Source organism: Hesperophylax consimilis, chromosome 30 (assembly GCF_061612785.1).
Source record: "Hesperophylax consimilis isolate HC1 chromosome 30, BYU_Hcon_1.0, whole genome shotgun sequence".
In the NCBI taxonomy this organism is placed as follows: domain Eukaryota; kingdom Metazoa; phylum Arthropoda; class Insecta; order Trichoptera; family Limnephilidae; genus Hesperophylax; species Hesperophylax consimilis.
This window is the reverse complement of record NC_142865.1, coordinates 11,059,529-11,131,617: the sequence shown is the minus strand read 5'-3', so window position 1 is coordinate 11,131,617 and position 72,089 is coordinate 11,059,529. Positions and strand designations below refer to the sequence as shown.

General features: G+C 35.7%; 2 protein-coding genes and 1 pseudogene across 3 annotated transcripts in view; 1 reads left to right on the top strand and 2 right to left on the bottom strand.

The window, feature by feature from the left end:
• Nucleotides 1-16,232, top strand: part of Tbce (Tubulin-binding cofactor E) — a 17,808-nt gene extending 1,576 nt beyond the window's left edge. Inside the window, exons 3-7 of the mRNA XM_089649430.1 lie at nt 5,705-5,884; nt 6,029-6,455; nt 9,040-9,171; nt 9,974-10,130; nt 10,603-16,232. Of these exons, the coding sequence (XP_089505556.1) occupies nt 5,705-5,884; nt 6,029-6,455; nt 9,040-9,171; nt 9,974-10,130; nt 10,603-10,937 (1,231 nt within the window). The 3' untranslated portion in view covers nt 10,938-16,232. The remainder of the gene's footprint in view (nt 1-5,704; nt 5,885-6,028; nt 6,456-9,039; nt 9,172-9,973; nt 10,131-10,602) is intronic.
• A 12,109-nt stretch (nt 16,233-28,341) lies between these two features.
• LOC149409628 (uncharacterized) lies at nt 28,342-58,418 on the bottom strand (annotated as a pseudogene). Its single transcript, XR_016305125.1, has 11 exons — nt 58,394-58,418; nt 57,969-58,099; nt 56,957-56,983; nt 49,015-49,370; nt 47,462-47,557; nt 43,423-43,776; nt 38,143-38,273; nt 35,083-35,203; nt 30,920-31,026; nt 29,240-29,441; nt 28,342-28,678 (listed from the first exon to the last, which is right to left on the bottom strand). The product of XR_016305125.1 is annotated as an uncharacterized LOC149409628 (transcript).
• A 1,178-nt stretch (nt 58,419-59,596) lies between these two features.
• LOC149409627 (uncharacterized) lies at nt 59,597-66,799 on the bottom strand. Its single transcript, XM_089649463.1, has 2 exons — nt 66,562-66,799; nt 59,597-61,612 (listed from the first exon to the last, which is right to left on the bottom strand). The coding sequence occupies exons 1-2, from the start codon at nt 66,733-66,735 to the stop codon at nt 59,597-59,599; spliced, it is 2,190 nt and encodes a 729-aa protein (XP_089505589.1). The 5' UTR covers nt 66,736-66,799.
• Between the last annotated feature and the right edge of the window lie 5,290 nt (nt 66,800-72,089).

Here is a 72,089-nt window from a genome sequence, read left to right as displayed (position 1 = left end):
GTTGGTTGCGGTAAAGTGCGATAAAGACTAAGACAAACAAAAACGAATTGAATTTGCCTTAGTGTTTGCAAGAGGAAATGAGTGGGAAAGGCCAAAAACTTACCCTGGTCTCGTCCTCCTTAGCCGCTGGTTCCTTACACTTATCAGCTTGCATACAATTAAGGGCAATTCCCTTTTAACATTCGCTCACTCAACACAAAACAAAACAGTGACATTCACTGCGGCGGGTAAAAAACGTTTCACTGGACGATGTGTGCTCCAAAAACAGTCACAGCCGAGTTCAACATATGCGGGTATTCACAAATGACACGAATGTTCGCGATGACGAAGATGCAACGATACAATGCTCCTTGTCTTTGGCCCGGATCAAGGAAAGGGGACAAGGGGCAAAGGGGGGGTGAAGGGTACACATTTAAGGCTATTCAATTTTAAAACCTCACGCGCAACTATCCCATTTTCAGTGTTGTTCACAGATTTTTAGATAAGAGTAAGCAGGAGAGAAAACAGCAAATTCGCTAAAAAAAATACTTAGCATAGTCATCTAACTATTCCCTTCGAGCAAGTTTTCATTAATGTCTAAGCTGCTATCTGTAGCCCATTTTGTTGGGATTTCATAAGCCAAATCATTCATCTACGCATACTACAAGCCTATTGCATACTCAGTATAAGTCAGAGGCATCGCCTTTGGGTCCCACCCAAGCGTCATGCGTTCAATTCCTCGACTGGCTAAGTCCTCCATCACAACACAACCAACATTTTTCGCTTACGGTGGTGGTAGTAGATTTTCAAATATTGTCAGGTTATTTGTAACCCGGGAATATTTGTCTTTCTTTTTAAAATAAAAATAAAGAATTCGTTAATGAAGTTACACTAATTTACAGGTACTGACAGATGGTACTGATTGCTATATTTGCTGGCAGTCGCAATTTGTTCTGAAGAGTTCTGCCTATTTAGATACTAACACAAATAAGTCACCTCTTTAATTGCTTCTGAGTCACCTCTTGTGAACGCAGCACACATGTACAAAGTAAACATTGAATACTCTGACGTGAGCGACATTTGGCATACTTAGTTTATGTTTTGACACATTATAGTGTGCAGTCTCGGTACGATGCATGCGGTGCTGCCATTCTTTTTTTTTTTGAACGTATCGATTGATTTCTTGCAATAAGTTTATAAAATTTAATATTATTTATATTTTTATGCGAGTAAGGTAGGGTAGGCAGTGCTTATGTGACGCTTATATGTAATGCATGCCTCTGCCTATTGTGCTATATCCCATGCATTGGCAGTTTTCTCTAAAGTGCGTTTGTGCGGTAAACTCCTGTACAAAATATAAGGCAATAAGATAAACTTGTATTATAATTTTTCTAAACAAACTTTAAATGACGCTCCATTCAAATTTCGTGCTAAAAAATCCACCCATCTACATGACACTCGAACTGCCCAAGAGCGAGTCCGAAATAAATCTTAAATCCTGTAGGTGCGTTATGAATATCAGCACCTATGGGACCCTCCGTCAAATATCTTAGGTTCATGCAAAACGTACTGGTGGCGCCAGAGCTGTAGACCTGCAAACCTTGGGAATCTACTAGCTGCCTGAGAGCGCAGCACCTATGAAATTTTTTAACACCAAATTTATATAAAATAATATCAATTTATATAAAATAATATCAATTTATATAAAATAATGTCAATTTATATAAAATACACCGTCAACAAGAAAACCTAGTTAAATGGAAAGATGGTTTCTCAGAACCCTTTTTCTTAAAGAGTGGGATCAGACAAGGAGGTTGTTTGTCCCCAGTACTGTTCAACATATATATGGATGAATTAACTCACAGGTTAAATAACGCTGGGGTAGGCTGCCATATTGGAGGACAATTCATCAACAATGTGAGCTACGCAGACGATATGGTGCTGATGGCACCGTCAATAAGGGGACTAAGAATTCTCTTGAAGATCTGCGAAGAATATGCACTCGAAACAAACATGTTATATAACGCGAAAAAAACAGCACTGCTGGTCGTCAAATACAGAGAAGGACCAAAAAATATTCCCCCAGCATTTTTGAATGGAGAACCTCTCATAATAGTAGAAACAACGAAATATTTAGGGCATATCATCACCAACAACTTAACGGATGACGACGACATCGACAGGCAGAGGCGAGCACTGAGCATAAAAAGTAACATGCTTAGTAGAAGATTTAGACTCTGCAGCCCGAAGGTGAAAAGGACGCTATTCTTAGCTTTCTGCACTACCTTGTATACTTGCGAGCTGTGGGCCAATTTCAAAAAGCGTACCATGGAAAGGCTTCGGATTCAATATAATAATGCTTACCGCATAATGTTCGGACTTCCAAGGTACTGCAGTGCCTCCTCGATGTTCATGGAGGGGAGAGGTCCCGTCTTTGCAGCCCTAATGAGAACCAGGGTAGCAGGAACGAGAGGAAGGATCAACAACTCCAGAAACGTCCTCATCATCGAAACCCGCCAGACCACAGGATCGAGCATCGAAAAACATTGGAGAAAAATAGTGGCCCCCATAATTATCGCTCCGATATACCAATAAGCTTCCAAGAAATGTAAATGTTTTATGTTATCACTAGACATCGGATTATATGCACTAACAAAGTGCCAAAATATGCATGCAAATATGCACTAAAAAAGGCCGAAATATGCACTAAAAACTCTTGATTTGCCCAAAATATGCAGAATGCAAAATCAAAAAAACATTTATATTTTTATATATTTTAATTAAAGACCTTACAAAAACAGCGAAATATTCTTAAAATTATGCATAGTTTTTGTGACAATATACAACTAAGTATTTTTCCAAATTTTCGAGCTCAAATCTGTGACGTTTGCCACCCAGTATTAATTTGTATGCCGAAAACGACCTCTCTACGTCAACTGACGTCATTGGACAAAATTTAAAATTTGGCGCCATTTCTGGAGATATCTGTTTAGGCAGGGTATGACCTGTGCCGTTGTTGTAGGCATTAATGTTCTTCATATCTTCAAGACTCGGGTTTTTAAGCAAAATAGTCTAACTTTTTACGAATCTTTTCTGATATTGAATTAGAAAGGGCGTTGGCGAGTTCGATCATTGTTTCCAGTATTTCTATTGCTTTAATTAGGAGGAAGGTTTTTTGTTTCCAATTTTTTTATGGTATATGGTAACTTGTGGAAATGTGTTGAGATGAGGGCGATATTCTGTTTAATGGATGCGTCTTCAAATGCTAGCTTGCTTGAATGAATTGCAATGGCCTCAGAACTCAGAACTGTCAAATTGCCCAACTATTTGTTTTACGGCCTCAAAATTTTCAGCATAGAATAATACTGCATTTAGCCAAGTACCCCATCGAGTAATTATGGGTTCTGACGGCAACGCTAGTTTTGGCAATTGCTCTTTATAAGACTGCACACACGCGACGGTGCTTTTAAAAACACTTTTTTTGTAGAGAAAATCAATTTATTAACATTCCCATACTCTTGTATCTCTTCTGCAAGGCGATGAAACCCGTGAGCTAAGCAGGTAATGTGTAGTAAATTTGGATAAAAAGTTTGCAATGCTTGGCCAGCTTTCACCATGTATGGCGCAGCATCAGAAACAAACATGCAAATTTTTTCATCCACAGAACAATCGGGAAACAAAGATCTTATGGAATCATTTATGAAACGAGCAACAGTTGAATGATTTGTTTTTTCTAGGATTTTACAGGCAACCAAGTCACCTAGCTCCCTATACGTAGATGATACCTCCCGCTATTAAACGAAATATGCACGATTTGGGAAAAAAGGCTGAAATATGCATTAACGTCGTAATTAGAGAGTTATATGCATTTGCATATGCAAATATGCAAATGCATATAATCCGATGTCTAGTTATCACTCTCCACTCTATACACGGTGTCCGGAAACTTGTAGTACAAGCGGGAAACTGGAGAATCTACACCACATGGGGAACCCAAAAAAACATAAAATTTTTTGATTTGAGCATTTTCAAAAAAAAAAAAAAACCAAAAAAAAATATTTTTCGGCTATTTTAGGGTTAAAGTTTTTTCTGGTGTTTAGGGTTGAATAACAGATGTTTTAACCCTGCAGAGCAGAAATATTTTATGATTACACCGGGTTAAATGAAGGGTGATTTCAAAATAATGCTTCAAATCCGAGTTTCTTCATTTGTTTTACTTTCAAATAGTTTTAATTAGTTGGGTACTTTGATCTTCAGTAATAATTTATAAGAATTTGATTAAAAAAAAAAAATAAAAAATAAATAAAAAATCAACTTCAAACTCGATTTACTCGATAACGAAAGCTCAAATAAAAAAAAAATATACTACAAAATCGACTCCAAATGTGATGTAGATTCACCAGTTTCCCGCTTGTACTACGAGTTTCCGGACACCCTGTATATTTCCTTTACTTTTTCTTATGTTTTATTTGTTTTATCATACTTACATTTCATATTTTATTTTATTTGTACCTACTTATCTCTGTATATAACATTGTAGTTATATTTTATGGAATGTGTGGGATTCAACTCACCTCCCCACATTCTGGAATAAACAATTATTATTATTAAAGAAGGAGTTAGCGCAACACGGCATAACACCCCAAAAACAAACAACAAAAAAAACAATTATTATTATTATTAAAATAATATAAGAATCAATAGATTTTTTGTGATCATTGTGTTTTAAATTGCTATTAAAATAAGTTACTTTTTTATGTTAAAAAACAGCCTCTACGTAAATTGTGATTTATATAAATGGTTTACGACATTATATTCTAGTCACAGACATTTTAGTGAATCGCCGATTTGTATATTATCGCTAGACCGCTAATCTCTGGTGCCGTGCTGTGATGAAATTCCTTTAGATCTAGAGAAAAATACATATACATAATATGGAAAAGACCAACATAAAATTTTTTCATATATCTTAGGAATTTTTCTCCCTTTTTTATCTTCGATTGAACTTCTAATGAGATAGGCCACGAACCGCCATTGTCCCCGTGTGCAACTTTATTCCCCTGATAGTAACTCAGTCCATTATATAAAGATCAGTAGCATTGTCGTTGGATATTCGTCAATATCTCTTGGTTCCATAATATGTTGTTCAACTTGCGAGTATCCAAGCCTTCTTCACATCAAGGATGGACAGTAACACAATAAAGCAGGACCCAAAGTGGTGCCTTGTAATACTCCTTTTTATAATATAAATATTTTTAATCTTGAAAAGGAATATTACCCTTACTATATTTATAAAGAGATGGTCTGCATAGCTTCTATAAGTAATTAGGACATTGGCCGATTGTGCTATCTCCCTTGTTTTGCATTGTTTCCTTTTAATAAAGTTCACCAGGGTTGTTGTGGATGATTGGTCATGCCTCCTGTTATCACAAAATAGTATTTATTCAACCTCCCTGCTATCTGAGCCTTCTTCCCATCAAGGCGCTAAAATTGCCACTAAATAAGAATGAGTGTTTCTTCATTCTCTTCACATTTCCATGAGCTGTTAGTGTGTGATCTGCACTTCCAACAGCTGCATGTGTGAAGTGGAAGTGTTCAGTTAATATTCCTACCAGCTCCCTCAGTGAGTTTCTATCCATATTGAGCAGTGGTAGGTTTGAAAAATTCAAACCCTTAGTAATTACTTCTTAAGATGAATCCTTACACATTATATTATCCATTTAAGGACTCTTGACCAACTGGTGGATGTCTGTGTCTCTGACATGAACGTCTGGTCAGCGGGGGAATTGGACATACTGTGTCCATCCCTTCGTCAGCTGGATCTCTCCAAGAATCTTCTGTCTCAGTGGAGAACGGTGGCTGATATCGCTAGACAACTTCCACTCTTAGAGAAACTGGATCTAAGGTTTGTACTAGTACCATATCACACTGTTGGAAATAACAGCTAGATACCGTTATTGCCCAACAAGTAGTGACTTATCAATAGTCCTAGTATCTCTTAAGTGAATGAATTAATTGAATAATCAATGTATGTATTTCTTATTAACAGCAAAAATAGGATAACTCTTCCCTCAACCGATCAAGATTTAGAACAACTTGCCCCCAGTTTTTCGAAGCTCACAAAATTGATAATAACTCATTGCAACCTCACCTGGGAAGACATACAGAAGATAATGTCAATGTTGCCACACCTGGAAATGCTGGTAATTGGCTGGAATAAAATCACAAAGATTGCAACACCAACTTCCATATTAAACACTTCCATCTGCAATCTGACACAGCTGGTGTTAGATGGGAACCCGTTAGACAGCTGGTCAGAAGTTTTGAAGCTGGGATGTCTGACTAATCTGACGATTTTGAGTCTGAACGATTGTCAGATTAAGGAAATTCGATTTGACGATCGGCTTCAAGGAGAAAAGACGGAGAATTTTCCGAGTTTAGAAGAACTGCATTTGAAATATAACTTAATCAATGACGTAAGTATTTTATTTCATAAACTAACATAGAATAACAACTAACATTTGTCATAGGGCACAAAAAATCTTATAGCTCCGAGGGCTTTGAAGCAGAGAATGGCTAGTTACCTCAAGAGTGTTTGCTCTTTAACCTCGTCGGATTTAATGTTTCAAATTCCCAAGGTCGGCCCTATGCAGGCGCCATTGGAGCAGTCTGCTCCAGGCGATCAACCTCACCTAACACATCACCCTTGAAATTATTTTTCTTAAAACTGACACTACACGAAAACACAAATCATCTGAATATTATTGATTACAGCGATCTCCTACCTAGGCGCCATTTGGCTCAGGGCTGGCCCTGCGAATACCCTATCTTGTCGAATTACGACTTAAAGTAATTGTAATGACAATCTAGTCTCCTTCAACGGAAGCAATCTTCCCAACATGCCTTCCATTGATATGCTTGGTGTAGCATTAAGTCACGGGGGCCCCATTGAAGCCAGAGCATCTCAGAAGCTTGGAGTATTATACAAACCTTCCAGATACTAAAATAGTTGACTGTGCATAGCAAAGTCCTGTTTTAACTCAACCATTTGGCATTTCATCTGTCTATAAATTTGTTTGTTGCTGGTTCAATATGGTGGCTTTGTTGGATACTACGTTTTTATCTCGCCAGAATTGGCATGATTGTAGTTCCTAATACGGGCAGTAAAATTGTAACAATTAATATTATGGTACCTACCGGCCTAAAGAAAGTTTGAAAAAAGAATATTGTCATTTCCGATCATGAACCTAAAAAGCCCTGAACAGAGCATTAGTGTGATTTTGTATGAATGGCATTAAATCCAAATCTAGGGTGAGGGGAAATTGCCTGGCAGCCATCTTGTATGACAAACTTTAGAAATGATTTATATGCAAAGTGGTGCGTAATGAACTATTATAATTTTATTTTTGTGTTAATGCAGTAAAAAACGTAGCCTCATTCTAAAAAATGTTTTGGAAAGATTATGAAATCCACTATCGCATTGTGTTGTAATAAGTAAATATTTGCGTTTCTAAATATACATTTTATGAAAACGTCAAAAATATGTAAAAATCGCTTACAATTATTTCAAAGCTTTGAAAAATGTACTTTTTTCTGAGTATCATAAAGAAATAACACTTTATATATTGAAGAAATATAATTAAAAACTATTAGTCACCTCAAAATATTAACCGTTCAAACTAAAATATTTTTAATAAATTATTTAGAAACGCAATCAATTATGAACGAAGAAGATGACAGATTCAATCGGCTTAGATAATGCAACTCTACGTTCCATAGATATTCTTGAATACAGACGCGTAGCGTTATTCATTATCGATACTCTGTTTTTTAAATCATGGCAATTCGTATACTAGTGATGGAAATAAATAGATTTTTGTAAAATCTCGCGCGTTTACGTGAAAAGACGTTCTAATGTCTTGACCGCTATTATCATATTTACGTCTTTTGACGTTCTAATGTTCTGAGTGGTTAAAAGATTCAACAAAACAAAATAGTAGAAGCGGAGAAGTTATATGGGTACTTAGGTCTATTTGTGTCTAGAAGAATAAAAGTGATAGAATATACAACATTTATACTGATTACTTTTCAAATGAAATATATCACCCAGATCAGAATATTTGTTTCTTTTTTTTTTTTTTATATGTGTTTATTCAGTTTTTTTTTTATTTGTACATTATTTTCTCTTACTTAGATCTTACAAAACTGATCAATCAGTTTAATTGTAAGAAATCTCTCAGTTTTTCTATTTATTAGCTTATAACAATATATTTAATTTCAACTTGATATCTTGGTACCACAATATTAATTGTTTTTATGTTTGACGGAGGTAGAACGATCTAATTTTCGTTTTTATTTTTGAATGACATGTCTCATTTTTAATATCTTCTGGTAATGAGTTAAACAATTCCGGAATTTTATGTCTTTTTGTTCTTTCTGAGATTGTGAAGTCTCGGAATCGGAGAATTTTGGTAAGCTAGTGTCCTGGTGTTATTGAAGTAAAAAGGTAAGAAATGTCGGTATGATTTTTTGGGAACATGGATATTTTATGAGACAAGGAATGGGATGTCATTAAAAAATTTAAGTAGGTTTTGGCATTTTTCATACATCTTCCTACCCCCTCACCCAGCGTCTTAAAATTGTTCTCGAATAGCTATAATTTGACAGTCATCTACAATGTCAGTGTTTTACTTAGGAATTTTCATGGACAATATTGAAATGCGTTCAAAACTTGTAAATCCTAGCTTTATACACTGCACATTGCAGTGTGCCTTAAATTAGTCATGATTTCATTGAACTGCTATTGTAGTTGGTCATATCCTAAGGGTTAAATAAGAAAAAATTAGAGTAAAATTTTTCGACGCAAGGTCGACTGTTCACTACTAGCATAAAACTGTTGAGTTTGTTAGTCACTTGTGGTCTGAAGCCCACAAATTCCTCTACTTTAACGCAAATGTTTACTGGGTTTGTTCTACCGTTGAAATTATGCGTATGACTTCAAGCCAGCAGAGCATGTAGCAGACAGCATATTAATTGTTGTATTTATTATTAATGTTTCAGTGGAGATCTCTTAGCGAACTGGACAAGTTGTTAAAACTTCAGAAGCTGTACTTCTTGAAGAATCCAATCCTTCAAGAGGAAAACTATGACACGGCTTCTCAGCTCCTCCTAGCCAGGATAGGAAACTTAAAGGTGAGATCTTTACTACTTACGTTTTTCCAGGGCCATTAACAGGGCACTGCCACCTCACACACACCAGGGGCCCTAGCACGCTGGATCGATAAAACCCTATATCAATACGGTATTGACTAACGGTCTTACTAAAAAAACATGGTGACAATTTTATTCAATTGATATACAACCGTGTATGTGAAAACCTTATATATACATTGATATATACATTGTGTTTCCAGTCAAAGGGGTATTGTCTATCTGTTGTATAAACTTAAAGTATTATAAAATATTCTCATTGAATTTCGGAATTTTTACGTGAATTACGTGAATGAATTAATTCGGAATTAAGGTATTTTAAATGTTCTATATTTTACTTCATTTTGAAGATGTCGTAAGAACAAATACCGTTTTAGAAACAAGCAGATGGCGCATCAAGCGCATGCATGAGTCTGCCAAAGGGCTATGTTTTCAGATCAGGCAGCCAGTTAAAGACATTTTTTATTAGTAATAATTCGAATTAGAAATTGTACAGTGTGTAACAAAAAAAAACAATGTTTGACTGGAATTGTAAAGGGATTTTTTATAAGTAAGGCTGTTAATCTGTCATCAGTGGTTATTAGGTGACATTAGGCAGTATGTGCAACAATTGATATAAAATATTACTATGATGAACTTTAATAATTAAAGGGATTGAGCTACTGTGAAGGGAATAATGTTGCATGTGGGAGAGTGCACAGGAGTCTATGACCTGAGTGCTTATGGGAGTTACATATGCAGACCATTACCTTGTCACTAATAAATAATTCTGTATTTATTACAGGAATTAAATGGAAGTGAAATAGCAAAGGATTCCAGAAGAGGGGCAGAATACGACTATTTGAAGAAATACGGCAAAGAATGGAAGAAACTAGAAACGGAAAATGCAGATCTGAAAGAATTCCTTCTGCAGAATTCCAGATTCCAACACCTTATAGAAAGTAAGTGCAGCTATAAATCTACCTTACGACAGCTGTGAAGCTGTATTACTTACATACATCAGGGGTGGCGACCCCCGTGGCCGACGGAATAACCAGTGGACTGTTTTTCGACCATGTATATCATCCACGCTGGAATTTTTGCCGATCTGATTTTAATATGCTTTGAAAACTGTATAGAGGAAAAAATCAGAATCGCTTGCGCTAATATCACTGTAGATTCTACTGTTTATTTCATTAATCTAATGCCTTAATCTTTAATGTCTCTACGAAACAAATGTCTATAAATGTCAAAATTAATTTACGTTAAACGGTGTACAAAAACTGGGTGCTTTAAACGATGTATAAAGAAACGATCGATTCAATCAAATTTTTGGGAGTTTTTCATGAAATTAATTCGCGATTAGAAGAAATAAACGACATATTTGAGGAAAGATTTACCGAGATTTCACTTGGTATATGTTTTTATTTTCAGAATACGGCCTGCCGGATGACAGCCTCCTAGAATCGAAGCCCGGATCCAACATCATCACAACGAAGCTAATACAGATAACACTAAAGGACGTAAAATCCGGCAAGAGCGTCCAGAAGAAACTCCCATCCACGATGAGCGTGCAGAAACTGTCGGCTTTGGCGCGACGGCTATTTGCAACACAGCACCGGGGTGCCCAGCTACTAGAACCTAGTCTCTACTGCCTATTCACCAGCAAGAGTGATTCCAAAGAGATGACCGTGTGTCTCGATAACCAGCTTAAAGAACTCGATTACTTTTCTGTAGCCGACGGTGATACGGTGCTTGTTAAATGGTGATGTTTCTGAAATTACAAATGAATTTTCAAATTTATTTTTTAATAACAATTGCGCACGGTAGGCACTGAAGATATAAACAAACAAAAGCTGGTTTGTGCGTGTTCGTATACCCGATAATTTTTTTTTTTTTTTTTTAAATATTTTTATGTTACACTGTACAAGAGCACCCCTGTCTGTACAGTGTAAAGACAGGTGAACTATATCGTTGTGAAGAGGGTTAAGGTAGGGGCTGTAGAAAGGGATTTATTAATGCGGCTCTTGAGCAGACCCGGATTATATTAATGCCGGTAGCTCGTTCGACAAGCGAGCCGACTCATACAAAAACAAGTCGAAGAAACGATCCGTTCTCTTGAAGTTTTCGTCAACTGTGTACGGGTGTTCCGCTCGTGTCTGTCGAGTTTCGTATAAGCATTACGTCGCACAGGGGATCAATGCTGTTAGCTCATTAGAGCAGGCTCCATTGAAATATCTGTAGTTCAGGCTCAGCATGCCTACATTGCTTCTCTGCATGAATGATTGTCAGAATGGATTGTCAATCAGACTGACCGCCCTCCTTAGCACAGAATCAAATAGTTTTATTAGGTATTTTGGGGCTCCAGCCCAGAGGTGGCTCTCAAAGACGACTTCCTACTTACTTCTGGTAATATTGAGCAAACATTTTCAAAAATCAAAATTCTTTCTTGAATAGAAAATCTATTTCGTTGACCTGTCTGTTGTGTTTCTAGGAATTTTCTATCCAGTGGATAGAAGTGAAGACATATGAATTAAAGTGAGATAAAATTGACCTTACTTCGGGCACACTGACTTGCCCACAACACACTTTTTGGTTTATCTCTTCAGTGACCTGAAGAAAATCATTTCCTTCAGAGCCTATGTCATTTTTGGTGATGCTGTGTGGAGGGTCTTTTTGAGGAAAAGAAGGAGTAAACCTTGGTCTTCAAGAGATAACCATTTATACGAGTTGATGGATGATAAGTTTATTTTTAAAATGGGTCGGTATATTGTTAAGAATTTCGTCAGTGCAGAGATCAAGGATAATAGAAACAAAGGAGATGGGCCATGAAACATATTTGGTATTGCACATCGTTCATCCATACTACAGCTGCTCGCATAAATGGTCAGTGGCGCCCCTCCTTTGTTTCTACCTACACACCAAACACAAAACTGCTTTGTTAGTCCGTCCAGTTTGGTCGTAGCGAGGCCACAGTGGGCATGCTTCATGTTGATCCCTGTGCCAGTTGATCCCTCGGATACTTTCCCCTATGTCGACTGCACATATAAGCATCTTGTCTTATGTTATTCAGATGTATATCCTTTCTGCGTACTCCTTTGGGGATAAGGCATTATTGTCAGCAAAAATATTTGTATAGTGGATTTCCACTCAAGACGCCTGCAGATACGAGTAATTGACTTTGTTATGCAGCCGTAAGCAAATACTGGTCCCACTGTCATTCCACCCATACGTCTCGGCGGGGCCAACCTGAAAATCTGCAGCCAAATAAAATATTTGGGGCATGTCATCACCGACGACCTAAATGATAAAAATGACATAGAACGCCAAAGAAGAGTAGTGAGTGTGCGAGCTAACATGCTTGCCAGAAGATTCAACAAGTGCAGTCCTCCGGTGAAGAAGCAACTTTTCCAAACATACTGTATGAGCTTCTGCACCAGCGAGCTATGGACGACATAAACACAAGGCGTCATGAACACACTCTGAGTACAGTACATCAACGCATACAGAGCCCTATTTGGCCTCCCCTGGCGATGCAGCGCCTCAGATGTTCACCGAAGGAAGGGTGCATGGGTTCGCTGCTCAGCTCAGTGCTAGTCAGCGCTACCAGAGATCGGACAACACTCTTGTCCAGGCCGTTGCCCAGTGGCAGGGAGCGCCTCTACACCAGAGATGGAGAATTTCACTCAAGCCACCATTAAGTCCTAATGTGTTTTTTAATTCATTTTTTTTATTTATTTCTATATTGATTTTTTTTTTAATCTATCAACTTAAATGTAAACTTTTATGGCAGGCAGAGCATTGCACACACCGCTCTGTCCAGCTGAAATAAACATTATTATTTTTATTATATCCACTCTGTAAATGTTACTGGGGAGTAAGTACAACAGAAATAATCCTTGGGTCAACTGTCGGAGGGATCAACTGTGGGGGGTTCAAGCATCATGGAATCTCCCTTCCCGTTATTATCTATACGAGAGGACACCAGAAGAAACAGATGTTGTAATATTTAGTAATCTGTTGATTAAATTTTTAATGCAATATATCGCCTGCAGTAAAAATGCCTAGAAAGCTAATTAAGCATTCTTGTAGGCTAATTTTATTCAATCAATGATACTCATTCATACCGTCACCCTCATACCAGCAAGAGTAGGCAGAGAGAATAAAGCACCAAACATTTGCACCATCTCTAACATTCGGCATTAAATATTAAAACTAATAAATTGATTAATATTCTAACACATACAATGAAACCTCTATCTGTCGTTTCTGAAAGATCCTATGAATGTGAGAATATAGAAGAAAGCTACGTGCATTGTTAAATGTTGAAAAGATAACAAAATCATAGTTATTTCAGGCCTCTGGCATATTCTGTCAGAAGGTAGAAATATTTACGCTTTGCAATAAAATTCAAATAAATTGAATAATTCTAAACATATTTTTCATCATTGAATTGATGAACTAAAATTACTGATAACGAAAAAGCACACGATTTATTAGACAAATGTTTTATAAACATTGTTTGTCACCTTATTTTTTTTACGTTTCATATAAAAATAATTTCCCAAAGTTTCATAATTTTTTTTAAAATCGCCGTTGGAACCTTTCATTTCATAGATGTTTACATTTTAATTCTTCTGTGTTTAACCCCTGCAGCGTTTGAGGGTCATATATGACCGGGCAGACAAATTTTATAAAAGTATTTTTATATTTTTTTCTATCATGTGTAAATACATAATTTTTTTGACATTAGCAAAAGAAATAATAAGTCTTTCCAGTTTGCCTCAAATATATATACTAAAATCCTAAAAATAGCCAAAATGTATAATTCATATTTTTAACTTTAAAATTTTTTTTTTTTTTTTTTCGTAATTTCGAGTATATATTTTTCATGTTTGATATTAAAATTTTATTATTTAGAAATAGTAATGTTTATTTTCAATGCATACACCGGAAAGATAATTTTATCTAGTTTCCAAAACAGTATTTGTTTTTACGGCAAATTTAAAAATAAGATGTATATAGTGCATTTGAAATACACAGAAAACATTGCAAACTGAACAAATGTGATGAAAGTACTGAAGGGTTAACTTCTAGATTTGAATATAAAGCGTGGTGTTTTCTCTTTCTAACATTGTTTAGATCATATTTCTAACCATGAAAGTAACAATTTCTATGAGACAATATGAGCTTTTTCCAAAAGCGAATAAATTAGCCTTAGTACAGTGGGACTATTTTTGCTTTGAAAATTTTTAATCTTTCTTGAAGAGTATACACTTTTTTTCACTGGACGGCTAATTTTTAAGGTTTAAATGCGCAAAAACTAGAAAGTAATAAGATCATTGCACGCGCGCACCGCTATGTTTGAATGTCTAAGGGTACATATGCATTTACAAACCGAAACGCGAACTTTATCACGAATTACGGAAAAGGAACGAATCAACTGCAAGCGAAGTTACGCACCATTTGCGGTTGCTTCGTTTCTTTCCCATAAGTTGAGGTTCTGTTCGGCAGTTCGGCTCGCGGATGTATACGTAGCATAACGACAACTGATGTCAGAAGCGGCCGGATTATTCTAGGAACGACCGATCGAGATTTCACCGTATACTTAACACGGGGGTTATGTTCCACAGAATACCATACAATAAATAAAATAATCTACGTAATATATGGGAAGATAAGTTATGTTGTATGAATATTGCTCCTAGACTGTGTTGGTTTTCTCTAAGTGTGTTTGTGCAGAGAACTCCCGTAAAAAAGATAAGAAACATAGAAATTACTGTATGTATGTAATTTATTTTTGCATTTTCTGGGGTTTGTAGCCTCGCCTTTCAATGCATGTTTTAAGATTCTCACAACGTCCATTTTTCGAAATTATTTTAATTATTTAGGTTGGGTGTGTGACAGAAATTCAAATGTAACATTGTCATCAAATAATAGCCAAAGAGATTATCTCTAAATAGTATAAAATAAAGTCGCTATCGGTGTCTGTCTGTATGTGCGCTTAGTTCTTCGAAACCATGCAACGAGTTTTGATAGGGTTTTCACTATAATTTAGAGAATTTCTTCCGGAAGGTTTATATATATATATATATAATACGTGCATATTAAAATTAAAGAAAGTAGAGAAAAATCGAGTGACGCTGGGTACAAGTCAGCTAGTTTTTAATAAACATTTCGTCGTTTGTAGGTTCGTACAGACATGAAAAAAATGCAATTTTGAACATAAAAACAAATGTACAATTTTTTGAAAACAATTTAAAATGGCATTTACACAGACTACATGGTACAAAACATTATCTAGAATATTCCATCAGAGGTACATCTTTTGGTATTCGATTAAAGCTTAATCAAGCTTAGCGACTAAACATGTTAACTAATTGCAGAAAGTTACCCAGATTTTGGTTAGCTATCGCTCAAGGGTATTAGCGGTGCTACCTAAATTTGGGTAGCTATCGCTCAAGAGTATTAGCGGTGGCTGACCGGGTATCTCATCAATATGAAAGTTCAACACACCTACAAAAAGTGATATAAAGTCATGAAAAGTGGTGAAACAAAAACTAGGTTACATAAGTAACTATTAACTTAGTTTTTGTTTCATCACTTTGAATGACTCTATATCACTTTTTAAAGGTGTGTTTAATTGTCATTTTGATGAAATATCATGGAACCTTAGCGGTGCTACCCAAATTTGGGTAACTATCGCTCAGGAGTAGTAGCGGTGCTACACAAATTTTGGTAGCTATCGCTCAAAGGCATAAGTGGTGCTATCCAAATTTGTGTAGCTATCGCTCAAGGGCATTAGCGGTGGTACCCAAATTTGCGTAGCTATCGCTTGACTGCAACTTTCATTTTGTTATGCTAGTCAGCTGCTCCCAATTTGACAGAAAGCTGAAAAGGACCTCGACTTGTCATCAAATGGCCAATGTTATATTTGGATTTCTCTCCAAACCTTTCACCCCATTCAATAAAGTTAATTTACGCTTTTGTATTATTTAAACTTAAGTTGTTTTTGTATTCATACACATAAGATAACAGAACTTTGGCAAAGATAGGCAAATAAAACATCCACTGAATTAAAAAAAGTATTTTATTGGTTCCTTTTCTAACCCAAATCCATCCCTGTTAACAATTTTTTGTAGAAAAATTTAAAAAGAAAATAATTTTTTTTTTTTTTTTTTTTTTATTAAATATCAAAATAATATACAAAAATCAAAAAGTCCCAATAAACTACTTTAAAGTAGTTTGTCATTGGGTGCTTTTAACTTAAACAGATTATATCAAATGTATACATTCATATCATGAGAGGTGTAATACAATAAAAATAAAAACAAAAAATAATTAAAGCGTATGCAGTTAGAAATAGTTTGTATTAGAGTCTAGTACAAACTATTTCTTTCAGCTAGCCAATTTTTCAACAAAAAATTTCTTTTTATATTTGTACATTTTTTGATTTCTGCAGGTAACATATTTAAACAATTTGGTATCATGTAGTCTAGCGTTCTTTTTCCATATTTGTTTACATGCTTTGGTACGATTAGTCCTTCATTTAATGTAAATCGAGTATTGTAAGTGTGTTCCAGTCTATTTATGTACATAGGGCTATTTATGTGCTGAAAAATTATTTTATACCACATAATTGCTCTTACCGAGAGGATTTTCAGATTTTGATAAAGGTGTGGAACATTATGCCTTTGTTCATATAAACTTTTATGAGCTAATAATTTAACAAGAGAATTTTGAACTGCTTGAACATGATTTATATTTGTTTTAGAGGAAAATCCCCAAGCTGTAATTCCATACCTTATGATAGATTCAGCTAGTGATAAATAAATTATTCGAAGTGTGCATATTGGAACATAAAATTTTAATTTATATAATCTACTAATAATAGATCTCAGTCGTTCACAGACTTTATTTATCTGTAAATCCCATTTGAAAAAACAATCAATAATAACACCTAAATAAACATATTTTTTAACCAGTTCAATATTTTCACATGTACACAACGCAGGGATACCAACACGTAGGCAATCTGAATTGTGTGTTTTAATTTCGGGTATAATAGTATTTACCTTGGCATTTGGTGATCTAATGTGTATCAATTTAGTTTTTTTTGCATTTATGATTAGGCCAGAGTCGTGAGACCATTTTAAAAGTTCAATGTAATCTTTTTGTAAAAGTTCAATACATAATTGTAAATCACTGCAAGAAAACACCAATGCAGTATCATCCGCGTACACAAAGTGTTTTACATGTTTAAAAATAAATTTAATAAAAGATACATAAATTATATATAAAATAGGACCTAATATGGAACCTTGAGAAACACCTGCTAAGATTTTTCTTTTTTTACTTAATGTGTTCAAAAGCTTTATTTGCATGCACCTGTTGTTCAAATAATTTTCAAATAGTTTTAGAAGTTTCCCTCTTATTCCTATGATTTCTAGTATTTTCAACAATTTTTTATGGTTAATAGTGTCAAATGCCTTGGAATAATCTATAAATAAGACTAATACATGATGTTTATTATTTAAATTATTATTTATCAAGCTGGCAAACTTTTGAATTGGTTAGTATCAATAATAGAAAAATCTTCCAAATATTTTATTAATTTAATTTGAATGTATTTTTCAAGAATTTTTTCGAGTGATGGCAAAATACTGATTGGTCTATAATTACCCAAAATGGTGTGATCACCTCCTTTATAAATGGGTCTGATAATACTACATTTTAAATCATCTGGAATTTTTGCTTCAAATAAGATTCTGTTTACAAAATGGGTTATAATTGGACCTAATGTTAATATATGTTTTTCAATATCGCTCATTCTGATATTATCGATTCCAGGAGAAGAGCTTTTAAGTTGCTTCACAATGTTTTCTATATCAGCAATTTTAGCCCTAGGTAGGTACATGCTTTGAGGCATCTCCTCTGGTTCAAACCCAGTTGTCCTGTGATTACATTTATATAACATATTGCAAACATTGTCAGAGAAATAATCAACAAAGTCATTTGTTACGCTTTCTTCGGTCCGATCTTTCATCAAATATTTGGATGCAACTTGGTCACAATCATTTTTACATTTCTTTCCTAAAATTTGATTACATTCGTCCCATGTTTTTTTTGAGTCTTGAAATATATTTTTGAATTTATCATTATAGTATGAGGTTTTTAATTTTATTAACAATTTATTTAAAATATTTCGAAAACACTTATATTCTTTTTCATAGTATTTGTTCGTTGGAGCATTTCTCCAACGTTTGTATAAAAAATCTCTTTTTTTAATTTTATAAAGTGCATCAGTAGATATCCATTCATTTATGGCATGCGGTCGGTTTTTTGATTTTTTGCTTATTTCAATTGTGCTTTTTTTATACAAGTCATCAAAATAATTTTTAATTTTCAAATAAATAACAGAACATTCGGTTTCCTTTAGAAGCGATTTCCAATCATAATTACAAATATGTTTATCAACCAGTTTTTGCGAAAGAATTTTAACTTTATTATAATCATTTGAGTTTAAATTATCTACCGAGTTATAGCGTATACTTATAGCTGTTGTGTTGTGATCGGCAATGTTATAGTCACATACACATGCGAAGATTGTACTGGTTAATCCAGCGGGCAGTTTACCGCTTATTCGCACGTAGAAATGATCGATACATGAACTATTTATTTTCTGTTTAACAATTACTTCCCTAGTGACGCCATCTATACATTTTTTCAAATAGTTATTTGTAAGAATATTTTCATAATTTATTATGATAGGATCATTTTTGTTTAATAAATTTAAATTTATGTCGCCGAAAAATATTACACTTTCATTTGATTTAATATTGTTTTCAAACACAGAGGATATTTCTGACAAAAATGATAGCTTATTTAGATTCGGAGGTCGGTATATTGCTAAGACATTTAAAGTGCTCTTATTTGGAAGTGTCAATATTCCAAAAACGTTCTCAAAAAATTTGGTGTCCAGAAATATTTGCGAAAAGGAAAGGTTATTCTTTATATATAACAAGATGCCTCCACCGGATTTTTGTTTTCTACAATAGTGATACGAATTGTATCCGGGAATATCATAAAGATTAACAAGTTCCGAACGAATTGCCGTTTCGCAAAGCATGAGTACGTCAACGTGATTTAAACAGTCTTTAAAATAAACATGAAATAGGTCGAAATATTTACATATTGACCTAATGTTTAGTTGAACAAAATTAAGTTTACTTGTATCACATTTCCTTGAATCTTGCTTTTGAAACCATTCACGCAGGTTATTTACTTTACAAAAATTAATATCATTGTCATCATCTATGAAACTAAAAGACATAATGATTTAAATAAAATATTTCCAAAAACATTCATGGTTAGATTATAGTATTGTTCAGTATAAGGTAGGTTTAATAATTTGCACCAGTAAATACATACTGTACATTTTCTACATGAAATATATTTGTTTCGTTCATTGTATTTTAATTGATAACTAATTGATAATTAATTGATAACATGATAATTAATGGATAACAATAATTTATTTGTTTCATTCTCCATTTGGTAACGATTTGTAAATAAGATAGTGTGCGTGAGTTTACGCCGCTAAAACAAGTATTGAAACAGTAGTGCAGATTTAAATGGGAATATTGGTATTGCGGTGTATATAAACTATTATACTCTTTATTTAAAATATAATAAAATATTACACTTATAACATTCCGTATAAAAGTAAAAAGTTGAAATACAGTATTTATTAATAGATAATTTAGATGCAAGGCAATGGACATAATAGTATATGTAGAGTAGGTGTATAGAACGTATTTAAATAGTGTAGGCCTATAAACAATGATTATAAAATGTATTTTAATATTCTGGATCTGGTAAAGAAAAGTGTGTAACTTTTGATGTGTTAATTTAATATTAACAAGCATCTTAAAAGAAGAAAACTTACATATCACATACGCATGTAAATAAAATTGATTATCTTCATTAATTATCAAAATACTACAATATAACAAAAGATTCTTATTTAAAATATATTGTTGCATTTTTTTTGATAAGTAAAAATTAATATTCAATATTTTGTTCAGCAATTGCGAGCATTTTTTTATATACCTTACAGTTGTTTTTGTCATTTGCCCTATGATTAATTGGAAATGTCATTTTATATTTTTCATTTTGAGTGCAACAGTTTCTGCAGTTTGGTTGTTTGTCCTTGTTCCCGCATTCGCTGTATGTGTGGTCGAGACCGCAGTAACTGCATTGATACGCTAATATAAAATATATGATTCTGACAATGTCTCAAAATGGGTTCCATGACAGTCATTAAAAGTGATGGATAAAACTAACCTATAAACCTAACCTACTTTTTGTTTCATCACTTTTAATGACTTATTAATTTGGTAAAATTTCGATCGCGCTGGCCTCGCTTATTATGAATATTTTTTAGATAAAACCTTTAGATTCACCTTAATTACTGTATAACACAACTTTTTGCATTTGGGGCGGTGGAAAATATTGCAATAAAAATTTCAATTACGTAAAATTAAAATCTACTCTCGCATACGAAATCTGCGACGCGGCGAACACTCGCTGACATTTTGTTATGTTGGTATTCCTGACACTTTACGAAGAGCTAGGAGCTAGATGCTAGACGACTTCATGCGGATACATAAATGATTCGTATAAAAACACTACATAATTTGTAATAATATAATGTAAACAAACCTTTTTAGAATCACTTCAGAGTCGAACTAGAATCATGTTGGATTTCGTCGTCATTATAATTGAAACTGTACAAAACAAATAGTCACAAGTCCGAGGCACAAGAATCATGTTGGATTTCGTCGTCATTATAATATAATTTTAATTCAAGCAATAAATATAAATAATAAGAAAAAAAAATCTAAATGGAATGGAATCACTGGTTGGGTTTATACGTTTCACTGGCCATTTAAAAAAAAGCGTGGATTCGATCCTTATTCTTTGGAAGCGATCGCTTCCAGAGAAATTCACATAAATAACCCTCGTAGTGAGCTTTACTCCTTCCGAATCTTGGAACGTTTCCCCTCACATCTCTCCAACAACGCTCAATGTTTTGTGTGTGGTTTCGTGATCCACAAAGGTGGTTCACACTTAAATGACGAAAGCCTTCACTTTCCAGGCAGTCGTATGCTTTCCAGCAATCGGAAATAATAGTTGTGCCGGGCAATATATATTCTTTTATAACTTTCAACAAGGTTTCCTTGGACCGATCCTCGACACCGCAAACAAACATCGTAACTCGCTCGTATCCGCCGAAGATCCACTTCCCTTCAACAATTCTTCCTCGGTTGTTTTTTCTTTTTCCTATTTTCGCTTCATCGATCTCAACCGTGACTCCAACGCCTCCAATTTGTTGCTTTATTTTTAAGCACCACAGGACGCACCAGTTGACAACCGTCTCGCTGCTCATTTCCAGCTCCTCTACCAAAAGGCGGTCCTCGGTGGACGCATCATGGTCCAAAATACTACAAAAGTACAGATTTTATTTATCGTAAGGCTCGACTTCGAAAAAAACATGCCCTTTCGCTCCGAAACCGAAAAATCGCAGCGTGATTTAATTTTCATGTGACCAACGGTGGACGTTTTTCTACATCTGAACATGAAGTTCGAAAAATTGCATTTATTGCCACATTTCTCGCATATTTTCTCCCCGAGGATCACACCGTGATTCCTCAGCCACTCCAACAAGATTTCCTCGTGCTTTATAATGTCCCAAAATTCAATCATCCCAACCGAACAAGATGCGCAATCCATTTTTTGTTTATCAAAACATCTATCTGATGAGCGAAACAAGTTTGAACTAATTAGTTGAACAACCGGAAACAGGAAGAAAAATTTTGGAAAGAAGAAACGAGCGGCTATAATAACTTTTTTTTTTTTTCTTTATGGCTCCTCACCCCAAGTTCTAGCCAAATTAAATTACTAAAAATAAATTAATATCATTGAAATAAAATAAAAAGTCTGAAAACCTATTTTGTTTCAAATTTAAATAGGTTAGACAATAAATATTTGCAAAACCGGGACACGCTTAATAAGCATTAAAAATATCTTTATAAATACAGGCTTTATAGAGCCTGCTCGCGTCAAGGCAAGAAAAATATCCCAGTTTTCAAGTAGTTCAGCGGCTACGCTAGGTTTGTGTAACATGGTTTGTGATACAAAAGAAAGTGCCCCCTTTATAGCGCCTGCTCGCGTCAAGGCAAGAAAAACATCCCAGTTTTCAAGTAGTTTAGCGGCTACGCTAGGTTTGTGTAACATGGTTTGTGATTCAAAAGAAAGTGTCCCCTTAATACCGCCTGCTCGTGTCAAGGCAAGAAAAACATCCCAGTTTTCAATTAGTTTAACGGCTACGCTAGGTTTGTGTAACATGATATATATATATCTCAAAAACCATGTTACACAAACCTAGCGTAGCCGCTAAACTATTTGAAAACTGGGATGTTTTTCTTGCCTTGACGTGAGCAGGCGGTATAAAAAGGACACTTTCTTTTGAATCACAAACCATGTTACACAAACCTAGCGTAGCCGCTAAACTACTTGAAAACTGGGATGTTTTTCTTGCCTTGACGCGAGCAGGCGGTATAAAGGGGGCATTTTCTTTTTCATCATAAACCATGTTACACAAACTTAGCGTAGCCGCTCAACATCGCAGAAATAGTTAACATAAATAAAATTTGAACGTAAAAAAATAAAATCCAGCTAATAAATTTCAATCACAACGCACACAATGCATGCATATTAGGTAAATACTAATTTGACGGAATTTTTTAACATTAAAAAAAACGCCCGCGCGCTTATGTCTCTAGCCACTTCTAGCCGTTCGTTTCGTCCTATAGTAACAGAAATACCAACAAAACAAAATGACATTTGACAATAAAGTTTGAAAATGGACGGTCTCGTTTCACAAAACGAAAGCTAATTTTAATTTTACGTAATTGAAATTTTTATTGCAATATTTTCCACCGCCCGAATGCAAAAAGTTGTGTCGTACAATAATTAAGGTGAATCTAAAGGTTTTATCTAAAAAATATTCATAATAAGCGAGGCCAGCGCGATTGAAATTTTACCATTAATTTTAAGGTGGCGAACTCCTTTGCTCTGAATCCATAGTTCGTGGGTTTTATACATAGTACAGGGTTTTCCAATAAGAGGTGTTATTTTGAATAGCCCGCTATTTCGGTAGATGTTACTTTTGAAGCTGTAATTTTTTGACATTTGACAAGTAGAAACTACGCCATTAATAAAAATGGAACGATACACGCTTCAACAACGCATTGAAATTATTAAAATTCACTTGAGTGAATCAAATGCAAATCATCTTGAGTGATGAGGCCCATTTCCACCTCGGTGGCTTCGTCAACAAGCAAAATTGTCACATCTGGGGCTCGGAAAACCCAAGAGTTATTGTTGAAAAGCCTCTTTATCTTCAACGTGTGACTGTTTGGTGCGGTTTATAGTCCGGCGGAGTCATTGGACCTTACTTTTTCGAAAATGAGGCTGGAGCAACAGTTACGATGAATGGATTGCGCTATCGAGAGATGATTAATGATTTTTTATGGCCGGAATTGGATAACGTTTACTTTCAACAAGTCGGCGCTACGTGCCACACAAGCAATGAAACCGTTGATCTTTTACGATTGAATATCAAAATAACACCTCTTATTGGAAAACCCTGTATATTTATACATCGTTCATAGTGGTAGATACTTTCAGTATCGCCCTGGGGAAATAACACCATTCAAAAATTTTGCAAAAAGTTTGATGACCATTACTGCCAACTAACATTTTAGTTGTTTCATATTAAAATAATTAATAAAAAAAGTTTTTTAATTTTTCTCAAATTGCGGTTGGACCTTTGGTATCATAGAGATGTAAATTTAATTATTTCTTGGTTAACTTCTATATTTGAATATAAAGCTTGGTGTTTTCTCTTTCTAACACTGTTTAGTTAATTTTTCTAACTATAACAGTAAGGGAGATACAACGATTTTTATGAGACCATATGAGCTGTTCCGAAATAGGAACAAATTAACTCTACGGGTAATAACTGTTTGCTCACAAAACTGAACAAATTAGCCTGAGGAGCCCAATATGTCTTTTAAAATGTTTTTTGGGTTCTCTATGTATTCTCCGTATGAGAACTGTGAACTAAAGTGGTGCCATCTCGGCGTGACAAATAAATGCACTGTGTCTTGGGGTATTTTTGTCTCGCCAAAGAGCGCCGCTCATGTTTCGGAGAAATTTCAATACAATGGACAACATCCACGCTCTCCGCGTATAGATAATTGATGTTTCCAGACGACATTTCTCAATGAGAGATATCGAATCCGCCCGCACCACGTGACTACACGTAATACCAAGAACGAAAATTCAAGCCGGTTGAATTTAACTTATAAGTATTTATTTATTTATTTATTATTTATTATTGGATAATTTGTATAGCGCCGCTTTTGTGAGATATCACCTCAGGGGCGCTTTACAGTTGATGCAGGTATTACAGAAAATATAAATATTACAAAAATAGAGTGAAGTTAAGTTAAGTAAAATGAAGTAAAGGAACAGGTGACACGAAGATAGAAGATGGAGACTCTGCAGCAAGAATCCCAGGTGGTGAAGAAACTGGTCCAGCTGCTGCAGCGAAAGAGTCCACCGCGTCCACCAACAGTGCCAGCACGAGGTTCGTCATCCGTCCAGGTATGTGTCTGCTGCTAATAAAGCGCTGACACAATATCCTCTCACAGATACCAGACCTTGGCAGCACCGCTGTGACGTTCTACGAAGATAGAAGATGGAGACTCTGCAGCAAGAATCCTAAGTGGTGAAGGAACTGGACCAGCTGCTGCAGTAAGAGAGTCCACCGCGTCCAACAACAGCGTCCAGGTATGTATCTGCTGCTAATAAAGCGCTGACACCTCACATAGATAAGAGACCCTGGCAGCACCGCTGTGACTTTGGCAAGTCCATCATTTATCTCCATGTAATCCTGTTCCTGGTAATTGTTGAAGTGGTGCATTCTGTCCGCAATAAAAAAAGCGACGGTTGGGTAATAAATTGCCCTGGGCTTAGTAAAAAACTTGCCAGTGTCCAAGCTTGCCCAGTTTCCAAGAATTTTGTTGAAAACATCTGGAGTGTATTTACCGGTCGCCGTTCGTTTCGAAAGTCCGATATTTTTGAGCAAATTTCAGAATATTCACTTTAAAACACTGCACTCAAATCACATATTATAAAGTTCTAATAATTATTAAGTTTATTTTTATTTAAGTTCAAATGTTGATGGATTGATTTTAAAAATAATTTCAAAGGGATGTTGCCTCATTTCCCTTGAAAATACTAAAAAAACACAAAGCGGTTGGAGGAAGCGTTAGGACGCGTCCTGCTGCCACGAAGGGCGCTACAACGACTGTACTGTCAAACTTGGTTATAACGAGCACGAGGCGACTGACTAAATATGCTCCTTATAGCCATTATTCATTACATCCAAAATACATTTTTTAAAAGTCGTATGTATCTATCTACCTACTTCTACTATCAATATATCCGCAAATGTACAGTATGTTTTCAAATTACGTATTATAGAGACACCTATTCATAGCATTAACGATATTTTCGCAAATTAAAGCGATAAATGGTGTTTTTAGCGATAATAAAAAAGATTTTTACTTCGCTATAATCTTGTATTGACAGATCGTAGAATGAACATGACACACTCTACTGTAGAAACATATGCCATGTTGAGTTTCAATCAATAATACAATAAACATGTTTCAAGTGATTTTGCTAATTTAATTGTTTTTCCCCTCTTACCGACAACCATTCCTTGACGTTATCCTATTTAGCTATAAATGCTATGAAAAAGTAAAATTAAAGCTATTTTTTCAATAATTAATGCTACATTTCTTAAAAATTAAAGCTATGAATGGGTGTATCTACCTCTTACAAAATGAATTAGAAAAATACACTTATATGTATTACTCAAATTTGATATCAATGATTGTTTTTAAGATTTCGCTTTCATGCTTTTCAATTTCCTCTTCAAAACAAACAACGCATTATAACTATCATCACCAAGTTCGAGGCGTCCAAACTAAACACTAAATTTTCTATCTTTAATCACTAGCTTAAGCGTACTGTACCTAGCGCTTGTAAAATCGAACTTGTCATACATAACTGGCTTGTGGGATTATTTTGGTTTTCGGCTGTAAAAAATTACTTGTCACAAACCAATGATGCACAACTCGCGGCCCAATTCTTGCGGCCTACATGTCAATTTCATACGGCCCACTTGGCTATAGAAAAAAATCTAAATGTTTGGGGTAATTCTTGAAAACCCTGACTGAGAACATTTTTTTTATAGAGTTTCCTAAATGGAACCAAATTTGTATAACAGAAACCTTAACTCTTGAATTTCGCTGTCAACCCCCTCCCCCCTCAACATAAACAAAAAAAATCCGCTTATAGGTCGCGGCCTATTTGAAAAATAAGCACAGTGGCTCCTCTACTGAAAAAGTTGTGCATCACTATCATAAATTTACCCCGTGCAGGGATGTAAGTACTCGTAACTAGGTACCTTCATAAAAATATTTATTTGTTTTTAAAATAAAATTGACGATGAGTTGTAATACAAAGGAAGACGTAAAAGGGAACAAATTTGCGAAGCTCAAATTTCACAGGACTTTTGCAAACTTTATGACAATTTTACATTGTGTTCGATGGATAGCAATGGTTCATATAGTCGGAAATCTTACACAGGTTGTTCCATAAAAATATGAATCCGTCTCTAATGGGATAGCAAAATCCCACCCCTTTCTTTGTTTGACTTACTTCGAGAATAATTCCCAACTATTTTTCAGTTATAAACATTATATAATAAGCATTAGTATATCATAAAAAAAATAATAATATTTGACAAGTCAAAACATTTCACCAACAAATGTAGATATAATATGTCTCGACGCCATCTAGTGGGAAATTTAGCACTAACAAAACCTTTCCTACAAATTAAAGTTGTTTACAGGTGAAAAAAAATATAATATGCAATAATTGTTGATTGAAGTACTAGTACATATTGAATTATTTGGCGTGTTGGAAATAAGCCGACGTAGCTCGGTGGCCCAGAGCACCTGACCGGACATCATAAGGTGCGGGTTCAATTCCTGTCAGCGGCATTTATTTATACTTAGATATGAGATATTTTCAATTTGTATGGATATTTGTGGCGACAAATTATTGCTTATAATAATTTGTTATTATTTTTGCAGACCCAATGACCCATTCATGTATCCAGAAATTGTGATGACAAAATTATTTGCTTGGTATATCAGTGAATTCAAATAAAATCCAGACTGCTTTCCAGAACCACCAAGGTATTAGTGTACAAAACACTAATTAGACCAGTGCTTACGTACACAGCCGAGACGTGGGTTCTAACTAAGAAGAATGAGCGAGCACTGGACGTTTTTGAAAGGAAAATTTTGAGGCGCATCTTCGGACCGGTTCTAGAAAATGGATTTTGGCGCAGACGTTATAACAATGAGCTCTATACTCTGTTTAAGGAGCTAAACGTCACAAAGTTCATAAAACTGGGAAGACTTCGGTGGCTAGGTCATGTGGAGAGAATGACCGAGCATCAAGAACCAAAGTCCCTGCTGAGCTCAAGACCGATAGGGAGAAGGAGCCTGGGAAGGCCAAGGTTAAGATGGAGCGACAACGTCCTCAAAGATTTGTCTGCCTTGGAGCTTCGAAACTGGAGAGAGCTGGCGCGGGACCGAGATGAGTGGAGGAAGACTCTTGAGGAGGCCAAGACCCACCAGGGGTTGTAGAGCCAAAAGTGATGATGATGATGATATCAGTGAATCGGCCTCGATAAGCCTGAACTAAAATATGGTTTTGTAATTGCTCATTATAGCCGTGAACTCGCTATTGCCGTGATCGTTATAACCAAGTGCGACTGTACGTACATTTTTATAATGCAACTTTTTTGATATTTGGTTGTTTAATGGTATTATTAATTTTAGATAGTAGCTCCATCGCTCCTTGGCACTAACAACAACTGATTGTAACACTAGTGTACAAAAGATAACTCCAATAAACAGTAACTTAACTCATTCCTTTGGTCACTAATCCATAGGCATTCTATGATTGTGCACCCCAGTAAAAATTCAAAGTAGGAACCAGTGTCGCCTGCTGATAATTCACCATTCCCTGATTACTCACTACATTTTGCACGCTGACAACACTGTTACCTTGTTTGTTCAATGGCTTCAAATTCTGCGCATTTGGTATGTTTAAAATCATCGGGCTGAATGCGTAGGGTAACACCGTAGTAGGTAGGGTTGTGCCAACTATTGGCTGGATAGGTGCGTTTGGTTTTGTAATGTTAACAGCCATGTTTTGAGACTGTCCAAGCAGAGATGGCTCGTCCGGATGTTGTGTAGTCATGTGCTTGACGAACACTTTCATCTGTGAAGTTCTGTAATAGAAAGATATTAATTATTAACCTTATCGTGGCGGTGGTCGCTCATGTTATACAAGAAGTTTCACTAAAACACATACATTTTGCAGCGCAATAGGACACATTGCGTTGAAAAGGTTAAGGTATAAATACCTACGTGTCAGAAAAGCAATCCGGAGGTCGCGGGTTAAAATCCCGGCATGCGCAAGTAAACTTTATTTGATTAATCACGTTTCATAGTGGAAGATACTCTTAGTATCGCCCTGGTGCATGACCACAATTCAGAATTGAAACGTTGCTTGAAATAACTTTAGCCGTGTTTGGTGACCAGATCTTAGATCTAGCCAGGTATCTCCCCACCTTCCTCTTTTCCTTCTCCTCCCCACTATCTTCAGCCTCACAACATACCCCAATTGGGAATGCCATAGTCTCGCTGGCTCCAGATGGTTGGGAGCCAGAGATTGGGGTATGTTATGGGAGTGGTGGGGGAAGGAGATGGGGAAGATGAAGATTGTGAAGTACCTAGCTATTCTTGTTCAGTATTCGCATAAAAAAGCAATAACTAAAATATGAACTCACCTATAGTTGCAAATCTGACAGATCTGCTCCTTGTCGTGGGTGGTTAAGTGCCGCTTCAAATCCTTGTCGACGCTTGTCGTGAAGTCGCACTGACGGCACGCAAGAGTAGCGCGATGGTGGCGTGAAATATGGCGCTTGAACGCCGCTTCAACGGTGAAGTGCTTCGCCGTCTTGCACAGAGTACAGACGAAGGATTCCACACCTAGATTAGTGATACATAGTCAGATATATTAGGAGTTGAAAGCAAATACTGATAGCTCTAGGAAATGTCAACAGGGTGAGGATACACCCATTTATCTATGGTGGCAATTAAAATTATAAGACAACAATAATAATCAATGATGTGCATCAAAACAACTGGCCTTATTCTTAATTTATTTAAAATGTAACGCGAAACATCGGCGGTTGCGAGTAACAAGTAGAGACATCTGTTGTACCCAATAGAAGCTTTCATTCACAAGTCCACACGATTCGCTGGGTCAATTTAAAGAATGTCCACTTTGGCATCTTCTGTCCCTATGCGCGCCATAGAATAAATGAGATGGCACTATATTTTTCGTCAAAGTAAAAATTAGGTACCGAAGAAAGCTCAAGGACGCTTAGGTCATGACCGTGGTGGAGACAACACGATGAATATTATATGTTTTACAGAGATGGTGACATAAACAAATGTCAGTTTTTCATTTTACACGCTTGTAGTGTGTGGAACAATGGTCGTTTTTCAATTGGATAGTTCGGGAAAGGTTCGAAATAATTATTGAAGTTGTTATCGATTTAGAATGAAGCTGAAGAATGAAACAAAACAAAAAACGTAAAAGATAATTGTCAAATAGGATCAAACTCTTATTTTATTTACTTTAATATTGTGCACAACTACATACAAAAATAATTTGCCGTAAGTATATGGATTGTGTATTTATTTCCAATTTACTGTATTAACATAATATGTATTTCGAGTCGCGGACTCTACAAACAAATTGATACAGATAATAATATTTGGGCATTTTTCACAATATACCACGAGCCGCCTCTGTGAGAGATACTTTCAGATTTTAGTATTACAAACCCGACATTTTGGTAATATTTTTTTTTTACGTGTTCCGTTTTATATAAAAAAATAGTGATCTTAAAATTTTCAAACCTTGACAAATATTTTTGAAATGCTAATAATGTTTTTTCATAGAATTATTTTAACTTCTCTGGCTAATTTGTTTGAATTTGGAAACAAAAAGCTATTAACCAGAGAGACAATTTGTTCGCTTTTTAGAACAACTCATATAGTCTAATAGAAATCCTTATGTCTGCCTTACCGTCATAGTTAGAAAAATGAACTACGCGGCGTTAGAAAGAGAAAACACCAAGCTTTATATTCAAATACTAGCCGAACCCCGCCACGCATTGCTGTGGCTCAGTCTGTCTGCAGACAGTGCTTTTATGTCCAACAGATGGCGCTGTTTAAAAAATAAAAAACGTTTTTACCTGTCAATTTTGTGTCTAACTTATTTTAAATAGATGTCACCTGTGACAGGTAAAAACATGCATATTTTGAAAAACAGCGTCATCTGGACGTAAAAGCAACACAAGCTATTGTTTCTGTATCTGCACAGACAGATTGAGCCGCAGCAATGCGTGGCGAGGTACAACAGCTAGTCAATAATAAATAGTTGGTGTGTAACAAACCCCGGTGTTCCGAAGATATAATATTGTATTTGGAAACAACAGTAGAATTAGCATTAGAGATGTGTTTGGTACGCTTGTGGGCGGAGAGCTTGCAAGAATCCACAGATCTGTAACATAAAAGACATAACATTAAGGAAAATCACATCAATGGTGCTTTATAACTTAAATTATTGAATCTATAACTATATGATAGTCTATAACGAGCAAATGGAGGGGCGCTGAAAGGCTGCAAGGGGGCTGTGAAGGCTGCAAGGGGGCTGTGAAGGCTGCAAGGGGGCTGTGAAGGCTGCAAGGGGGCTGTGAAGGCTGCAAGGGGGCTGTGAAGGCTGAAAGGGGGCTGTGAAGGCTGAAAGGGGGCTGTGAAGGCTGCAAGGGGGCTGTGAATGCTTAAAGGGGGTTGTGAAGGCTGCAAGGGGACTGTGAAGGCTGAAAGGGGGCTGTGAAGGCTGCAAGGGGGCTGTGAAGGCTGCAAGGGGGCTGTGAATGTTTAAAGGGGGTTGTGAAGGCTGCAAGGAGCCTGTGAAGACTGCAAGGGGGCTGTGAAGGCTGACCACTATTCAGAATGTTACTATTCTTCAGAATAGTATATTACTATTATTCAGAATGTCACTATTCGTTTTGTGTAACATTGAATTAAATGTCATACATAGCGATTCTCCCCTCGTATATGAGGACAAATATCACCCCGCATTAGAGTTCCGGTATTCTTGTAAAAAGCCTCCGAAGACTACCAAATTACCTAAAACTACAGACGGCACTTTGCGGGGATGGATTTTTGGTAGGGGTGATTTTGTCAAACTTTATCAGATGATGAGCCAATTGGATTGGCATGAACTTTTTAAATTCGATACCGTTAATGAGACGCTACACCATTTTTATTCATGTATATATAATGTATTTGACGCTTGCTTCCCTAGGAAACCTCCCAACAGAGGTGGACGTAGATATCCGAAGTGGTTCACTAGAGATACCATCAGGAGCATTGAGAAAAAACATGCTCACCATAAAAAATGGAAAGCTACTGGTGACCAAAATGAGTATGAAATGTTCAGTAATCTCAGAGCAGTTGTTAGAAGAAATGTTCATATAGCATTCCGAACGTATGTCGACTCAATAGAGAGTGATATCAAGCATGATCCCAAGGCATTTTGGGACTACGTAAAATCACTGCGCAAGGATGGTGGTATAACAGACATCATGATGCATGGTGATCGGGAAGTTAGAGGAGCGGATGTAGCCAATGCATTTGCAACCCATTTCCAATCAGTGTACAGTAATGAGCCTCCATTACTAAATCCCATTTCTGCTTCCAAGTTGAATGTGAAGGGAGCCCAAAACATTGATATAAGTCATATAGACGAATCAGATGTTAAATCTTCAATTAATAACATGAAACATACACATTCACTTGGGCCAGACTTTCTTCCAGTATTTTTTTTAAAAGGATGTGTTGAATTTTTAAAAATGCCACTAAGTTTTATATTCAACCTATCTTTAGATACTGGTATATTTCCTGATTCCTGGAAAGTCTCAAAAATTTGTCCCATTTTCAAAAGTGGATCAAAGACATCTGTCGAAAATTTCAGGCCAGTGGCAATACTTTCCGCCCCGGCTAAGTTATTCGAATCGATAATTCATAAACATGTGCTGTTTCAAGTAGAGCCTTTCTTAATATCGGAACAGCATGGGTTTAGAAAAGGTCGATCAACAGATACTAACCTACTGGTACTCACAGATTATGTTTCCAAATCTTTAGATAAGGGCTACCAAGTAGATTGCTCATATAATGATTTCTCGAAGGCATTTGATACCGTAAACCATGACATATTATTAAATAAATTGTCAACTATAGGTTTTTCTTTACGGTTTCTCATATTCTTTGCAAGCTATTTTACTGGAAGAAAGCAATTTGTATCTCATGGAATATTCATGTCAAAATTATTCCTTGTACTCTCAGGCGTTCCACAGGGCTCTAATTTAGGACCGCTCCTCTTTCTAATTTTTATTAACGATATTACAGAAAATATTCTGCATTCCAGGTCACTTCTTTTTGCTGATGACCTAAAACTATTCTTGGAAATTAAAACTTTAGAAGACTGCATTCGACTCCAATCGGACATTAATAGAATTGTTGACTGGAGTAAACGGAATCGGATCGAATTCAATATTTCTAAATGTTTCATTCTTTCTTTCACAAGGGCACGTCATACTTGGTTTTACCGGTATACCATGAATGCCCGAAGTTTAAAACGTGTCTCCACTATGAAAGATCTTGGCATCATGTTTGATAGTAGGCTGACATTTCATGCTCATATCGAAATGACGTGTAGTGCTTCACTGAAAATGCTGGGCTTCGTCCTACGCACTGCGATGAATTTTAGAGACACCCGGGTTCTCCAAGTGCTATACATTGCGTTGGTTAGGAGTAGGCTTGAGAGTGGGTCGGTGGTTTGGAGCCCACATCAGGTGAAGTATTCCCTCATGTTGGAGAGAGTGCAGAAGAAATTTCTGAGATTCCTCTACCTGAGGGAGTATGGCTACTACCCGTGGCTCTATCCTACTGACTTTCTCTTGGGCATGCTCGGTATGAACCATCTACGGGTCAGAAGAGATGTGTATATTGTATCACACTTCTTCAAACTGATTCGTGGATGGTTAGTAAATCCGACTATCATGGAGAGTATTAGTCTCTATGTTCCTGATGGTTATCTCCGTCACCGACAGCATAGACTGTTTTATCTCCCGGCCTGCAGGACTAACTTGCCAATGGTCATGCCGGTGGGGAGAGCAGTCTTGCTGTTGAACAGAATTAATTCGGATATCGACATATTTAGCATCGGTGAAGCTGCCTTTAAAAGGCAAGCTCTATTGATGCTGGTATAGTTTATACACCGCTAACTATTATGTAATACCATTTTACAAATATACTTAAAAACGAAATAAAATGTAATTTTGTAATGTTTTTAAAGGAATAAACAAATTGAATTGAAAAAGAATTGAAACATTGCTTGAAATGGCTTCAGCCGTGTTTGGTGACCAGATCTGATCTGATCTGCCAGGTACTCCCCCACCTTCCTCTTCCCCATTTCCTTCCCCTGCCCTCTGCCCTTATTCACTGGCTCCAGAAGGTTGGGAGCAGTTGGGACTCTCGTGCGGTAGTCACATAAAAAATTTAAAAAACATTTCCGGGATACAAATAATCTCAGAATGATGAAAAGCCACCCATTTCCATCACCATAAGTGGAAAAGTGGCTTGTGCAATGATGGAGAACTGAACAGGTTGAGGATGGAACCCGCAACGCCCGGGTGGGAACCAATAACTATCACGCTACCTACCGTTGGTCGTGTTTTTTTTTTTTTTAAATTTATTTCATAAATTTTAAAAGACTACAATTTTGATGATTTTCTCAACTACCATACTAGGCTCATGCCCGTATTATGGTAGTCGTATATGATTTATGTAAGAATAACAAAATAGTGATATTTCAAAACTATTTTGCTAGTGTTCGTACTCAATGCGACGTGTCGACAACAGGTTTGATGTCAGTTGCACGCTACTGACAGTGCCGGTAGCACGCTAAGCTAGTTGTATATGCATCTACTACTCGTTTGACAGAAATGGTGTATTTGTGGGAGGTGGAGGTGGTGTTTATGTAATTATGATGTAACGGAATAAGTAAGAAAGGATTTAGCGAAGAAGGGGTGATTAAGGTTGGAAAAAAAGTCAATTTGACATCATTCTCATGTAGTTCCATGGCAGCAATGAATACCCTACAATTAATATTGATTTCGTTGTATGGGTGAACCGAAAATCATCGTTATAATAAAGATAGAGAAGAACAATATTGTCTTCATCACTCAAATCACTCGATATCGTGTTAACTCCACGGCTGCACGAGAAAAAATTAAAAGTTAAAACATAAGTTATAAACATCTAAGACTTAAAGTAGCGACTTGATAATTCCAGTGCGGGTTTTCCAAAACTACTGCTCAAGTGCATTCTATCGCCACGCGACATGTTTAGACACAATGTATGTATGCGACATCTGCATACAGAGAAAGCTGTCAATAGATCTCATATGCAACAGCCCCATGCATAGATAAGGTTAAGTACCCTAGAGGGGAATATAATATTATGATTTCTGAGGAAAGATAAATCATACCTGTATGGACACAGGTGACAGGCGAACGGCTTGATCCCCTGATGATTGTTGAGGTGTATCTTCAGGTAACCCCTTGTAGAGCAACGAAAGGAGCACTTATCACATGAGTAGGGTTTCTCTCCTGAAACAAAATAATCAGGACATAAAGGCATTGAAGGTAACGAACGGACTGACAGACTAGAAATGAAAGGGGCGGAAGCATCGCTTGCGTGATCCGCGCCGGCCGTAGGAGTGGCAGCTTGAAAGATCTTGATGGGCGGCATATTGAAAGGTGGGTCAAATCCCAGTACTGGAAGGATTGGGAGAGAGCACCAGGAATGAGACAATCCAAAGTACTCATAAACGGACCAGACCCCGGATGATCCAGGAGTAGTGATGTAGACCCGGGAATATTCCCCGGGGAATATTCCCGGGAACAGGAATATTCCCCGACCTGAAATAAATTCCCGAAAATGGGGAATTTATTTTATTTTTAATAAAATGGTTTCTACACTTCTCTTGGATGCTTTATTGAGTGTTAGCATGTAAAATAAGCTTGCAAACATTTGCAATAAACGAAGCTGCCTCATCTTTACCTCGTGATATGAAGAACAGCCTGTTGGACGATGATGTTTACTGGACAAGAGTGACATCATTAGCCGATGTTCTGCGACCGATTGTTTCCTGGATTACACAGCTAGAGGGAGACGATCCACTAACACACAAAGCATTGTATGCTTTTGAGGATATTGAGAGCAGTCTAAGTAAAACTCTTCCAGCGTCTCTACTGTCACATGCCGAAGAGAAGCAAATACTGGAAAAGGCGGCGCAGCGCAAAGAATTTGCTATTGCTCCGATACATCTGGCTGCTGCCCTACAAGATCCAGGTTCCCAAGGACATCTGCTAAGCCACGCACAGCAACTTGAAGCACTTGAATTGAAGCACACATTGACGAAGTAGCAAGTCATATGGAGACTGTTGATTTAGCCAATTATAGGGCTAAAGAAGAATCATGGAGCAAGGCATTCCTATGGAAGTGTGTCGATAAAATCACGCCTGTGACCCGGTGGAAGGGGATGTGCGGATTTTCTGATTTGTCACAGGTTGCCATAAGAATATTGACTGCTCCCATTACTTCAGCAGCCACTGAGAGATCTTTTAGCACGTTTAGTCGCATTCATACAACACGGAGGAATCGTCTAACAACTCAAAGAGCAGGGAAAATAACATTTGTGGCACACAATTGGAAACTTCTTTCCTCTGAAAGAGGCTCTCAAGTTGCTCCCAAGAAAACCCTTTCTTCCAAGGATGAGCAGATTGCTTCGCATCATAATGTTTCAAACCTATTAGGTACTCGCAAACGCAAACATCCAATTGACTGTGCTGAGGAAGAAGAAAACGTAGATGATCCTGAGTCGGCAACAACTTCGTTCGGGTCGGATGAAGAAGAAGAAGAAGAAGAAGAAGAAGAATAATATGTGAAAGTGGAAGCGAAGTTGATAGTGTCAGTGTCCAATCGGTATCATTAGATGAACAGTAACGATCTGTGAAGTTTACAGTTTTACAGTTTTACAATTGATTTTTTATATGTACCGTTTACTAGCATAAAGTGTATATAGGCTACTAATACTGTACAGTATACAATTATATAGAGATACTACTCACTTTAAAATAATTTTGTTCGGTGTTTTTTTGTTATTTTTCTCTTGGATCCTATTCCTTTATATATGGGAATAGTTTTTATGGATCTATCCTGCTCTATATGTACCATATGTGTATATATTTTATTTTTTATTTAATAAATATTATTCTTTTTGAGGTATTATGTTGTTAAAATCAAAATTCCCAAAATTCCCCGTCCAGGGGAATATTCCCCAGAAATAAATTCCCGGGAATTTATACATCACTATCCAGGAGACTACTTAATATGGATAGTGCACTCACTAAGGGAACTGGTAGGACTACCAACAGGATACTGTCATCTCAGGAGACACGTGCAGTTGTTGGGAGTGGAAAACACCAATAGATGCAGGAAATGTGAAATGGATGAAGAGACTCCAATTCACCTTTGGTGCCAAAGTCCCGCCCTGATGGGAACAAGACTCAGATACATGGAAAGACGCATTGTGGAACCAGGAGACACAGCCAAATATGTGTAGCGATCGATGAGATTCATCTAGAATGTCTTGCCTATACAAAAAGCATCGTAACAGGAATACTCCAGACAATGCAAAGCGTTCCTACGTACCTACCTGTCTACGGGCTACTGACGTCTAGAACTACCTACGACAATACGTTGCAAGTTGGACTAGCACATTACGCGCATTCGCTAGAAGGTTGTAGCCTATTGCCTAGGCATAATTCCAGTGCCACCGAAACTACCAGACGAATCTCGCTGAAGCGAGTGACCCGTAGTTTACTAGCGATCTCGCGCAGCTACTGATGCCATTGGCCGGGCTATATAAATAGGCCCGACGCAGCGAGTATTCAGTATTCAGTCTTCAGTCAACTACCTCGCGCGCTTGTAACCTTGACCTAGATATCGCCTGCATTCCACGCTAAATAATATAGTGCCTACTCGTATTTATCCCGTAAAATAAACGCGTCTGTATGTGCATCTGTACATTCTTAAATAAAAGCTCCAACTGAGTAAAACGAGACTTTTATTTTAGTACACCAAGATAACTACATATCCAATAACAATCCCAATGAACTTTGAAAGGAATGAGGTAAAATGGGAGATAGCATCATGGGCCCGTGCCCTGATTGCTTACGGGAAATATGTAAACCATCTCTGCTTTAAATAAAATTTGTAAAATGCATTTATCAAATAGATATTTTACTTATATATCATTAGTAGCCAGCACCCAGGCCGGCTGCCGGCTCAGCAACTCGAGGAGTACAAAATAACAATACTCCTATACTGTTTGGCGAATATGTTAATAAATTTTAAATTTTAATTATTTGTGGTTAGTTCATGTTTATACATAGAGGGAATTTTTAAGTCCATAATAGCTACCAATTATATAGTGTAGTATGAAATGGCAAGGTTTAAAGGTGGTTTAATAACTTGTACCTACCAGAATGTTTCCTCAGGTGGATGACCAGGGTGTGTTTGGTGGCAGCAGAGTAACTACAACGGTCACATTTAAAAGGCCTCTCTCCGGAATGGGTGCGAAGATGCTTGGATAGGGATTCCCTCTTCTTGAACCTGAAAAATAAACAATCTACATAAGGAACGGACCCAAAACCTGGCATTGGAGAAGCCCCACTACTTTTCCAACGACGGTATAAGGAAACTCATTGTTGAACTCCTTCATCGTACATGCCAAGACATTAACGAAGTTACATTAAATTATTATAAACGATTCTAGACCCTCCAGTGTCTCTGCATACAGCACTTGTAAGTGTACATATTTACACTCAATAATAAACATACAGTACATAGAAAAAAAAAAAACAATGAAGTGGAAGATGATCCAGTGGAAGTGATCCAAAGGCAGTTCAAGGAAAAGATGGATAGACTGTGCGGAAGTGGAAGATAACCCAGTGGAAGTGATCCAAAGGCAGTTCAAGGAAAAGATGGATAGACTGTGCGGAAGTGGAAGATAACCCAGTGGAAGTGATCCAAAGGCAGTTCAAGGAAAAGATGGATAGACTGTGCGGAAGTGGAAGATAACCCAGTGGAAGTGATCCAAAGGCAGTTCAAGGAAAAGATGGATAGACTGTGCGGAAGTGGAAGATAACCCAGTGGAAGTGATCCAAAGGCAGTTCAAGGAAAATATGGATAGACTGTGTGGAAGTGGAAGATAACCCAGTGGAAGTGATCCAAAGGCAGTTAAAGGAAAAGATGGATAGACTGTGCGGATGTGGAAGATAACCCAGTGGAAGTGATCCAAAGGCAGTTCAAGGAAAAGATGGATAGACTGTGCGGATGTGGAAGATAACCCAGTGAAAGTGATCCAAAGGCAGTTCAAGGAAAATATGGATAGACTGTGTGGAAGTGGAAGATAACCCAGTGGAAGTGATCCAAAGGCAGTTCAAGGAAAAGATGGATAGACTGTGCGGATGTGGAAGATAACCCAGTGGAAGTGATCCAAAGGCAGTTCAAGGAAAATATGGATAGACTGTGCGGAAGTGGAAGATAACCCAGTGGAAGTGATCCAAAGGCAGTTCAAGGAAAAGATGGATAGACTGTGTGGAAGTGGAAGATAACCCAGTGGAAGTGATCCAAAGGCAGTTCGAGGAAAAGATGGATAGACTGTGCGGATGTGGAAGATAACCCAGTGGAAGTGATTCAAAGGCAGTTCAAGGAAAATATGGATAGACTGTGCGGATGTGGAAGATAACCCAGTGGAAGTGATCCAAAGGCAGTTCAAGGAAAATATGGATAGACTGTGCGGAAGTGGAAGATAACCCAGTGGAAGTGTTCCAAAGGCAGTTCAAGGAAAAGATGGATAGACTGTGCGGATGTGGAAGATGACCCAGTGGAAGTGATCCAAAGGCAGTTCAAGGAAAAGATGGATAGACTGTGTGGAAGTGGAAGATAACCCAGTGGAAGTGATCCAAAGGCAGTTCAAGGAAAAGATGGATAGACTGTGCGGATGTGGAAGATAACCCAGTGGAAGTGATTCAAAGGCAGTTCAAGGAAAATATGGATAGACTGTGCGGATGTGGAAGATAACCCAGTGGAAGTGATCCAAAGGCAGTTCAAGGAAAATATGGATAGACTGTGCGGAAGTGGAAGATAACCCAGTGGAAGTGATCCAAAGGCAGTTCAAGGAAAAGATGGATAGACTGTGTGGAAGTGGAAGATAACCCAGTGGAAGTGACTTGAGTAGCGCCCTTTGTGGCAGCTGGACGCGTCATGCCGTCTCCAACCGCTTTGTGTTTTTTCAGTATTTTCAAGGGAAACGAGGCAACATCCCTTTGAAGTTATTTAAAAAATCAGTGAATCAACATTTTAAATTAACTTACCAATTAGTAATCAGAACTTAATAGTAATGTGACTAGAGTGCAGTGTTTCAAAAATGAATAATCGAAAATTGTGCTAAAAACATTCTAAATTCGCTGAAGTTGAAGTTGAACTTGGGACGAGAATCGGTAACTGTTGTACGCCAGATGTTTTCAATGTTATTCTTGGAAACAGTGAAAGCCCTAACAAGTGCCCAAGGTGATTTATTATTCCGTCCGCCGCCTTTTATTTCGGAACAATGCACCACTAACATAATCACCAGAAACAAGTGTACAAGGAGATGGACTTTCCGAGCGTCACAAGGTTTGTTATCTATGTGAGGATACTGTGTCAGCGCTTAATTAGCAGCAGACACATACCTGGACGGATGACGAACCTCGTGCTGGCACTGTTGGTGGCGCGGTGCACTCTTTCGCTGCAGTAGCTGGTCCAGTTTCCTCACCACCTGGGATTCTTGCTGCAGAGTCTCCATCCTCTACCTTCGTCGAATGTCACAGCGGTGCTGCCAAGGTCTGGAATCCATGAGAGGACATTGTGTCAGCGCTCTATTAGCAGCAGACACATACCTGGAAGGATGATGAACCTCGTGCTGGCACTGTTGGTGGACGCGGTGGACTCTCTCGCTGCAGCAGCCGGTCCAGTTTCCTCACCACCTAGGATTCTTGCAGCAGACTCTCCATCTCCGTGTCACCTGTTTCTGTACTTCATTTTATTTAACTTAATTTCAATTTGTAATATTTATATATTTTTTTTTTTGTAATATCTGCATTAACTGTACAGCGCCCCTGAGGTGATATTTCGCAAAAGCGGCGCTATAAAAATCATCCAATAAATAAATAAATAAATAAGTGATCCAAAGGCAGTTCAAGGAAAAGATGGATAGACTGTGCGCATGTGGAAGATAACCCAGTGGAAGTGTTCCAAAGGCAGTTCAAGGAAAAGATGGATAGACTGTGCGGATGTGGAAGATGACCCAGTGGAAGTGATCCAAAGGCAGTTCAAGGAAAAGATGGATAGACTGTGTGGAAGTGGAAGATAACCCAGTGGAAGTGATCCAAAGGCAGTTCAAGGAAAAGATGGATAGACTGTGCGGATGTGGAAGATAACCCAGTGGAAGTGATTCAAAGGCAGTTCAAGGAAAATATGGATAGACTGTGCGGAAGTGGAAGATAACCCAGTGGAAGTGATCCAAAGGCAGTTCAAGGAAAAGATGGATAGACTGTGTGGAAATGGAAGATAACCCAGTGGAAGTGATCCAAAGGCAGTTCAAGGAAAAGATGGATAGACTGTGCGGATGTGGAAGATAACCCAGTGGAAGTGATTCAAAGGCAGTTCAAGGAAAATATGGATAGACTGTGCGGATGTGGAAGATAACCCAGTGGAAGTGATCCAAAGGCAGTTCAAGGAAAATATGGATAGACTGTGCGGAAGTGGAAGATAACCCAGTGGAAGTGTTCCAAAGGCAGTTCAAGGAAAAGATGGATAGACTGTGCGGATGTGGAAGATGACCCAGTGGAAGTGATCCAAAGGCAGTTCAAGGAAAAGATGGATAGACTGTGTGGAAGTGGAAGATAACCCAGTGGAAGTGATCCAAAGGCAGTTCAAGGAAAAGATGGATAGACTGTGCGGATGTGGAAGATAACCCAGTGGAAGTGATTCAAAGGCAGTTCAAGGAAAATATGGATAGACTGTGCGGATGTGGAAGATAACCCAGTGGAAGTGATCCAAAGGCAGTTCAAGGAAAATATGGATAGACTGTGCGGAAGTGGAAGATAACCCAGTGGAAGTGATCCAAAGGCAGTTCAAGGAAAAGATGGATAGACTGTGTGGAAGTGGAAGATAACCCAGTGGAAGTGACTTGAGTAGCGCCCTTTGTGGCAGCTGGACGCGTCATGCCGTCTCCAACCGCTTTGTGTTTTTTCAGTATTTTCAAGGGAAACGAGGCAACATCCCTTTGAAGTTATTTAAAAAATCAGTGAATCAACATTTTAAATTAACTTACCAATTAGTAATCAGAATTTAATAGTAATGTGACTAGAGTGCAGTGTTTCAAAAATGAATAATCGAAAATTGTGCTAAAAACATTCTAAATTCGCTGAAGTTGAAGTTGAACTTGGGACGAGAATCGGTAACTGTTGTACGCCAGATGTTTTCAATGTTATTCTTGGAAACAGTGAAAGCCCTAACAAGTGCCCAAGGTGATTTATTATTCCGTCCGCCGCCTTTTATTTCGGAACAATGCACCACTAACATAATCACCAGAAACAAGTGTACAAGGAGATGGACTTTCCGAGCGTCACAAGGTTTGTTATCTATGTGAGGATACTGTGTCAGCGCTTAATTAGCAGCAGACACATACCTGGACGGATGACGAACCTCGTGCTGGCACTGTTGGTGGCGCGGTGCACTCTTTCGCTGCAGTAGCTGGTCCAGTTTCCTCACCACCTGGGATTCTTGCTGCAGAGTCTCCATCCTCTACCTTCGTCGAATGTCACAGCGGTGCTGCCAAGGTCTGGAATCCATGAGAGGACATTGTGTCAGCGCTCTATTAGCAGCAGACACATACCTGGAAGGATGACGAACCTCGTGCTGGCACTGTTGGTGGACGCGGTGGACTCTCTCGCTGCAGCAGCCGGTCCAGTTTCCTCACCACCTAGGATTCTTGCAGCAGACTCTCCATCTCCGTGTCACCTGTTTCTGTACTTCATTTTATTTAACTTAATTTCAATTTGTAATATTTATATATTTTTTTTTTTGTAATATCTGCATTAACTGTACAGCGCCCCTGAGGTGATATTTCGCAAAAGCGGCGCTATAAAAATCATCCAATAAATAAATAAATAAATAAGTGATCCAAAGGCAGTTCAAGGAAAAGATGGATAGACTGTGCGGATGTGGAAGATAACCCAGTGGAAGTGATTCAAAGGCAGTTCAAGGAAAATATGGATAGACTGTGCGGATGTGGAAGATAACCCAGTGGAAGTGATCCAAAGGCAGTTCAAGGAAAATATGGATAGACTGTGCGGAAGTGGAAGATAACCCAGTGGAAGTGTTCCAAAGGCAGTTCAAGGAAAAGATGGATAGACTGTGCGGATGTGGAAGATGACCCAGTGGAAGTGATCCAAAGTCAGTTCAAGGAAGAGGTGGATAGACTGAGCGTGGAAGTGGAAGATGACCCAGTGACATACCACGCCCAATTTATCGCGAACCGTACCACAAATTACGGGAAAGTAACGAATCAACTGAAAGCGGCGTTTCGCGCCATTTGTGGTTGCTTCGTTTCTTTCCCATAAGTTGAGGTTTAGTTCGGCAGTTCGGCTCGCGGATGTATACATCGCATAATATAGCGTAATGTGTCTAAGGCTTAAATATTAATTATACTTACGAATTTCCGCAAATATCACAAATCCAAGGAGTTAGGCATGTATGTTTCAACTCTCTCAAACCAAATTTCTTCCTTTCCTTAAAATATCCAAATACATCTTCCGTATTATTTTTATTGCATCCAGTATTACTTATATTTTCATTATTTAAACACAATATGTTTTCACCAACGGTGGAAGATTCTATTTGGCTAGTTTTACCATTTAGACTCGGGTAGATATTTTGAAGAGTCAATGTTGTTAATGAAGACTTTACTGTTGTAGTTTCGGCAGATATGATTTTTCCATTTTCACAAGCCTGGCATGCTATCTTTACAGGTTTACTGTGAGTTTTGCGATGAGAAATTATTTTAGATCTGAAAATATATTAAAAAATGTTTTAAATAAATAAAAATTTATTAGATTACCACAATTGATAGATCAATCCGTAGGTTGTGGGTTATAACCTGTCGTTATTTTACTAGTGAAAACACAAAATCAAGCTTTATAATTTGCCGGTATTCGTAAGTGAAATTCAGTAGTTTGCCACACTCGAGTGCCAAGTTATGTACACCGACAGGTTGGGTTATCTTACGCTTACACACTCAGTTCTTATACCGCCATCCAGCTTGCTAGAGCCAGATCCAGAGCTGATCATTTTACCAGTCACCAGGGTTCGTTATTGTTGTTTTAGGACATTTCCATTAGTGCTTTGTGTATTCTAGCAATAGTTCATTTCATTCTGCCTATCGATATATAATAACATTAGATTGGCTATCTCTATGTGGAAATTCTCTGACCACATATCGCAGCTCACTCAGTCTTGCTACAAACTTCTTGGGTTTGTCATTAGGACATGCAAGCAGTTCAATAACCAAGATGCTATGTTAGCATTGTTCGATTGCATACTGAGAAGCAAGATGGAGTATGCGAGCGATGTTTGGGCACCGTACCACCAGAAATACATTGATATGATAGAGCAAATCCAGAAGAAATTCCTCAGGTATGTCTATATGCGGACGCATGGAACCTATCCTAGGTTCATGCACCATATCGACTTACTTGAGGAAACTAATTCTGTGAGTCTGGAAACTAGGCGGAAAGCAAGTCTAGCTATTATGTCTCTATCTTATTCTTATCCCTCTTGGGATGCTATGATTTTTATGTACCAGACCACTACAGCCGAAGTGGATACCATGACTTATTCAGAGTACCAAAAGGCAAAACCGACGTCCTGGCAAAGCATAGCATGACGAGGGGAGTGGTGCTATTGAACGAACTAGCAAAGAATTTGGATGTAAGTGACTGTTCTCTAAATGACATAAGATAATTATTGATGAGTCACTTACCTAAAAGCTGATATGATGTAAAATTTGTACTGTAACTGGAATGAATGTTCTGTTGTACAATAAAAAAATTAAAATTAAAAATTTTAAAAAAAGTTCCCTACAATATAAAACAGAGCACAAAGTTAAAGCTCAAATCCCATGATGTAATTTGTTAATAATTTGTCAGCCAATAGCAAGTCTGAAAAGAATTGCGTCACAAGATATAGAGATGAACTTAACAACCCAACTTGAAAGTAAACTTGTTGTACAAGTTTCCAAAAACGCATGCGAAACCAGTGAAGACTTTATGATTAAAAATTTAAACCGCTATGAATATTATACCTTATAGATAGTTGGTAGGCGGTGTATCCATTAAAGAAACAATTGATAAAAAATTTCTATTTCTTTCTAGCAAAACAAAAAATGACACACAACAAATTACAACAACACTTTAGCCACAAAATGAATGTTGTTTTTAGAAGATTGTACAACAAGTTTATTTCAAGTTGGGTTTTTAAGTTCATATGCCAGTGCTTACTGACATCGCCTAAGAAGGATTTTTTTATTAATTAACTTTTAAGTTTTTCTTTGTTAACCCTTACCACTCATTTGTCGGGTGCCAGCCGACATCACTATTTGTACGCTACAATTCAGTTGTCGGCTGGCGGCCGACAAGATAAGCGTGCGTGCGCGGTGTATTTTCATGCGCAAAACTTGACACGTGGAGTTATTTCTTGTGATTATTCGATAAAAAAACATTTTAATTCACGTTTCCATAAGATTTTGACTGTTTTGCGTTTTTATTTTATTATAAAATAACCTTTGCAAATTCATGTAAACTAAAATGGCGGGAACTTGGCGTGATATGGCATCTGAATACCAAGTGTATTCGGAAGATGTATCTTATGAAAGTGACAGTGAGTACGAGCCTGTTGCTTATGATTTTGAAGATCCTAATGATGATAGTGTTAACAACACAGAAAATAACAATGATAATGATGACAGTACAACAAATGTCGAAAGTCATAGTGAGCCAAATAATTGGAATGAAATGACCGAAACTTTCGTGATTCCCGAGTTTCAATATTCTCCTACGACTTCCGGAATTAGAATTCCAGACAATCTTAGACCAAACACTGCTTTAGGATTCTTTCAATTATTTTTTACAGAAGATCTGATGTCTCAAATTGTGTCAAAAGGAGCTTATTACTTAATTAGTAGGAGATAAAAGGGTTGGTCGGGAATCCAGGAAAAGGGGACGCCCAAGTACGCTAGATGCAGAGGAGCGATTAGAAAACAAGCGACACTTCATTGCCAAACTGGACAGGTTCTAAAGTCTGTACTGTGTGCAGTAACAGAAAGATTCCAGGGGAAGCCGCAAAACAGTGTGGTTTTGTAAGACCTGTTCCAGAAAACCTGGTCTCCATCCTGGAGAATGTTTTAAAAATTACCATACTATGCTAAAATATAAGTAGTTCATAATGTTTTCTGTAAACTGTTTTTTATTTGAAGAATAAATCATAACAAATGAATTTTTAACGATTTTTTTGTAACTGCCTATCAATAAATTAATATTTTGCCATTATTTAAATTAGAGTTGGCAGGCAAAAAATATTAAAAAATAATGGAGTGGTAAGAGTTAACTACATTTATTTATTTTTTGTTTATTAATTCCTTTCTCTCCATAGCAGGTTTGTTTTGTTACTTTGTCTTGCCTCTTGAAGAGAATGCTGTTTTTATTGCATTTTATAGATAAATGTGCCTATTTTATAACCAAAATCAATAACAAAATTATTTTAAATTTACTGCTTTCACTAATTAGACACTTGCCCGATTTTTGGGGTGGCGGATTAGTGAGAGAATACTGTATATTATGATGAATTAATATTTTAACAATATTATATAACTAGCTGTACCCCGCCACGCATTGCTGTAGCTCAGTCAGTCTGTGCAGATAGAGAAACAATAGCATGTGTTGCTTTTATGTCCAACAGATGGCGCTGTTTTAAAAAAACGCATGTTTTTACTTGTCGCAGGTGATATATATAATATAGGTATATAAAAACATACACATATTCAAATGCAACGTTGTGTCAAAATTTCAAAGCAATCGGGGAAGAACTTTTGGAGATTTAAGATTTTGAACAAACAAACATTTTTATTTATACAGGGTGTATCGGCACGTACCCGACAAACTTTAACCAGCTATTCCTTAGCACATTTGGAGTAAAAAATGTTATGGGCACTTTGCTGTCCGGTAACATTTTTTTTTCATTAAAAACAAAAAATAAATAAAAAATCCACACTCCGTCACTGTCATTTGCATTGTTCCTCGCATTCAACAGCTGTTATTAGCAAGTGTGTCAAAAAGTGTCCTCGCTCTTTCGTACACACTAAATAATAATAGTTAAAAATGAGACGAATGGTGCCGTGCCATTTCGTTGTGGTTGTAAAAGCGCGCCAACGTAGGTACGTACGTACATTATTCAACGAAACTCGAACAAAATATTGCCAGATGGGTTTTCAAACTTTGACAAAGGATAAAACATTGGTGACATGTGGTGAAAATATGAATAGTAAATTTTTTATCAAAAAAAAATGTTACCGGACAGCAAAGTGCCCATAACATTTTTTACTCCAAATGTGCTAAGGAATAGCTGCTTAAAGTTTGTCGGGTACGTGCCGATACACCCTGTATAGATAGGGAGATAAAATAAATAAGTTTAATTCAAACCTCTCATCAGTTTTGAAGCTGCATAAATCGCAAGTATGAGTTTTTAGGCCAAAATGTTTTTCTCTGTGATTTACCAGCATGTCCGGTCGGTAGGTACTGGGGATAAACAAAAAAGACAAAATTATTAAACAAATCAACGACTTTTACATTGAACACTTGAAAAATATGGATTAGACCGGATAGGAGCCAAGTGGTCCAAAGTTAAAGGTTCTCTCTGTAGCGTTGCGGGTTAAATCTTCTGCTAGCTATGTTCTCCATCATTGTATAAGCGCCACCTTCGCAATGTAATGCTGACAGTAAGAGGAATTGAAATATTGTCAGGTTATTCGTTACCCGGGAATATTTTTATTTCTTTTAAGTTTAAACAAAAATAATATTTCAAAGGTACTTTCTCAGATATCATAAAGAGGAATTACTGGATGTGGTAACCTAAAAATTCCCTAAGCTACGCAAATTCAATAGTTTTTCTGCTTCAGACGAAATAGCCAGATTGCTGCCTTTTAATCAAGATTTATTAAGCATCACACCGTCAGCAGGGGTAGGCAGAAAACGGAATGCCAAATAACTCGGTCTCCTTGCTTCATTCAAATACCTGCATCGTGTCATACATAGTCTTATGTTATTCTGACTCTTGACATGGCCCAACGCAAGTATCTGATTCACTTGATCATGCCATGTTTTCCTCTGGTTCCTGACTTTTGCTACCATTAACATTTGCCTCATATATTCTCCTTACACTCCTTTCTTCGTTCATAGCTCTACATGCCCTAACCATCTAAGCGTCCCTTTCTTAATCTTACTCATTACGCTACATCAGCCTTGCACTCTTTGTGGATCTCCACATTTCTCACACAATCATACATGGTTTTACCACATACACGCCTCAGGAATCTCATTTCTACAGGATTCAGTCTACTTTCATCCTTTCTCTGACAGTTTCATGCCTCACTTCCATACATCAAGGTAGGTACCAGCACTCCATTGTGGACTGCTAAATTCGCTTCTTTGGACAATTTTGTTAGCTCCAACTGCGTTCAGTCTTCCATTAAGAGGAAGCTACAAGCCAAAAATGTGTATATTCTTGGTATACCTTATATTTTAGGTAATAGGCATTCAAATCGCTTGACAAACGGAGTCTAGAAATGTTCGATTTCAAGCACAAAAGTGGTTTTTATTTATTTTGTAAAATATTTTGTAAAAAAGCAATAAAAATTAATCAAATGAAACTGTCACAGATAATCTTAGCTATAATACTGTATTTTTTAAAGTTGTTTCCTTTACGCCTTCATACATTTCTATTGAAAAAAAAAATTTTTTAGTAGTTTACTTTAATATTTTTTAGTGAGTAATTTTTTTTTTTTTTGTATTCTACTCAAGAGAAACGATAGGAAAACCTTCAATTTATATAAAGCATATTTTTGGTATTCATAATGTACACAATTCATTATAAAGATTAATCTAAATAGTGATTTAGCATTAGGCTTCGCCTTAATGGAGTTACCTGCATTTACCCTTAATTATTATTAGCGTAAAATACCTTAAGCAATACTCACGTGTAATCACATTCATCGCAGCTATACTTATTACCGTTAGTGTGTTTCGCAGAGTGCAGCTTTAGTTCGTATTTCGCCACAAAGGTTTTGCCGCAAACTCCACAGTTAAAAGGTCTTTCGCCGCTGTGCCGGCGGAGATGAATATCAAAAGGAGTCTTCTTCTTACATCTAAAGTCACACTTTTCGCAGAAAAACTTGAATTCGGTTGTGATTCTTTTTCTTTCTGGTGTAGATTTCGTGGCGGCGATTTTATGGCCATTTTGGTAACTGATTTTGCCGGTGTTTGAGACGTTAATTGGTTCGTTGAAGATGCTTGATTCAGGGTTTGTGAAAAAAAATTCAGTGTGATCGGGTGTCTAGAAATAAAGTTAAAAAACATATATTTATAGTGGAATAACATTTACAATTTTAACATTTTTCGTTTGACTGTCATCAATATTGTCTTCAATGATTAAATATTACAATTTGAGGTTTTACTTATTAAGTTATTACTTTACAAAAATATTCATCCTAGACTTTAGAAAAGTCAACAGATGTCGCACATTAAGAAAAAAATGGATATATTTATTCAATACACTATCTAGATTGCATTTACTTCGGGTAGAATCTTGCAATCATACATAAAGATAGCAGCCAAAAAATATGTATTAAGAAAATGAAGATAATTTTGGTAGCTCTCTTTGACTTAAGTTGATATAGTCGAAGTCAAGGAAAAGGTACTGGTCTCAATTTCTAGATGCGACTGAATCTTTTTCTGTTTCACAATTTTCCTTAGAGATTCGTTAATATTTTCCCATTGATAAAAAAAAACAGATTTTTATTATTTGAAGCAGTTATTTTTATGTTTCACCAAACTGGATCTACCTAAATCATCATTTTTAGACTAGCTGACATGTACCTGGCGTTGATAGGGGTTATCCTTAGGAGATAGACATTTATTTTATTTTTATTTATTTATTTAACGCCCAGAGGGCTTTTACATGGTTGGTAGTATAATTTTATTTTGACAGATACTTTGAAACATAAAAAATAAGAATAAAATTACATTTGATAAAAGCTATGCAACAAGTCATACAAACACAAGAAACAAAAACAGAAAATTACAGCTATTTGTAGGTTTACATGATGTGTTTAGGAGTATTGTTGAAATAAATGTTTTAAATGATCCACAAAACTTGCCAAGTTGGCATTGAATATGTCAACATCACCCAAGTAATGATTTCCCATGGTGTGAAGTCGTTGTATCGGAGAGTGGGCAATGTAGTTACGCTTATGTGTGCTGCTGTAGAATATTGTATTTTGTCGTGTTGTTACTGTGGGTGTATGTATGTTTAAGTTGCAGGAGTTCACTACAGTCGAATTTAGTAATATTAATAATATTTGACTGTAGTATATGGCAATGATTTATATCAGTTATTATATCTTGTATAGTTTGATGTCATCTGCAAAGAGCAATACCTCGACATCGTTGAAGCAATTGGTTATATCATTGATGAAAATGAGGAACAAAACCGGGCCAAGGTGACTACCTTGCGGTAGGCCACTGGTAGCCCGGAAAGCTTTCGACATCCAAGATTTTATTTTAACGAACAGTTTACGATTTGACAAATATCTACTAAACCATTTTAGCATGTTATCCCTTATTCCTAGAGCAAATAGTTTTTGGATTAGTAGTTTATGGGATACTTTGTCGAATGCCTTCGAAAAGTCTGTATATATACAGTCGACTTGTTTATTTTCTGCAAATGATTGTATAGTGAAGTTTTGAAATACCGTTAAGTTAGTTGCGGTGGATCTTCCTTTGATAAAACCGTGCTGTTTTTGATTAATTAATTTTATTAATTTGGGATAGATTTCATCAAGGACCAATTTATTTTTTTTATTTAACATTTAAACCTGCTAAACTACTTATGTAGTTTGTCAGCAGGTACATAATGACAACATTTTTGCAATAACATGGTACAATGGTAAACAGTATGTAGGTATGTATAATGTTGATGATAAATTAACAATAAATGATAAGTTGGTTAAATTACAGAATTGTATAAATATAAATATGTAAGAAGCAGTATAAGCCTCATATAACAACACAAGTACAAATGAATTTAATATGAACAAATGAATATAATCAACAAGTACTTCTATGGTTTTAATATACATAAGGAAATACAAATTTATAACGATTTTCCATTTCCCTAGAATGTGAATTCCAATTAGGAAAAAAGGTCTTCAGTAGTGCATCAATATAAATCCTCAGTATCTAATAGCCATTTCCTTAGATTATATTTGACTTTGGCTGTAAAAACGTTTATATTTTTAATTGTCATTGGTAGTTTATTAAATATTCTGGGTACAATAAAGTTCAGGGTTCTTTCACCGTATTTATTGGTACATTTCGGGACCACCAATCCTTCATTTTGGGTGAATCTTGTATTATATTTATGGAAAACTCTTTCCCTATACAAGGAATCAGACAATTTAAGATGCTGACTTACAATATTATAAAACAATAATCCTCTGACAGGGAAAACATTCAGAGACTTGTATATTAATTTGGTGTCGCTTCTGTGTGCATTGGTATATTTATGGATTAACAATTTTGCAAGGGAGTTTTGTACTGTTTGGATATAATTTATATTAGTTTTACAAGAATGTCCCCAAGAAGTGATTCCATAACGGATTGTGGATTCAGCCAGAGATAGGTAGATTAATTTTAAAGTACTTATAGGCACAAAATATTTTATTTTATAAATTCTACCCACAATAGACCGTAGACATTTACAAACATTAGTAATGTGTACATTCCATTTCATGTGGCAGTCAATAGTAACACCCAAATATACATAATTTTTTAACAGGCCCTAAAATATGAATATATTTCTTAATGTCAAACATTCGAATGTTGTCAATCCCTGGTGACTTTGAATTGTTTAGTTTGCTAACAATGATATTAATTTCTTCGCAGGTAGCTCTTGGCAGGTACATACTATGTTGAACTTCTGTCGGTCTGACGGTCGAAGCTATGTAATCACATTTATGTATCATAGAGCTAACACTGCTCGTAAAATATTCAACAAAATTATTTGCTACGGTTTCTTCATTATGCGTGTTTAACATATATTTTGAGATTATTTCGTCACAACTACTTTTAGACTTGCGTCCTAATATTTTATTTACTTCATCCCAAGTTTTTTTGGTATTTCCGAAATAATTTTTAAATTTATTGTTAAAAAAGGTAGACTTACATTTAATGATTTCTTTTGTAACCTTATTTCTGTAAGTTTTATATTCTAATTCAAAGAATTTATTTGTAGGAGTATTTTTCCACCTTCTGTACAGTAAATCTTTTTTTTTAATGTTTTCTAATATATCAGAAGTTATCCAAGGTTTTATTGCGAGGGGTCTTTTTTGGGTTTATAATACATAACGATTTTACTTTGTTCATACAAATCCTGAAAATTATTTTTAATTTTAGTGTATAACATATTGCAATCTTGTTCCTCAAGCAAGGTATGCCACTTAAAATTATAAATATTTTTGTCAATTTTGTTTTGGGATAAAAACAATATTTTTTCCCCGTGTTCGACGACTTTTTTCCTTTCAATATATTTAATATTGATTGCAGTTAAAAAATGATCCGCTATGTTAATATTATTACATACACATGAAGAAAGAGTATTGCTTTGTTGACATCCGCTATTAAAACGTACAAATATGTGGTCTAAACAGGAACGAGTAACTTTTCCTGATTTTGAATGATTCAAAAAGCTTTGGCAGTGCTGACTGTATACAAATGGGGCGATAATTAGCTATGTCAGTATCGTCTCCTTTTTTGTAGATCGGTGTAATGAAGCTAGATTTCCAGCGGTCTGGAAAATGTCCAAGGGACAAGAGACGGTTAAATAGTAATGTGAGTGGTTTAGATAATGTATTAGAGCATTTTTTGAGGAATATTGGTGGAATGTTGTCTGGGCCAGCGGATTTGTCAGTGTCTAAGGAAAGTAATTTTTGTTCGCAACACTTCTGTGTGATTTGGCAGTTTGTTAAGTTTGTGGTCTTATTAAATTTGTATTCGAGTATTTTATCATCTGGAGTGTCTTCATCATATACATTTTTTCCTAGTTTCGCTAAAGATTATATAATCATTTATGGATTTACTTTGTTTGAATTTTTTGTGTTGACTCTTTTTTTTGCTGGAGAGAGGCTGTAAGCTCTGATGAAAACCAAACCGGGTAGGTATAGCTTCTCGGTGTGTAAAAAGGTACATAGGATTCAATAGTATAAGAAAAATATAAATAAAGTTTATCTAACGATTCATCAACGCTTTCATCGGATAAAAAAGACCAGTCTGTATTTGAGAGATGGCAGTTAATTGAGTCGAAGTCGGCTCCTTTAAAGTTTAGGACGCTTTGTGAAGGTTTCCTTTCATTATCACATGTCTCAAATGATCCACTTTTACCTATCTATAAGTGGATCATTTGAGAGTTCAACAGACATTTTAGGATAGTTTGATAAAGCTAAGTCTAATAAGCGATTGTTACTGTTATATATAAAATTATGTTGATGAAAGTTTAGAAAGTTTACCATGTCCAAAATTTCACATGCACGATCGTGACATATACCATTGTGGACTTTTCTATAGGCCTTTTTAAGATATACAATTCTGTAGTACATTATTTAGATGTATCTCATAAGGTTTAGCCAGCATTAGCAATGTGGGCGTCCGAAAATATTTTTTTTACAACTTGATTACAAAACATGGACTTTTCTCTACTTTCTATAAATATAATATGCATGTATTATATATATATAAATCTTCTAAATGTTAGTGAAAACCCATCATCCGTTGCATAGTTTAGAAGAACTAAGCGCACAAACAGACAGACATGGATAGCGACTTTATTTTATACTATTTAGAGATAAAAGCAGTTGAAAATTTGATTTTAATATTTTTTTTTTTTTTTTCATAGTGAATACCTCACAAGAGTCCCAACTGCTCCCGTCTGGAGCCAGTGAGACTATGGCATCCCCAATTGGGGGATGTTGTGAGGCTGAAGGTAAGTGGGGAAGGGAAAGAGGAAGGTGGGGAAGTACCTGGCTATTCAGATCTAGTCACTAAACACGGATAAAGCCATTTGGAGCAACGTTTCAATTCTGAATGGTGGTCTTACACCAGGGCGATACTGGTAGTATCTTCCACTCTGGAACGTGCCGCAAATATAATATATATTATTTTAATTAATTAATTATGAAATAACACAAATTAATCAAATAAAATTTATTTGCGCACGCCGGGTTCGAACCCGCGACCTTCGGAATGGCAGTCCAATGCGTTACCACTGGACTATGCCGGCCGTCACTATATGTTGAAATACGTAAATATCTTCGAAATTGCATTGGTGCTATAAGAGATGCCATATATTTACACTAACAAATTTAGGTTTTCCTTAGAATAAACTAATTTGTCAAAAAAAATGGATATACAAACGTGTTGGGTTCCCAGCCGGGCATCGTGGGTTCAATTCCTCTGCTAGCCAAGTTCTCTATCATTTACACAAGTAATACTATCTCTCTATAATTATGGCAGTAGAAGTTTTTTCATATACATATTGTCAAGTTATTGGTAACCCGGGAATGTTTGTCATTTTGGTAAGTATACAGAAAAGTGGGATACGGTTAGGAAAATTTTATCGCAAAACACTTTTATTATTTAGTTTACAATGAGAAAGAAATATTTCAGTAACCGAAAATGGATGTCATTTTAATAGGTATTTCATTAAAAAAAAGGATAATTTGAAGATAAGAAAAAAAAAATCACTTCAAAAACAATGGCCGCCAAGTGAATAATCGATTTTAATTTTATTTAAATAACTATTAAAATGTATTATTTTCCATTTATGGAAACTGAAATACTAACTTCTCATTATTATCTAACTCAGGGCTTCCCTAACTGTGAGTCGCGACGCCCCGGGGCGCCGCGGGATCATCCCAGGGGCGTCGTGAGGCAATCTTTATAGCGAGAATATCGTCCCATCAGCACTGCAGCGTTAAGGGTTTTATTACCGTTTGCGACATCATACTTGTGTGAGACAGGTTTCTCTGCAGTTGCAGTCATTAAGAATAAGTACAGATCAAAAATAAATTTAGAGGCAGAGACGAGAGTGGCGATTTCGAAACTTCAACATCGTTTTGAGAAACTATGCTCAGAAAAGCAAGCAGATCCTTCTCATTAATACAAAAGAAAAAAATTGCTTTTTTTAACTTTTTTGTTTGCTTCCATTTTTGTTTTTATGTTGTGTTCTTTATTTTCTAATAAAAAATTTAGATTCTATTTGGAGTTTTTCTGACAAATTGTTATTAGGTAACGTACCCATACTACGTGACCAGTTCAGGGGGGGGCTTCAAAATACTACGCTTGGTACAAATGAGCGGCGGGGGGCTTAGATTTTTAGTCACCGTGGGGGGGGGGGGGAAGAAACAACTATTTACATGCACAATATAGGTTATTAGGTTCTTAGTTTGAGTTAATTAAGTAATTTATGCGTATTTAGATTGAAACGAAACATACACGAATGTCACGCCATACAAAAAAGTGTGAAGTGGCAGCAAAGGGATCGTTTTATAAGGTGAATTTTGAACTTTGATTGAATAAACATGGAATTATAATGCATTTTTTACCATCTATCTCGACTTAAATCATTGTTTTTTGTAGTAATTAAGAGGAAGCTACAAGCCAAAAATGTGTATATTCTTGGTATACCTTATATCGTAGGTAATAGGCATGAAAATCGTTTGACAAACGGAGTCTAGAAACGTTCGATTTCAAGCAAAAAACTGGTTTTTATTTATTTTGCAAATAATTTTATAAGAAGCAAAAAAGTTAATCAAGTGGAACTGTCACAGATAATCTTAGCTATAATACTTATTTTTTTAAAGTTGTTTACTTTATGCGTTCATACATTTCTATTGAAAAAAAATTTTTTTTAGTAGTTTGTATTTATATTTTTTATTGAGTAATTTATATTTTTATTTGTATTCTACTCAAGCGAAACGATAGGAAAACCTTCAATTTATCTAAAGCTTATTTTTGGTATTCATAATGTACACAAATTCGTTATAAAGATTAATCAAAAAAGTGATTTAGCATTAAGCTTCATCTTAAAGCCTGGCAAATAAATGTAGTGAAATCATTTTTATGACAACACGAAATAAATGTAGTGAAATCGTTTTCATGACAACACCAATATGGTTCATACGTAAAAGGATATGACTTTTGAAATCAGGTTATTAAGGTTCAGTATGCAAAATTTTCATATCAAGACGAGACAATACCCTAAAATAAAGCCAGAATCTTAACGACGTAAGTGAAGCATCCGTGCACAAAAATATGTGACACACTGCTCTGGCGTATTGGACAGACCTGCGGTTGAATTAGCCCTATCAAAATTTTTTAAAGTTGTTAATTTACACCTTCATACATTTTTAGTAAAAAATATTTTTTTTAGTAGTTTGCATTTATATTTTTTATTGAGTAATTTATATTTTTATTTGTATTCTACTCAAGCGAAGCGATAGGAAAACCTTCAATTTATCTAAAGCATATTTTTTGGTATTCATAATGTTCACCAATTCCTTATTATTAACTCTTTGCACGCGGCCGTATCAACTGTTGTTACGGCAAAAAGTCTATACTCACACGCGGCTGTATCAACAGTTGATATGGAAACTTTGACGCCCAATATTCCAGCGCTCTTTCATCATAAATGTATTTCTTGCTCACTCTTGACATTCGTAGAACTATCACGATGCTGACATCTACAAGAATTTCTCAAAAATAAAATTGTATTTCATAAAAAAAGATCGATAATCAAGTTTTCTCTTCGCGCCTTTTAGTCCTTTAGTTTACATTTTTGTAAACTAAAGGAACGGATGGCATTAGTACTAGTATGTCATTCACAACTTTTCATAACTAAAAATGATAAGTGATCATGGTGTCCCACTTGTGTCTATCAACGCAGTGGCCTAAGTACACACACGCCGAGTGAATGGCGGGACCACATTCAAAAGATACGGTACGTCTTTGTGTGAAATTATATGTTTTTATAAACATCTAAGAGTGTTGACACACGAGGATTTGTTTTCATATTGTGGAGAATAATCTGTTGTGTCTATATAGTCCAATAAATCATGCCAGAATGCTATAATTTGACATTTAATTGCGTGCATAGGTATTTGAAAATATGTACCGCGTACGGGTATAGATAAAACGGAGCAAATTAACGCGTTCAAAAGGTTAATTAATCAAAATAGTGATTTGGCATTAAGCTTCGCCTTAAGTTGAAACGAAGTCTAATTTCCATAATATGTGCCTTTTAACCAGTGAAATTTTGAGGGAAATCAATAATGGAATCAAAAATGAACTCGAAGAACTGAAAAATGAAGTGTTTCAAGTGCAAGCGATTCTGTTAAAAAAATTTATGCACTTTCTCATGGCATACAGGTTCAAATTGCATATCAAAAAATTACAGCTAGGGCGAAATTCCAATGCCAGCAGCGCATGAACGGTTTGTCGGCGGGAAAAAATTCTTGTCACTGGTGCACAAAGGTTTTCCACAGGTTAAAATGTGGCGGTTAGGAAAATATTTACCCTTTTTTTCCAAAAGTGCTTATTGACTCTTGGTGTGCCACGGCAAACTTTCACAATCTAGGGCTACTTATATATTTTTTGCTAAATTATGTTTTTGTAAATTGAACCTTATAATGTGTCTGTATATTGATAAAAATAGTATATTGTTTACCATAAGTAGTTTCTTCAGAATAGCTCAGAGAAATGTTTTTTTTTTAATGTGTTCCACTTTTCTGTAAATTTACCATCCAGAGAATATAAAAATTACCACTTGTAAAACACTTACCTGATCATTTTTATCTAATACAGCCTTTCTCAACGTGGACACAATACTGTTGAGTTGTGTAATTTCTCCCTCCAGTCGTATTCTGTTGAGGAATCTCACTCGGGACGCCATTCGCAGCTGTTTCTTCATTTTCATGTTGGAGAGTTTCAGTAACTTCAACTGTTTCCTTAATTCTGGTAAAAATAACACAAATTATAACTAAAAACTATGTAATACAACAAATCTTCTTATTCTCGATTTTGGAAGACGTGGGACACATTGACGTTCGTTTAACTGTTTTCTCCATTTTACTATTAAATTAAATAAGTTTATTTGAAGTCATAATTAAAACATAAATACCATGCCGTCTTTCCTGATTTAAAGAACTCATTTCTCCATTTAAAGAATTGTTTTCATTCATTTTAACTCAATAACACTGACGTATAATGGTTCTATTTATGAGACTTGTCCACACAAATAAACCAAACCGTTCTCCTTGTCCACTTTTGACATAGCGAAGTTTTGTGTTTTGAATGTTCAAAACCATAGAAGAAGAACTGTCAAGTCAAAACTAGGACGGATTAGGGATGGGGAAAATTAATAGAGCTCTTTCTGGTTCTAGTAAAAATATTTTATTTATATAAAAAAATTAATTAACCCAAACACGTAGTCTATATATATTTAACCGATTTACCCTTTTGGAACATTGTTGCACACGCGTGAAACTGGGGACTTCGTTTATGTATAATTAGTTTAAAAATACATGTTATTGGAATTCATTTGATTTTTTTTTAAATGTTAACTTTGCTTTATACTACAGAATAAAACAAAAACACTAGTTTCATGAATAATTAGTTTAATTTTATACATTCAGAAACTCGTATAGACACATTTATAACGAAAGGTTTATTATTAATTTGAACTTGTTTTTTTGTAAATCTTCATCTATCACTTTCAAAATCAAAATCACTTTGGAGTGAATTTTGTAGTTTAACTTATTTTGATTTGAGCTTTCGTTTTCGAGTAAATCAAGTTTGGAATTGAAATTTTTTAGGTTAAGTTTGAAAAAATCAGTCGCTCAGGTGTTAATGTCTTTTAAAATGTGTTGAAGAGTAAACCCGAGTTTCCGGACACCGTATACAGATAATGAAACTAACAACTTTCATTAATATTATTATAATAATGTTTTGAAGTACCTAATTTGAATTAAATAATTACCTTGAGCGCCTGTCGACTTTACTCGCAGAATAGTATACATGCGTAAACGTGGACCGCTAGTAAAATTCTAGGCTGATGTGTTCACTTCATCACTGTGTAAATCACACCAGCGAACGTGCAGGCAAGCCTCTGAGGCAATCCAGGAATTATCAGCAACGATGCCAAACTCCCAAGCAAACTTGCAAAGCAGGTGCGGATTCATATACCGCAAGGTTAAGATTAAAGGTTGAGATTGATAGACCGGTTGGTATCTGAGTGGACAAATTCTATGAAGTCTTAAGCTAGCTAAGTCCTCCATCATTGCACAAGCAACATTTTCCCATTGTAACGATGGTAGGAGGAGGAATTCAAATATTGTCAGGTTATTCTTAACACAGAAACCTTTTTTTTAAATTATAAGATAACTGCAGTCATTTAAAAAAAATACAAAACAAATAAAACCATGATATTATGTTGTTTTAAATATATTTATTTCAATTTGAAGACATGACATGTGAAGATACCTCATCCAAATTTCCTAGGTTATCTTCGCTGACATGGACAGTAAAATGTTTATCAAGTTCGCTATGCAAATGTTCGATTCGTTCGCCGTGTCTGTTCTTCATATGGACTTGTCGGCGACTCGAAGAAAGGAATCTTTCACCGCAAACACTGCATTGAAAGGGACGTTCGCCAGTATGGAGACGTTGGTGGAATACCAACGCTTTCTTGTTGATTAGACGACGTCCGCACACGTTACATTCTTCAGGACGTTCTTTCGTATGCACGATTCCATGCTCCTTCAAACTGCCTTTGCTGAAGAAACCTTTTCCGCAGACCTGGCACTTGAACCTACGTTCCTTCAAATGATTGCTCAAAACATGCAGCTCTAACAGCGTCTTCAAATTCCGAGACTCACCGCAATAATCGCAGATGAATTCGTTCTTTTTTAAAACAACGCCTTTATGTCGCTTCATGTGCTCTTTGTAATAGCGTAGATTCTTGTAAGTCTTTCCGCATTGCGCGCAGTACTTTTTCGCACTGTGACTGCTTCTATGCAAGATTAATCTGCTTCGAGAGCTGCATAATTTACCGCAAACTTCGCAAATGAAATTGTATTTGTTATCAGAGTGCGCTAATCTAACATGTTCGGCTAAATAATGACCGGTGTAGAATTTTTTATCGCACAATCGGCACGCATGCTTTTTTTCACTATGAAAGATCATATGCGCTTTTAACACGTTCTTGTAATAGAAGGCCTTACCACAAACAGTGCAAAGATGCGTTTTTTTACCAGTGTGCATTATAGCGTGGCGTTTTAACGTACCGGCTTCTAAATAAGATCGTCCGCAAACGCGGCAAACATGTCTCGACCCGTCCGGATGTGAAGTTTTATGTAAATTTAAAGTTAATTCATTATCAAACGATTGCGAACACATTGTACAGTCGTAATTAACTTTTACTTCGATTATCTCAGGTTTATCTTTAGTTTCTTCTTTAGTAGCGCTGCCTATAAGCATCAGATCATCTCCGAACTCTTCGAATTCTTTTGCGTGAGATTCCTTGAGATGTTCGATCAACATGTATCTGAAATAGAAAGTTGATCGACAAACTTTACACGCGTATTGTCTATCTTGATGGTAACGAGTGTGAGCCCTTAACGCGTTTCTATGATAAAAAGACTTATCGCATTTGTAGCATTTATATAGTTTGTTGCCTGAATGTGTTATCATATGTCTCTTTAATATACTTAGCTTCCTATACGACTTAAAACATATTTTGCAAATATGTCGTGACTCTTCCGAATGTGATTTTGCATGTTTTTTTAACTCTAATTCGCTATTAAACGATTCTAAACACATGGTACAACAAAATTTAAGATTTAATTCGTTGCTTTCTTCATTTTCTAGTTTAAAAACTTCGTTGATTTTAATGTATTTATTATTTGAAACTTTATTAAGCAATGATTTAAAAATTAAACCATCTTTATCGACTACTTTACTCATGAAATTACCGACTTTTGCATCACCCTGTTCGAAATCATCAAAAATTAATGAGTATTCCGATTTCAAATTATTGAAATCAGACTTATTTCCTTCAACAAACTGTTCCAATTTCAATTTATTTAAACCTGATTTATTTCCTTCAACAGATTGTTCTGATGTTAAATTATTTAAAACTGATTCATTTGCTTCAACGAATTGTTCCAAATTCAAATCATCATATTGAAGAAAACTTTCTGATTTCATTTGCGAAATATTTTCTGTTCCAAATTCTGCCTCATTTAAATTGAAATTGTTCTCTTGTTTTTCTTCGGGTAAAATTATAAGGATGGTTTCATCATTATTTGCATCATGGAGGACTTCATCTTGGGTTTGGCTGAAGATACTGATGCAGGTATTTAGTAAGATATTAGCTTCTTCACACTGTATTCTGAAGTTATAAGAATCATAAATTTTCTCGCAACAGTTTTGGCAGACATTTTCTGGCTTCGAATCACCTTCTTCAACCTGAAAATATAAATAAAATTACTGAAATATTGAATATTAATTCATACAAGTACTATATTATTTTAACAAAAATCCTGAAAATAAGAAAGCAGAATATTTTATTTACAGCCATCTAAGCCAGTGATGTGCTGGGGCCCGTAAGCCCATTTTGTGTGGCCTCGAGCTTTGACTAATTAAAATATCTAAAAATTTGGTTTATTAAAACACAAATAACTTTGTTTACATCACTTTATTATATACAACCTCTACATGCTTCATGAACGAATTCCACCTCATCAGGAGTAAGTATACTCTGATGAGGTGAACTTCGTTCATGAAACATGTAGAGGTTGTGTATAATAAAGTGATGTAAACAAAGTTATTTGTGTTTTAATAAAATAAATAATGCCATCACAAAGTGATAAGCTTTCAGAAAAAATTTTCTTTGAAAAATTAAAAATATGTGGTAAAAAAAACATTCATTTCGTGGTTAAACCGCGTACAATGTATTTTTTTTAGTTGATAACTATGTTCGATGCGTTTTAAAGTGTTCTGTTGCACAAAATACCAAAAATTTTCTAGATGAAATATTGTAATGATAAAAATCAACAGCATTTATTGGTTTGACCTTGAAGCCAACAAAATTGTTGCCTGTGGTGCGTTCTTTGTGTGCGCTATGATTGATATTTGATAATAAAGAACTCCAGTGAAAAATATTATGGCTTAAAAAAATATTAAAAAAACATCACTTTTCAGGCACAAGAGCTCCTCTTTTCTGATAAGGTATACATGACCAATTATGAACCTAAATATTATATTTTGCAAAATATGTATGTATTAATGTAACTATGATCTATATTAAAATAATAAAAATAGAAATAAAGGTAAGTTTTTAGATTTTCACGGCCAAAAGCATTTTTGTTGTTTGTTTTTGGGGTGTTATGCCGTGTTGCGCTAACTCCTTCTTTAGCCGACGTTTCGGACAGCGTTGCAGTGTCCATCATCAGGGCAGATCCGGTAGATCCGAAGATGTGTGATCTACCGGATCTGCCCTGATGATGGACACTGCAACGCTGTCCGAAACGTCGGCTAAAGAAGGAGTTAGCGCAACACGGCATAACACCCCAAAAACAAACAACAAAAATAAAAATTAAAGTTGGAAAATGGCCTTGAAAGCCGAAATAGCTGTAACAATAACAAAAACCAAAAAATACTTGCAGAATTTAATAATTATATTATTAAATTTGGTTTTAATTAAATTTTAAAATAAAATAAATAGAAAAAACGCTTATTCTGAATACATAAGTTTTATTGTACATAGAATTTGTAAATTGTCATTTAAAAAATAAATAAAACACCTTGAAACACACCGTTTGTTTGGTACAACTGAATCCGCTGATTCTGACATCACAGTCTACGTGAGTAATATATCTAAGGTCCACTTTCACACCCTTTCTTTTATAGTAATGCAAGTTTTAAACATCGGTAAATTGTTCAGCAGGTGTGGTCATGGATGTATTTTTGCACTTTGGTTCAATACAATATCATTAGTGAAAAAATCTAACAATTTACCTAGTGTTCTTCAATGTTAAAAGCGGATAATCTTAAGAATAAAAAACGTCTTGACTCCCATACAAAATACGGCGCCGGTTGAAAAAAGCTTACGCTTTTTGAGACTGGTCACACGTCACGTCTATAGATTTGATGCGATTTTGGGAGACCCGAAAAAATAAAACTATTAAAAGAAACTACAACTATAACAATAAAAAAATATACACTGGTATTTAAGTTAGAAGATCATTATCTATCTATATTCAGCGCCCTTGAGGTGTTTTTGCACAAAAACGGCGCTATAAAAGTCATCCAGGTATTATTATTATTATTATTAAATAGTATATATACTTCCTCACCTTCCTCTTCCCCATCTCCCTCCCCTCCCCAATACCCTCAGCCTCACAACATACCCCAATTGGGGATGCCATAGTCTCACTGGCTCCAGACGGGAGCAGTTGGGACTCTTGTGCGGTAATACTGTAAAAAAAAAAAAAAAAAATATATAATAAAGTCGCTATCTGCTTCTGTCTGTTTGTGCGCTTAGTTCTTCTAAACTACGCAACGGATTTTTATACGGTTTTAACTTCATTTAGAAAATTTCTTCCGGAAGGTTTATTTATTAATAGAAAGTAGAGAAAAGTCGATGTTTTGAAATCAAGCCGTAAAAAAATATTTTCTGGCGCTTACATTGCTAACGCTGGCTAAACCTTATGAGATACATCAAAATAACGTCCTACGGAATTGTATATCTTAAAAATGCCTACAGAAAAGTCCGCGATGGTATATGTCTATCTCTTAAGGATAACCCCCAGAAACACCGGGTACACGTCAGCTAGTTGATAAATAAAAAAAAGGTGACTAGGTCCCCATTGAGGTTTTGCGACACAATTTTATCTGTATATTTTGAAAAAGCCGCCCAAAATCGTTTTTTTTGTATTCTTACAGCGCTTTATGTTTGCCTCCTTTGATTGTTTTATAAAATATACCTTTTTACAATAAGTTTGCAATACCACCGACTGCAAAGTTGACCATGTTAAGGCGATGCACTACGTAGTAAAGCAAAATCATGTGTTTTTGTTTGAAAATTTGGTCGCCTAGAAATGTTTCAGATGCTTTAAATAAATACTGCAAGTAGAATACATCTTGGCCTTTAAAATAATCGAGTATTATATATTAGTCTTTTTATAAGCCCAGAAAAAAATAATGTATAAGGCCTATGAAAACTGTTTTAAAGTTCAAAATCTCCTACTTACGAACCCATTTTCGGTTATGATTTTATTGTATAATGTGGCAAATTAAGTTATTTATAAAATGATCGGAAAATAATTAAATATTTATGCCTGAACATCCACAGAATAAAATAAAAGGCACTTTTTGGCCATGTTTTTTTCTTGCATAAATCAAAACAGGCGGATGGTGTTAAGCGGGAATTTAAACCTTATCGCCATCTACGTAAGGGGTGTTATTGATAGCGGCTCGATTTAAAATATTACACGACGTAGTGCATCGCCTTAACCCGTAGGAGCAGGCAAGAATATTTAATGAATAAAAACACATTTTTGCTATGGTCAACTTGAAGACAATATCATACTTGAGAAAGTGATATTTTGATTTAGGTATTTAACAGTAGAAGTAATATCCAAAGGGAAAATGAATATATAAGGTTGACACTGCAATTGCAGCGCTTCGTGTAGTGCGTGGGCACAATTCTTCAACACTGCAATTGCAGTGCTCCGACTCCTAAGGGTTAAACTGTAGGAACCCTATCCCCTGCAGCCCGCGTACAAATTTAGAATGGATAAATAGGTTCTCCGGCTAAAATGTCTGATCATCTCTGATCTGATTATTTTTGGATTTCAATAACCACAATTTTATATCTTGTTACGCAGCAATCCCATGAGTTATAAAACTAATTTTGGGTTATGTTTTCAATGGAACTTATTGGAAATAATATAAAAAGATAAAACCTGGTCCATATCTCTAATATTAGAGATGAAAACCATTCGGAAATTAAGAAAATCGTTTTACAGTAAAGCAAGAGTCAGACGGTTCACTTTTTGTTAATTTGTGTCTTTTACAGTAAAACAATAATCAGACGGTTCACTTTTCGTTCATATCTGTCTTTTACAGTAAAACAAGAGTCAGACAGTTCACTTTTCGTTCATGTCTGTCTTTTACAGTAAAGCAAGAGTCAGACGGTTCACTTTTTGTTAATTTGTGTCTTTTACAGTAAAACAAGAGTCAGACGGTTCACTTTTTGCTAATTTCTGTCTTTTACAGTAAAGCAAGGGTCAGATGGTTCAATTTACGTTAATTTCTATTTTTCATTTTGCCTTTGATCTTTCACTCGCAGTGAAACGCCTGAACACAAAATGAAAGAAAAGTGCCCAAGGAATTCATTCGTGAACCGATCCGTCGATGTTGGATTTTACTCGTGCTCAGAATGAAAGAAAAATGAAACGTCTGAACACTCGTTTATTTCTCTCAGTACAATTTTTTTCCAATATAAGTTAAGTTCGAAGGTTAGAAAATTATTAAAATAACCTAAACTAACATTCTAAAAATCTATTTTTTTAATATTTACTCAAACCCCTGACTTACATAGTTGTCTCCATTAGATATTAATGTTGAAGTCAAGTGTTGTTTTTTAAAGAACGTTTACATAAAATGGAAGTCGAAAACTTTACTTTATCTTTTTTCTTTATTGATGGAGCAACAGGCAGTAGCAGTTCTTCAAATTTACTTCTATCCATTCGAAGATGATAAAAGTATGATTCAGGATCTTTTTCCGCTAATTCTCTCAATAATGCATTTGAAGATCCCAACACAGTTCTCCTTAAAATCCATGGTCGCACTCACCACCGTCGACGTTTTCTTTGCTGCTTTTTAGTAAAATTCTTTGATCAAATCAAAGGTCACAAATAGTGGGAAAGGACGAATGAATTTTCATTTCTATATCATTCTGTATGTGCCGTGTGAGTGCGGAAAGAAATAAAAGTGAACCGTCTGATACCTGCTTATGAATGAGAGCAGGGTTTTTTTTAATTTATTTATCTATAATGTAAATTACTTGCATCCCGAGTGCATCCATTACATATTGATCAGAATTAAATCAAATGCGAATCTCGGACAAAAAAACTTCCTTCATATTGTTTAAACAAAGGAGATACGTATTAAAAAAACTAATAATGTATTATCAATGATATAATAGTAGATTACACAGACATATAGCTTGTGGTAGCTGGTAGCGCTAATAATGATTATTTCAGTCATTCGAAAATTTTGTAGGTAAAGCTGTGTCGTCAAAAACGTTTATCTTCATATTTCCATCAATTTTAACAAGGTTAAACCTTAACTATCAAACAAATATAATATTATAGACGATTTATAAGTCAAATAAAGTGAAAAATTCAAACCTCAAGAGTAGCAATACATAATAACATGTCGTTGACAGTTGAGACTTCGTCCTCTTTTATAAGTCCGTCAAGCCGTCGCATTTCCTCGTCTTCACGGAGACAAATCCGACATATTTTCTCTTTTAAGGAGCCAGCCACCAAATGGCTAATAATAACAGATTCTCCACCATTCATTTTGATATAAATAATAAAATTTTGTCAAATAATGTCTATTTACCGCGCTAACTAACGTCAAGCGGAATCAGCGGAATATTTCGGAATATTTTGGGGCGATTACGTTTTTACGGAAGACGCGTTGCTGCACTTTTTTACTGTGAAATTTTATGGCTGTTCAATTTGAAAACCTACCTTTTAAAAAAATATTATTTTTATTAGTTTCTTAAACAAAGTTTGTACAAGATTATTACAGTAAGTTATACGTAAAAAGCCTTATAATTAATTAGCAGCATTTTTCTCAGGACTTCGCTGGAGGGGAGTTACTTCCTAAGCAGGTTTATCACTTTTTATCAGCGAGAGTTGTCTTTTGCATGTTACACAGTTGAATTTATTAAATGCTTTGTTCAATGTTAAAAACACAGATCTTACAAACAAATATTTTACCTTCATAGATGTTAATTTTGAATACAATTATATAATCTGTCCCTGGAGTACCATCGAAGGGAGTAATTACTTATTTTAAAAAGCTTAGTTGTTATTTATTTCATCTACAGATCTCTATTCCTAGGCATCACACGAGGAGAGATCTATACTCAACATACAGACATACCCAGATTCATTCTCTGCTCCTTAAAATTAATTGAGTTGATCAGCACTCTCAAGGCAGTCACATTTTACCCCTGAACTTATAGATAACTTGAGTGGAGCGATATTCCCCTAGACTGGTTTCCTTACTTTCTTGACATCAGCATTGTTAATGAGCCTGAGTCAATTGTTTTAAATTGAAATCTTATCTCTAAAAAATATTATAAAATAAAGTCGCTTTCCGCGTCTGTTTGTTTGTGCGCTTAGTTCTTCTAAACTACGCAGCGGATTTTGTTATGATTTTCTCTATCATTTAGAGATTTTTTCCGGAAGGTTTATACACGGTGTCCGGAAACTCGTAGTACAAGCGGGAAACTGGAGAATCTACACCACATGGGGAACCCAAAAAAACATAGAGTTTTTTGATTTGAGCATTTTCAAAAAAAAAAAAAAAACCAAAAAAAAATATTTTTCGGCTATTTTAGGGTTAAAGTTTTTTCTGGTGTTTAGGGTTGAACAACAGATGCTTTAACCCTGCAGAGCAGAAATATTTTATGATTACACCGGGTTAAATGAAGGGTGATTTCAAAATAATGCTTCAAATCCGAGTTTCTTCATTTGTTTTACTTTCAAATAGTTTTAATTAGTTGGGTACTTTGATCTTCAGTAATAATTTATAAGAATTTGATAAAAAAAAATAAAAAAATAAAAAAAATCAACTTCAAACTCGATTTACTCGATAACGAAACTCAAATAAAAAAAATATATACTACAAAATCGACTCCAAATGTGATGTAGATTCACCAGTTTCCCGCTTGTACTACGAGTTTCCGGACACCCTGTATATATATTATACATGCATATTATAATTATAAAAAGTAGATAAAAATCGATGTTTTGTAATCATGTAAAAAGGGAGCTTACACTACTTACGCTGGCTAAACATTCTGAGATACATCAAAATAATGTACTTCTAAATTGTATATCTTAAAAAGGCCTACAGAAAAGTACATGATGGTATATGTCTATATCCTAAAGATAAACCCCAACAACGCTGGGTACGAGTCAGCTAGTAATATATATATATATAAAATTCAGCCTGTATGTGTTTGTGCAAAATTTAAAAGTTTGTTCTTATTAGTACCGGGAGTATTTAGAGAGTTGTGTTTTAGTTGATAGAAGAAGTTGGGTTCGCCCGATGAATAAGCTTTCAAAGTGAATTTTCGATCGATTTACCCAGCCCTATTACTAGCTACTAAACACTACACGCAGGGCCGGCCTTAAGCCAAACGTTGATTGCCCCTTTAAAAACCTACGTTCGGCGCCTAGAGCGGACTGCTCCAATTGCGACCGCACAGGACCAGCCCTGGCTACACAACGCAGTATGTACAATCCGTACAATACTAAATCAGACATCAATCAAGACAATCGGGAATAAGTAATAAACGCACATTTAATCTTTTGATTTACAATAATTGATTACACAACTGATAATTTTCGGTTCAAGCTACGGATCAATGTGCAGTGAATTATATTCACTGGATGATTATTTGCAATGATTGATCAATGAATTATCGATAAAATGTTGGGATTAACTAATTGCAAAATAACATTTTCTTAACCCACCCGTCGAAGCGAGAGTATTTCATTTTTTCCTGTAAACCCAAAGTTGTTATTTATTAATTTTACAATAGATGCACTTTCTATGGTCTAATATAAACATACTTACGTTTAACATTTCAATACTTATTACATACGTCATACATAATTTAAAACTTTTATTAAAATTTGCTTAATTTTGGTACTCACATTTTTTATTTCACTAGGAAATAAGCTGTACATTTGGATGCTGTTGGAAAGTGAGTTAGCTAAGAGCTTCACAGATGCACTCATAGAGGGCAGTGCATAGAGCTTGCGTGGAAGTCCGCAAGATGGCAGCTAGTAGTCAGTAGTCGCCAGGGCCAGTTAGAATGCTCCCAGCAGTGTTACCGAAGCTCCCGATTTTTCGGGAGATCTACCGATTTTTCACTTCATCTCCCGATCTACCGAAATGGCACCAAAATCTACCGATTTTTCGGTGTTCTCAGCGATTTATCGTTTCTCGTCGATTCTTTGTTTATGGTCCGCACAACAGGCAAATAATTGTCTATGGTTAAAAGTAGATTGTATGTAAACGTAGTAATACTACGTTTACATACAATCATTCTTGTCGGCCGTCGGCCGCCCATGCGCCGACTGCTTTTCCCGCTTTCTATGTGGAAGGACCCTATTGATGGGTATTATTTGTATGCTTTCCGGCAGCACATTATTATTTTTTATTCCTTATAGTTATGATATTGTTTTGTAATATGTTTTCATTATCATTATTATTTTGGTAACACATTGTTTATTATTTTTTTTTTTGTATAAATAATATTATTGTTTTTGTTTTACTTTGTACATCGTACAAAAAAAAGGATTGTTGAGCAGTGATAGAGTTGCGGAGTTGTATACTGCGCTCACAGCTTTTTGGGATAATTTTTGAAGGATTCTTCCCAGATAAGAGATTCTACTGCCCAATTGTCTTTTGTATACACTCAGCATGCTTGTAAAGGTTTAATTTTAATCTAATATAACTCCATTTATAACAATTTCTGTTTAATTTCATTAACAATTTTAATTTGGCCCATGCACTTTCTTTTTGTTTTTGATGATTCAACTGAGATATTTGTAGGTATTTCTTAATAAAGGATTAAGGATTACTAAACAGTGTACCTACCGTTATCAAGCATCTGTCGCCAGGTGACAGGTGTTTTGAAAAAGCCCATGAGGTGGTTGATTGGTTAATAAATAAAATTAAAATTCATAAATTTTTTCGTTTCATTTAATTGTACACATCCCGATGACGAAGGTCGTTACTTGTATGAATGTCGCTCACTTTTAAAAGTAAGTAGGTATTACATGATTTTTGACGTCTCGCAAAGTGACAGGTGACAGTCCAAGGTCGATGTTTCACAAAAATTTGCGCCGAGTTGCCAGACGTAAAATAAGTCCCCGTTAAACGTTAGGGCAAATTGCGTTATTCCACGGGCAACATCTACAATAATCATATTGACGGCGCTGCTTATGGGTTTTTTCGTTAGTTGGTATGGTTATGCTTCGGAATAATAAAAGGGATTCGTATTATTGACAAAGGAGAAATTTTGTTAAAATAATTCTAGTGATCTCCCGATTTCTAAGAAAATCTCCCGATTTCTCACGATTTCTCCCGATTTTTAGGCGTAAATTCTCCCGATTTTGAATTTTTGAGTTCGGGAACACTGGCTCCCAGACAAACTTGGTGTTTTCAGATCTCATTTAGCCAGCTTCTAGATAGGTCGACTATCGAGTTACCATTGTAATACGTGAAGTATATAATAAATCCCTGATTTAACACAAATAACTTATTATTCATAATCTCCTTCCACGACGAGTTGGAGAACTGTTTGTGGGAACACAACAGATGCCTTTATACAATAAACAATTCTGTATTTTGATTTGTTCGATCTTTTTAGTCTATTTTTTTCATTCTGCCGTGTAGTGTGTGTGTTGAAGTCTTTATTGTAATGTGGTTTGTATTTAAAGTAAGTAGGTAATAAATTGTAAAAAACTTAATTAAAAATTAAGACGTTATAGTAAATTCTTTGTTTAACCTTTCAGGTTTTTAAATATTTTTACCAACAAGTCCCAACGATATGGTGAATTTTCATGGAATTTTGGAATGCTCCCGAGGTATCTAAAATGTGCTACATTTTGCTTATTTTTGAAGTTGTCGTTAAAAGAAATACTATTTTAGAAATTAGATTAAATTATCTTTGAAATATTTGCATTTGAAAAAAACCTTGATCTTTCTAAAAATAAATGTTTAATATCAAACAAGAAAAAGTTAACAAAAAAACTTACCAGGACATTTTGGCTCGGAACGTACATAATTTTGAAAGAATTCCACATTTATAAAACATATTCCTTTTGTGTAAGTAATTAGTAATAAAACTGTCACTTCAATTTTTATGCCGTTTATACAATCAAAAAAATATTAATAATTTTTTGACTTTCAACTCTTCAATGAAAAAATGCCGCTAATTTTGTAATCATGCACTTTGACAATACTTTTTATCCATGTAATGATGTAGGTATAGATATTTGATTAAAACTGTGAAGAAAAAATATTTGTCTTTCTAATGAGGAACATATCACATATCTACGCATTACAGAAAAAACAGATAAAAAATACTTTTATAATGTATTGACGCCCCGGTCAGATCTGTCCTTCAGAGGCCATAATGAAATATGATGTTTGTGGCTAGTAATGACCTTCCAAGGCCTGAAGGGTTAACATACATTATATAGCATTTTCTGTGTTGATTAATAATTATTACAAAAATCGCTAGACAAATGCTTTAGTTACATTTAAAGATACACTGTTATGTTGACATGCTTATAACATTTTAAATAACAGAAAAAAGTGTTTTTAATCATTTTCGGAGCTTATTTTGCGATTTTTTTCTATCGAGGGGATTTCATATACCTAATTAACGTTTCGGCATAACAAATTTACAGATATTATCTTCAAAAATAAGTCGTTAGAAATCGGTTATGCGGGGTTAATAATTTGTTAATAATTTATCCGGGTGGTAGGTACTTGGGAAGCGTAGGATTTCGTTGCCTTTGCCAAGTGTGTTTCTGAAGTATCTATTTTCATAGAAAATGTATGGATTGTAAGTTGTCCAGGTATGTTAATGCGTTACATACATCGTGTATATTGCGTA

What these genes read in the sequence shown, in the direction of transcription:
- LOC149409627 (XM_089649463.1), bottom strand. Translation starts at nt 66,735, where the DNA reads ATGAATGGTGGAGAATCTGTTATTATTAGCCATTTGGTGGCTGGCTCC. An exon ending in TATGTATTGCTACTCTTGAG is followed by an intron (nt 61,613 to 66,561) that starts GTTTGAATTTTT and finishes TTATATTTTCAG; the next exon opens with GTTGAAGAAGGTGATTCGAA.